The following is a 60,948-nucleotide window of genomic DNA, read 5'->3' as shown; positions in this document are numbered from 1 at the left end:
GACAATAATATAGAGTTAATATAAACTAATAAAAACATCATGTACTTAAAATACTAAAATAATTCAGGAAATATCTTTGAGACTGGGAAGCCTACATGTCTGTGTTACCTGGATCCCCTTTTTATTGTATTGGAATTTTTAGAAGACCTTTAATTGTGTACCAGGTTTTTTTTTAATTGTTGCACTGGAAGAATTACCAATATAATAAATACAAAACTTGAGACTAATAAGACCCAACTTGATTGACAACTTCTTTAAACTATAAAAATATAACTGATGTGAGCTAAGCCTAAAGAAGTAAGTGTATTTAAAATAGAAACAACAGTATACCACATAAATTTGTATTCATATTTTTCTGTGCTGTACAGTTGGAGTACTGCAAAGTCGGAGCTGATTCCGTGCCGTGAAAGCATCTCCGCCTGTTTCCTCAGGGAAGACGGGCATGTGTACAGTTTTATTTACATTATCCACAGCTTGCTAGTTTACGGACCTTTAAGTTAACTACGGTGAGCTGTAAAGATGAGTTAAACAGCAGCTGCAATAATGTTAAACGGAAAGTTACAGAAACGATGAAAGACTCAGCAGTTCGTTATTCTTGATTTAAACTGTGAGTTGCTACAGTGTGTTAGGAGTGCAGTTTAGTTTGGTTTCGTAAGCTAAACGAGTGATTAAAAGTTAGTGCTGTGATTTAGAGACGCTAATGACGCACTGTGCAAGTCGTAGGTTCCGTGCAACGTTAGCTTCGCCAGCCAGCACGAGACCGAGCCTCAAGCCAAACGTCATAAAAAAAAATAGATTTTACAGTTAATCTAAGCTGTCGTAAAACTAGACATCTATTAACAACTTCGGTAGCTTGAGAGAAAATGTTAGACCCAGTGTTAGAATTCGGCATTGACAAAATTTACCGAAACACGAATACTTTAATAACATGTTAACTTTGAGTCAGCAGTTGACCATAAGTGTGATGTAACTGAATGGAGAGGATTAGCTAGCCGTTTGACTGAATTTGAAAGAGTGAGCTAACCTCTTCGATATAGGTCTTGGATACATTTAAGTGTTTTAAAACCCTGAAATAATTTTAAAAAAAAGCCCGAAGTTTACACTAATGGGCAATCACTAATGGACAGTTTAACGGAACTTGTTAGTGGTATCACTTGATTTGAATCACGTTACAACCGGCGGGCGGGGTGATTGAGCAGAAAAGTCTGCATTTGCAACAAGCTTTTATTTTTCTTTCTTCCTAGGACGAGGAATGGCAGGCCTTTGGAGAGGCTACCAGGTCTTGATGACTAAATACCCCTGGACAGTCCAGATAGTGACAGCGGGTAGGACAACCTTGTCACTGCACATAAAAATAAGTTACACGCTGAATGCGCAAACGTAAATGTAGAAAAGCTGCAGACAGATGTCACATGAGAAGGTGCAGTTGGGTACACCATACACTGACCTTTGTTGATTAAAATAAAATGAAGGGTCCCGTTTCAGCTTCTGGTTGACTTTACAAACCTTTGCTCCAGTTTAGTGTACAAATAGACACAGGCTAAAGGTCATTGTACTGTGATCAGGAATAAAAGCAAATGAAAAAAGAATCAATAATATGTGTATGATATGTACATCTATTCAAGAAGGTTGTAGAGTCGTACATACTCATGAGAACATCAAGTTTGCATATATTTTTACAGGATAAGTGATCAGAACATCCAGACGAAACCATAAATATATTGATTTAACACACACACAAAAACATTTGAATTGAACTCTGTTTGCCCAAAATGTCTAAAACGTGATACAGAGAGCTAAAGCATGCTGATGAGTTTAATATGATGCAGGTATTAGACCAAAAATATTTCTGTAACTGTTGTGTAGCACTTTTGGATTTCATAGCGTTGAAAATGGCTTTTAGAGCTCTGGTGGATTCACACATTGGAGCAAGTTTCAGATGTAAATGATCTAACCTAAGCAGTTAGTGTTGCATTAACCCTTTACTTTTTTCAGAAGGCTGTAGTTTTAAAGTACTGTTTGCAGTACTATTTAGTCGCCACTAGATAGAGGCAGAGGTTTGACCTTGCAGCTAGAGCAGCTAAAAGGAGCCTCTCTGAGGAATTTAAAAAAAGAAAAATCAGTTTCCCTATTGACAGTCTTCATGCATTTTCAAAGTTTTTAATTTCAGTTTGCATTCAGTTTCCTACAAAAAAAGAAAGGGAAAAAAAACCAACCCAAATTTATTGAAAGATTTGAGGTTAGTGTTGACACATCATGAATTTCTGAGCAGTTGGTCTGTTTTTAAATTGTTTTTGTTATAACTACATGTTATGACACATGAATTTAGTTTATCTTATTATTATTCCATTACGTCCAGCTGACGTCTAATCAGCTGACAATTGTATTTATACTGATACTATGATTATTATTCCTAATCAATGGAGCTGAACAGCCAGCATCGACCTAACATGTAGTTACATCTGCAGGTAGGTGCACGTCAGGTTACAGCACAGGGGTTCAGAGGGGTTTACTGTGATTACATAACTGTGGTGTAGATTTCCTGCTGAAGCATAAATCAGTAGTTGGTCAACGACCGTCGGGGCTGCCTCCAAGGGGCACAACTTTCACTAGGACTTAAATGTTTAGGATTCTCCACCATTTTTCTTTAGAACTGAAGAAGCTTCATGGATGAGAGGTGACACGTCTGTACCAAACCCAAGAAGTTTTAGCTGCCCACTATAATAAAGTGAAAAGCTAATAAGTGGAGTAATTTACCACAGAGCTTACTGAGGTCCTGACTCAAGCTGGAGATATTAAGGCCTTTAAATGAGTTGCTGGACCAATTTATTATTTTTTTTAAAGGATTTTTGTTAGAAACAAACAGAAGACTTGAAGAGGACCTCTGTGAAATCTCTGCAGTGTTAAGCAGGATTGTTTGTCTAAAATTGGTTTATAAATAAAAAATTAGCAGTGACTCAGGAAATTCATGGATGGTGCCAAGTTCAAAGTAAAAACACAATGATGATGAGTTAATGGTGGCTTGTTGGTGACAACCCTTTAATGCCTGCTAATAAACAGTGTGAAACAAATGAAGACAAGAGCTCGGTGATGAAATCTCATTTGTTCGTATAAATAAGATAAATTACAGAGAAGAAAAACAACTGAGTCTATTTGAGGGACACATTGCGTGACCATCGCCAAGTTGAACTCTGATGGGAGTTTGTACTTTTGGACTGTTTTGTTGCATTTAAAGATACTTTTTGTAAACGCCCCCTGCAAAATGTCACTTAAACTTTCACCACTGGGTGGCAGCATTTTATCACAAGTTGTGTTAAAATTTGATCTCAAGAAACTTTTCCTTTTTTCCAGGTCGAGTTTGACTTCAGCTGATCTCTCTTTAAGACAATGCAGATTTTTTTAGTAGTTCACATTTGGTTGGGAGCTTTTGTTAATTTTGGAAGGCTTATAAAGTATTTTAACACATTATTTTCAATATTAACAGTAAAGTTGATTCTTTGAATACATTTTTTGGCATATTTGTGGTTATTATGTAGTAATTACAAGAGTGCTGCCTAATCAGATTCTCACTGCAGGAACAGTAACATGTCTGCACGGATCATATCTGTAGAAGATTGTGCTCAGGGGACTGAGATGCAGTATCAACTCTGTTTGACCTCCAGGGTCTTTAGTAGGTGTCGGTGATGTCATCTCCCAGCAGCTGATCGAGAGGAGAGGATTGGCTAACCACAACGTGCAGAGGACGGCTAAGATGATGAGTATTGGTTTCTTCTTTGTGGTAAGTATCCTTCTGACTCTCAGTTCATTTACTTTTTAAAATTTTCTAAATACTTTTGATTTTATTTTGTTAAAAAGGTGTTACATGCTTGATTTTTTTTTAGATCTAGAGAAACTGTGTGAATCATGGTGAAATAGAATAATATTTTAGTTCATATGAAAGCAAGTCTAGCCTCTCAGCAGCCATTTTTGTGATGCCTGTCGGTGCATACCCGGGTCATTATGTTAAGCATTTAAAACAGTAATTAGTGCTCACCAAGACATAAAAACGGCATCATAGAATCAAATGTGTTTAAAATTTGTTATCATGGGAGGCATTATCTCCTTTTCTTTTATAAATGATGGTTCAGTGTGTCCTCTGCTAAAGGGGGTGATAAGGGAAACAAAGGATTTGGAAAATTCATACATTTGTTATTGTGGTCGCTATGCTGACACTTCCAAGTCATTTCATACAGAAACGTTCCCAAACTCAACCACTGAATCATGCTTCTTTATTATAGACAACCACAGTTACTCACAGCAGTCATTCCCAAATGCTGTGTCCCGAAATTGTGTGTTATGCTACATAGTGCTAACTAGTTATATATGATATAATGCAGTAGGGGATTTACAATATGGAAGGTTTTCTGTAAGATTTATTTTGCCACCTCAGAGGACACCAAATGAGCACCTTTGTAAAACAAAGTCAACATTTTAAAACAAAGTTTTAAACATACAGAGGCAGGCCTTCTACTGTGCAGATAACACACTGTACAACACTGTGCTGTGCAAATTTAGAGTTTAACTTAAACTGCGTGATGTGTTTTCGTTGATTCGATCCATGTCAGTGTGGCTCCCTGGAAGAAGAAATGTTGCCACAGGTTTTTACTGTCTGGTTAATTGTTTAAATTGAGGAAGTTAATATAAAGCAAAATTATTGTGTTCATGGAAAAAAAAAAAGATTCCTGCTTGTTTGTGCATCTGTAATTAATGACTTTAAGTGTGTGTGTTCATGATGTACTTGTCTGATCTGTGTTACTTGTTGTATACCACTCATTCACGTCTTTGTATGTTTAATTCATCAGTATTTCACTAACTGTGACAGCTGCACAATTCGCCCTCCAAGTAGCTCATTTCTTTCTGACGTCGCTGTGACGAAGGCAAAGTTTATTTATGTTTCCGTAATTATCTGAAGCTCCTCCATCGTACAAAAATATACACGCAAGATGTATAGATATTTAGTCTTGTCTGGAGGGTGGCTATTCAGCACACACAGGACTTGAGACACATGTTTATTGGCACCTATATTCATGCATCATGTATCGTTCTCCTTCACATAAATAATGCATCCATTTGTTGGTTGAATTCGGTTTATTTTCAGCCAGCCTGCTCGTGCTTCCGTTTAAGGAGGGAAGCTCTTGACAGAAAGCTGCTGAGTTCTTTTGGAAAATGTTTTTAAAATTGGACATTAATTTAAAATGTAAAACTTTTAATGTAAAAATTTGATAAAACATTTTTGTACCTTTATGGCCTAAGTTTTGTATTTTTTGGTAGTGGAGAAGAATTCCCTGTTCTGTTGTTACTTGTGCATCTTCTGCAAGATGCAAACACAGAGTTACAGGACTCGGCACATAAAAAAACCCCCAAACAAACAAAAAATACTTGATTTTTAGCCAGTCTCATCTTCAACATCATCTTTTTTTGCACCTCTGGACATCTGTTTTTTGTTTGGTGTTCAGCTGGAGTCTTATACTTTCCTTGGTTCCCCACTATGTCAGTCCATCTTTGTAACTTTTATTTTGGGAACAGGAAGGAGTTGCAGTGGGCCAAAACTAGCAAGTATGATGGGTTTGTTAATAAATACTTTCCTTGATCTGGCCAACGAGGATCACAGCCCACAGTGGTGTTATAAAAGCTGGAGAATTTGATTTCAAGAAGTACTCTGTAGTTTTATGGACACAACAATGTGACTTTGAGGAGGAGTGATCTGAAAACAGCAGCTGAGCTGTCAGCAGTCTGAGGAGAGAACCCAAATCTAAGCCAGGTCATGTTTTTTAATTTTATCAGCAGCAATTTAGAACTTTGTGATTGCACCTTGTAGAAATATTGTTAAATTTTGACTGATTTTGAACAAACTCCATGTCAGTGTCAGTTTCTCTCTTGTGGACCTGTGTTGATTTGTGAAGGACACACATTTACAGAAAATTGCAATTAGACACAAAGGTTTGTATAGTTCACATAGCAAGTTGTTAACTTTGGTTCATTTTGTGAGTTCATTGTGAATAAATGGCTGAGTATTTAATGCACAAACCAAAAAGCAAAGATTTGATGTTTTTATTTTTCATGAAATCCATCATCGGTCTTCTGCTTCCATTGCAGTTAAAGATATTAGAAGAGAATTAAGTGGGGGATTTCAAGAGTAATTTTATTTCTGTTGCAATAAAGGGCCCTGTCATCGGCAGCTGGTACAAGGTTTTGGACCGACTGGTTGTTGGAGGAACCAAAAGCGCTGCCATGAAGAAAATGCTGGTCGACCAGGTGAGATGAGCATCTTAAGGACCCTTAATGGTCGTCTTCTTCTTCTTCCTCTTCTTCCTCTTCTTCTTCTCAGCAAAGCAAACCGAACACCAGCTCAGCAATAAAAACAGCTCTCTGTGTGTAAGTGTGTATTTGCCACTCGCACTGAGCTTGTTAGTTGTGGCAAACAGAGTGGATGAAGCCTGACTGCTGAGATCGTTTTGACTGACAGATGAGTCTTTGTTGTCCTGATGGGAGGAAACTCTTGTTAGCAGACTGTTTTCCCTTTTTGTGAAGCTTTTGAGTGGAGAGGCTGAGTTATGCAACAGAGCTCCAGTTTTTGCCCCTCAGCTGTAGGTTGGTGGGGTATCATTGTCATCTACAGGGTGAGCGGGCGGTGCGGACACCCACGTTTGTGAATGCGATAACTCAAGAAGGAAGTCACAGAGGATTTTCAAATTAATACCTTAGGTGTATCTACTAGGGTGCTGAGTGGTAGCACTGGTATTTTGTAGTTGCTCATTTAGTTGTTTAAATGAGACAGCCAAAAAAAAGATTTAATAGCCTAATTGATAGAAAAACCTAAGAAACTATCTAAAGCAGAACATACTTGAAATGTTGTTTACTTTGTATAATGTTTCAAACACATGTGATGTCAGATTAGTTAAGAGTTGCAGGTGCAGTTTGACTACATCTGACTTCGGTTGCTTAGTTATATTCCAGTTTATTCTGACAAAGCTTGATATACAGTTAGTTTGCATTGATTGATTTATAAGTGCTGCAGAACAGCTGTCATCTTTTTAGTTTAAGCCTCTGTTTATTTACTGCTTCATTCATAGAAAGAGAGGAAACAGGGTTCAGCCCCAGGGAGTGGCCGATGGTGGTAGAACAACTTTGAACCAGGAATTCCTGTCGTAATTTAATAAAATAAGAATATTGCTGAATATAACTGACTATCATTTTTGGCATTGAGTAGCAAAAGCTGCAACGTTTAAATGTTCAGTCAACTAGTTGCACATAACTATAATCTGTACCTCATGCTTTCTGAATGAATCATTAACTTTAGATTAAGGAACACAAACATATCAATAAAATTATATAGCATAAACTTGGAATGCAACTTTTCTGTAAATGTCTGAAAACGAGTCATTTTTGGTAGCTTCATGCTGCCCCCTGCTGTGTTTCAGTGAAACTGCAGCAGAGCACAATGTTAAAAAAAAAAAAAAAAAAGCAGTATCTGCTTGTTACTGAATAAAATATTTACTGGAGCAAAGGGTTCACTTGCACGCTTGAATAGTGATCCAGTCGCACTGTCAGCGCTGCTCACTTCACCTCAGTGTGCATAACAAACAGCAGCACTTGAAAGATTTAAGGTGATGCAGCTGTAGCGTCGAGTGACTGTTCATGTAAGATTCATACTAGGAACAGTTTAACCTCAGTCTTTCAGATTTCTTAGATTATCACTGGTATGTATTTTATTACTTAGTTATAGACTCAGTTTGTTACTTTGTTTCTGGACTCCATCAGCTTCTATGGAGTAGCAGCTAAGCATCCCAAGATCCTCGGAAAAAAAATCCAATCGAAGGAAATGAAACATCAAGAAAGTAAGACAAAAAGAAGAATGACAGCGAAGGAAAGATTTCATCCTCCATGATGTTTCTTTAAAGACTTCCTTTTCCGGATGTGCTGCAGGAAAATGTTTTGTCACAAGTAGATTAATTAGATATTTATCACCCAATTTCTCATAATCAAAAGTCATGTTCTGTTTTTAGGTTGCACGTTTACTGCTCAGTTTAGGTTGATGTCACACTGCCAGAGGGGAGCTTTTTAAATAAAACTGACCTGAAATCTGCTGATTTAGGCCACAGCAGTTACACTTATGATTAACTTATGATTCTTCTTCTTGTTTTTTTGGTTTGTTTCCTTACAGCTGTGTTTTGCGCCGTGCTTTCTGGGAGCCTTCCTCTGCATCTCTGGCGCGCTGAATGGACTGACAGTCGAGGAGAACGTCACCAAGCTCAGGAGGGTGAGTGAGTTTTATTTCAGTACCCTGACATTCCCAACATCATTACCCAGCGGAAAAACAATCCAGTGTAAAATGGGAAATAACATGCAAAACACTAGAAATAACTCTGTGTCATGTGTCTCTCACCCTTTGACCCTTGTGAAGTGTAAGTCTGAAAAAGGGCGTTAATGAGCCTCAAAAAGAAGCTTGGTAGCAGTTAGGGCAATAAACTGGGGGTTGGTACAGTTGCTTGACATTTTTCTGACCATTTTTAATGGTCACCTTTAACCCTGTGTTGAATGAGTCCATCAGTATTGTAGTGATGTGGAAAATCTTCCAGGTGACGTTGATCAATTTGAAAAACTCCACTTGAGGTAAAAGGTTAGAGTTTGACCTGATGTGTCTTCAGCTCATTTTTTATTTATAAATGTTACATCGTCACGTAAAAACAGGTTTATCCAAAGCCTGAAAGGTATCAGTTTGAATTGCACAGATAAATTACTTTGTGTTACCCTAAAATTGCATTTAAATACATAGAAAAAAGAATCTATGATTCAGATTTCAGATGCAAAGTCTTCGTCGAACCCTCCTTTCTTTGTTCTTCGTGTGTAGAGTTTTACAGTCGTCATTGTGTGGCATGAATTTGACCTTTTTAAGCACTAAAACTAAACCTGAGACGAACAAACTGGTCAGAGAGCAGTAAGCTTCCTGCACGCACACAGCTCAGGTAAACGACAGTACACAGACAGGAAGTTTGGTTTTCATCTGACCTCCAACACTCACCTCTCATTATTATTGGAAACTATTTCCTGTGATGGAGGAAGAGGCGAGAGAGAGAGGGAGGGAGGGAGTGTGGAAATAACCAGTGTGACTCATACCTTCATATATACGTGTGCGAGTGTGTGTTTGTATGCCAGGTCAGAGCTAACTGTCATCTTGTGCCAGCTGCTCAAACGCCCGTCGCCGCCTTGCTTTCCCAACATGCTGCTGATCACCATCAATTATTTACAAAAGGAGAGGCGCAGACCTGAAAGGCCAACCCGGTAAATGTCACAAAGGACAGAAAATAAATGACAAATGCGCTCGTTACAACGGGGTCTGGCACTGAGGAAATGTGAGATGAAAATGAATGGAGCCTCTGACCAAACAGCCGCTGTGATTGATAAATCTGGACAGAGTTCCAGTCGCAGCTTTGCCTCTCTTGTTTACCTGTTCTGCTTTTTACCTGCAACTGTTTGGTCAGAGTCTTGGTCATTACTCAAAAATAAAACACAGTACGCTGGAGAAAAAGTGAGAAAAACAGGTGAGAAGTGTGAGGCTCTGTTTTTCAAACATCACAACTTTATCACTGCACAGTTTTTCGAGGCACTTGGCAGGTTGGGGTTTTGAAGCATGTTGTTCCGTTTGCCGTCATTCTCTTCCAAGATCAACTCCACGATGTCAGGGTCAGACCACATGCTGTGCTGTGTAACTGATCAGAGTCTGAACATTCATAATGTTCTGCACAGTGTAAAGACAGGAAGAGCAGAAAAGTGTGACCTGTGTTAGATGTTGCATATACAGTACAGTGTGCAAAGTGCAAACACAAATCTAGCTTCCACGTGCTGCCCTGAGAAGACCTGGATCCTAAAACTTGAATGTTTAGACAATCTTATTAGATCATTTTTAATGAATAATTTAGCTGAATTTGGGGTTTAGTATTTCACTAAAGTTTTACAACAAAACTTCATATTTATTGCATCCTACAAAGCTCCTAGAAGAGGTAAGAAAGGTCCCGTCATGTATGGGTAAAGACATTGACGTAATTTCACCCCAGGTGGCAAACTAGCTTGTTTGACCGTAATTAAAACACTGTTTTCACCCTGGAAAAAAGGCAGAAAAATATTATAGCTGGAACATTGGCTTGTTGGTTTTATATGCCAGGAGATGTCAGGGTGACCTTTAAGTAGACAGGTTGGGTTTTTTTCTCGGTGTGTGTGTTTTGTAATATCGTGTGTTTGAGAGAGAAAGTTGCTTATTAAGAACAAACACCTGATTTCTACCTTCAGGTTGCATCGCCAGCATAACAACATGATTAAACTACACGACGCACTCACGCCAAAACATTTCTTTAAGTATAATTCATAATCTTTTTGCTGAGCTCTACCACGTCAAATAAGGGAACAAATAAAAGAAGCCTTTTCTTTTTTCTTTAAATGGTATGTGCAAGTTTAGGTATATTGTCAGCATCATTTTTGTCACATTAACGTCAGAGCAATGATTCAAAGGGCTTTAAGACAATACACGCAGACTTCAGACACAAATCGTCTGTAATATCCAGTTAGGTCTGTAAAAGTATTGTCAGGGTTTTAGAGTATATTGAATTTAGGGTTATCTGATGAATGAGGGCTTTAAAAGCAGACATTTGATTAAATATAGAGGAGTTACAGCCAATTGTGTCAGTGTCCAAAAAAATGTGGGCCTACCTGTAAATATGCTGCAGTGGCTACATGAACGCTTGCACGCAGCTTTTAAGAATCCAACTTTAACTTGTATAAATTTCAGATTAACTTCAATGAATGGCGATGGTGGAGGAGGGCAGCATGCTTTATTTCATAGATCAGACAGCGTGCTGACAGCACAGCCTGTAATCGACTTGCAGACACAGGTGGATAAATGTTGTGTCAAATAAATAAGTGAAGCTCTTTGTTTCACTGCAGAAGGAAACTATGTTAAATAACCTTTACTCTGAAGTTTCAATATAGCAATATATTAACACGTCATATTTATTTACTTATTGTAACAATGTAAATACATTTTTCTTGTTTTAACAAAATGAGTGAAATAAAGTGTGTTTATGTGTGGCTGATGAAGGTGTTCATGCATACAGTTTACCTTCCGTTTGGACAGAAACTACTCACCAGCTGTAGTTTGAGCACATCAGCATTCCTCACTTCCTCCCCCACCGGCAGCTTCAACTGTTCTGATGGAAAACGCTGCAGGGCTGAACCTCGTACCTAAGCAGGAGGTCACGAGTTTGTCCGTCATGTTTGAGTGGAGAAACACTTTACTTCTGTCTTTTAAATACAACTAAAAGTTTCCTCTTAAGATTTTTGTCTTTTTTTTTTAGTAGGCTGAGGGAGAGGAGTGCAGCTTTCATGAATTAATGTACTCTCAGTGTCTGCAGTGGTAGGTGGACAGGAAGTCTTCTGACACTCGTTCATCCACGATCTAACTGATGATCTCAGGGGCCAGAAGCTTGGATCTGTGGCAGTGAATGTGAAATAAAATATTCATCCATGAACAGGAGCTTGATGAAGGAACAAAGAAACAAACAGATCTTTGTTCAATTATGTAAAACAATCTGTGCTGCTAACTGTGGACCAAATCACATCTTTAATGGGATTGTTTTGATGTTGAGTTAGTTTACTTTTTATTAAAAGAAAGTATGTTTAGAATCTGTAACAGAGTTTCTCTTACAGGCTCACGGGACAGTGTCACATTTCTTCTGGACGTCCTCTGATTTCCACATGAAGAGCTAGCTAATAAAGAAATAGTTCTTCTTTCTTGGATAGTAAATTATGTTTTAGAGTTGCTTAATTTAACACAATAACTTCACATTTGAAACCTCATGTTGAACTTTTGTCAGGACCATGTTTGTTTATTTGGGGTTTTAGAGGAGTGGAGAGGAGCGTGATGCTCTGATTATAACAGAAGACGATACGAGAACCTGAAAAAGAAAGCAGCAAAATAACCATTTCCTTTCTATTGTTTTCGTAATAAATTGAGTTTAGCATGAATGTTTTTCATTAAAGTAATTTCAGATGGTACCGACATGATAATATTTCTCTTTCTGTGTTCACAGGACTACACAGATGCCCTGATCTCTAATTACTATGTAAGTGTTCAGTGTAATCTCTCTTTTTATCTCTTCAGAATATGTTTCGCTGATCAGTTGAATGTTTCCTGGTTGTTTCAGCTTTGGCCTCCAGTCCAGATTGCCAACTTCTACTTCATCCCTCTGCACCACAGGTGAGAGTTTGATGGCTTCATTAGCATGCAGGCAGTGAGCTCTGATCATATTTGAAGGTTAGTGAGAGCAGAAGAAGCTTGTGTACAGAGTCAAATCTTAAGGGTTTTATTTTTACATTTCGACTGCTTTAACACAGTCATTTCTGCACTTTTAGGATACATACTCTGTCTGATCTTAGTGGATTATTTTAAACCTGAAAACATGTTTTGAAGTTGTAGTTTTACTACTTCTGCGTCTAAATAAGACATCATTTGTTTCACTTGTGAAAATGTCACATGAAACCAACTTTAATTGTCTCAGAAAGCCTTTATTTCCGTCTTTATGAAACTCTCCGACTTGCATCCAAACCAGACACATCAGATTTCGTCCTCCTTGCAGGCTGGCTGTCGTCCAGGTCGTTGCTGTTGCTTGGAACTCCTACCTGACCTGGAAGGCCAATAAGATGTGAAGGACGCTCACAAGTCCAGCCTGTGTCGTTCTCGCTGATGATTACTTTGCACTCATTCGTAGTGTGTGTGACATGGGCGTAACTTACTTTAGGCTACTTAGTCTGCTGGTATTTCCAATGTGTAAAGCTGTGACTGAGTCACGCGTAAAGGTCGGGAGAAACGGCTCGTCTACTCCGAGTGACAAATTCACACTTGAAAGTCAAACTTGCATTTGCAGAAATGTCTGTGAAAGTTTCTTATTTATGGAAATGGGATTTGGCGGTGGTGCTGCAGTGTATCCACACATACACACTCATACATTAACACCTATTGCTCACAAAGGAAACTTTTCTAATCTCTTTAGTGTATTGACATCATTGTTTTTGTAATGTGTTGGTTTTTTTCTATAATGGACTTCTAGTCAGATATTTTAAGTGCATTCCAGAGTTTCTAATAATGTGATTTTAGTTTACATAGTTGTGTTTTTTTTGCTTTGTCTAAACCTGCCTCATCTTTTACTTCATTTCCCCCTAATTTGACAGACGAAGAGGTCAAACCTCCTGCAGCATTTACAAAGCTGCATTACTGGATTAAATTCATTTGGCTTGGGGCCTTTTTCTTTCTTTTAAAAAAAAATCAGAGTAGTGACGTTTTTCTACATTCGAGAAGTGTTGCAGCAGATTTGACATCTTCAGACTGTCTCCTTTCCTCTGTGAAGTTTGCAAGCAGGTGAGGTTGTGTCAGCTGTCTCTACTTTTCTTCTACATTTGACAGATCTCAGGAAAAAGCTGATATAAATGGACAAGATGCCACAGTTTGTCTTCACTCAGATTACACCAACTCTTATCTGCTTTGAGTTTATTTTGTTGGTCGAGGTTCCTGTGGTTAAAGTACCTAATCTAACATCATGGCTATGTAAAGAAAGAGCCTTGTTCCTTATCTTATTTAACATAATGGTAAAGGAATAGTTTGCAGAGAGTTGAATGATACAAGCTCAATACGTCTCTGGTGTCTGCAACCACCAAGCTTATCCTATTTTAAAGGCTGGAAACAGAAAACGGTCAACTGGACAGTTGTTGTCAGACATTTATACTCAGATTTACATACTTGCTTTAAAATCGTGGTTGTTAGCAAGGCAGCTGTTTACTCCTGTTTCCAGTCTTTTATTGGGTTGGTTATCACTGTGGTCCAGTGGTTCACACTGCTGCTGCCTCACCCCAAGAAAGCATTTAAAATAAAGTGAACAGAATAAACCATTGTATAAACGGGAGTTTGTTTCCTCTAGTCTAAAGCATTCTGAGTGTTCAGTAAGGAGAGAAAACTGCTATGCAAGTGCAAATACATTAATGCAACACTAACATAACGTGTCATAAAAGCACGAGTGAGATCAGTCTTCTCTGTGCGAGGACAGTCATATTTACTCAGACGTCAAACTGTTCCTTTAACAGTCAGCGTCACATTTGTTCTGTAGCTGCTGAAGAGTCACCACTAATCCGCAACATAACCCAGGATCATGTCAGTGCTGCGTTCCCCTTTTTCAGGATATGAAGAATCGCTTTATCCATAATGGGCACATTTTTGATAATTAAAGGTCACGTCTGGTGTAAGAGCTAATAAAGTTTTACACGAGTTGAGTTTATGAGTCTGTGGTGTGTTTGACCTCGCTAACTTTGCTTTGGATGGGGTGGGGGTTGTTTGTTTGGAGGGAGATGTGGAGGCTGCTGAGCTGGGCTGCCAACCAAATTAACTGCACAAATTTTCTTTTTTTTGTTCCCCCCCCCACACACACACAAACGCACACACTCATGGTCCATATCAGGGAAAAACAAGCGGAAAACGTCTGACGAATCGATTGAAAATCTGCCAAATATCCCCACCGCCTGCCTGAGGGAAATGAGCCTCTCCCCAGAAAGCTGGATTTCATTTTTTTAATTCATCTCCCAGGCTCGCTGTGTTTGAGAATTAAGGCCCAGTAATTAAACGAAGATACAGTGTGTAGGCTTTTTAGCAGCGCAACCTGAAAACAGTGTGTGATGGGGCTGACATCTGTGATCAAAATGAGATCTGATCTGTAATTTGAAGTTACTGATGTTGGCTCATAATTTGTGTGGATTTACATAATTTGTGACCTCAAAGTGTTTGAAAGAAGTCGTTTTCTCCTCATTTTCATGTTTGTCCTGAAGAAAAAGTGAAAACAGCAACAGTTTCATATGAAAGATGATATTTACAAATTTTCTTTATCAAACTGTTCTACAGGCTGTTGCTAGCAGGCATTGTTGTGTGTCAAAGCACAAAAATGCTCTTTTGATTCCCATATTATAACTTATTGTCTAAATTTGTAGAACCCAAAGATAACATTTAGGGAGTACATTTCATCTCTGTCTGTGTATGTTATAGGTAATCTAAGGAGATTAGAAAGAAAAGAAACTAGACTTCTTTAAGTTTCTTCTTTAATTTCATCTACTATCATGATTTAACACCATAGAAGTCGGTTTGTTTAGCTCACAGTGAATTGAGTCAAACAACTGAGTTGTTTAATGAATCAGAGGAAATGCAAATACAGGAAATACAATTGCTGCTCCTTTAAAAATAATCTCCCTCTTTAAAAAAGAAGGGAACAGCAAGTGCACACAGAGCTAACAACCCCAAGTATTTGAAGTGTTTTAAAAGAAGAAAACTTTGTTGTGATTATGCCAGACCACCTTTATGTAATGTGCAGTGTATTAAGAATAGCTAAGTGTGAGTCTGGGAAATGTTTCAGGTCTGTAAAAGGAAAAGTTGAACTTGAGGATGTAAACTTGTGTTTGGCCTTATTTACTTTTGTCCCCTATTTACGTGATTCATAATATTTAACTATGCAGCTCTGTGACTCACTCAGAGTAAATAACATGTACTATGGATTTCTTTATATTCTGGTTTGACTGGTATAAAAAGTGAGCTTTTACTAATAATCCCGTGAAGGTTCAGCACCATAGACAGCTCCCTCACCCATTCAGTCCGACTTTAGAATCAGAATCAGAATCAGAATGGGGTTTATTGCCAAATGTTGAGCAGGTTTACAACATTAGGAAATTGCTGCGGTGCTTCAGTGCAAACATAGTGTCATAAATAGCACTTAAATAGACATGGAAAAAAATAAAAGTAGGGATAAGAATTAAAAGTGCTACGTGGAAAGATATATACATGAGTGCAGGTGGTGATCAGTGCCAAACATGAAATGATGCAGTGACACAGCGTAGGGTCATGTGTTAGTGGTGGGGACAGTCATATGGTTATTGTTCATGTGTCCAACAGCAGAGGGGAAGAAACTGTTCTTATGGCGAGAGGTTCTGGTGCGAATGGACCGGAGCCTCCTGCCTGAGGGGAGCAGGTCAAACAGACTGTGTCCAGGGTGAGAAGGGTCAGCTGAGATCCGAGCTGCACGCCGCAATGTCCTGGAGGTGTACAGGTCCTGCAGAGATGGGAGTCTGCAGCCAATCACCTTCTCAGCAGAGCGCACAACACGCTGCAGTCTCTGTTTGTCCCTGATAGTGGCTCCAGCGTACCACACGGTGATGGAGGAGGTGAGGATGGACTCGATGATTGCAGTGTAGAACTGCATCATCGTCCGTGTTGGCAGGTTGAATTTCTTCAGCTGCCTCAGGAAGTACATCCTCTGCTGGGCTTTCTTGATGACGGAGGTGATGGTGGGCTCCCACTTCAGGTCCTGGGTGATGGTGGTACCCAGGAAGCGGAATGAGTCCACAGAGGTGATGGGGGTGTCAGTCAGGATGATGGGGGGGAGTGGAGCTGTGTGCTTCCTGAAGTCCACAATAATCTCCACTGTCTTCTGGGCATTCAGCACCAGGTTGTTGTGGCTGCACCAGGACACCAGACGTTCAACCTCTCTCCTGTAGGCAGACTCGTCCCCGTCCAAGATGAGTCCAATAACGGTGGTGTCATCTGCAAACTTGATTAGCTTGACAGACTGGTGGGTGGAGGTGCAGCAGTTGGTGTACAGGGAGAAGAGCAGAGGAGAAAGAACACAGCCCTGAGGGGAGCCGGTGCTGATGGTCCGGGAGTCCGAGACATTCTTTCCCAGCCTCACATGCTGCTTCCTGTCCGTCAGGAAGTCAGTGATCCACCGGCAGATGGGATCAGGCACATTCATCTGGGAAAGCTTGTCTCGGAGATGGTCTGGAAGGATGGTGTTGAAGGCAGAGCTGAAGTCCACAAACAGGATCCTGGCGTAGGTTCCTGGGGAGTCCAGATGCTGCAGGATGAAGTGTAGGGCCATGTTGATGGCGTCGTCTACAGACCTGTTGGCTCTATATGCAAACTGCAGGGGGTCCAGGAGGGGGGCCGTGAGGGTCCTGAGATGGGAGAGAACTAGGCGCTCAAAAGACTTCATGACCACAGATGTCAGAGCCACGGGTCTGTAGTCATTTAGTCCAGTGATCCTAGGTTTCTTGGGGACAGGGATTATGGTGGAGGACTTGAAGCAGGCAGGCACATGACATGCCTGCAGTTTAAAGACGTTTTTCATGTTCACAGCTTCTATTTAATCTTTAAAAGTCATTTCTTTGTCTCATTTGGCCAAAGCAATACTTTGCTTTAGAGCACAGCCTGGTGAAAAATAAAGTTTTAACTTCAGGCAGGTGAATGTGAGCTGAATTAATGCTGATTTATTGTCTTTTACATCTTCTTGCATCACTTCAGCGCTTAGTTTCTGCCTCTAATTCACCTCTAATTCTTTCATTTGAACTTCTGAAAGTGAAATAGCCCTTTAGCAATGCAGTGCAGGGAGACAGGCTCTTCACAGATTTTGATTCATATTATTATTATTCAGATTATTCATATTTAAGAGAGAATTTAAGGCAGTGCGGGTTGCAAAGAAAAAACATAATCACGCACAACAAAATAATTCTGATAATATAAGAATAAAAAGTTGGGCAGGTTCCTGAATCGCCCCAGAAATCCCACACCTATTGGCACCTTCCTCCTGTACCCCTGTGAGTTTACCTCATCAAACTTGATGACCCACCAAGGATGAAAAAGAAATGAAGCTGTAAAAAAAAAAATCACGTCCTTTATTCGCCGTCCATCACAGCTTCCCCAGCTGTCCCTCGGGACTTCTGTGCTTTGCGTCTCGATAGTTGTCCGGTTTCCAATGCGCTATCTGTGCTCACATTGACGTCAAAGGAGCGGGCAGGACGTATAAAACCCTCCGGTCCCCTCTAGTCTCCGCTCACAGGGACTTTTCAGACTCTGCTGAATCTCACCGGCCGACCGCAAAGTCCAGCTGCAGCATCTGGAGACAGTAAAGTAAGAACAGTAGTTCTTTCATTCAGTCTAAAGTTTTGTTCATCATTTAAACTTTTTAATAACCGCGCAGTGAGGTGCTCGTCATCTTATGCGCTTTAGCTTGAACAATCTTTTGCTACAAAAGAAAATGTTGCCATTAAATATTCTTTTGTAATTTTAATTCCAGTTCAAGTAAATGTTCTAGAAGATTTAGGTTTTCCATCAGATTGACAGATAACATTTATTTTGCCTTTGGAGCGAACATGAGACTTTACATCTGCCGAATCACGACCCAAACCAAACTTTAAAGTTTTAAAAGTGTATGAATGTCACGCTTAGCTCAGAGAGAATGTAAATAAAACACAACATTTCCAAGATACACTATGAAACGTACTTTTAAACCTGAATGTCATCTTAAATGTTTCATTTTCTTGCAGGACATGAAGCCAGTCTCCCTTCTCCTGCTGCTCTCCTCGGTCCTCCTGTCATCACACCTCCGTCCAGCCGCCGGCAGACCGCGCACCTTCCCTGGCTGGATGAATGGCAGCGGTCGCCTTCAAACGCAGCAACTGGACGAGGTGCTCCTCAGAGCGGCTGCCGCCGGGGACAACGCCGCCTCCGATCTACTGGGCGAAAACATCATGAGGATTCTCCAGAGGAGGAACCCGGATCGTCTCCACCTGCTCCCGCCAGAAGAAGACAGCGAGGAGGCGGAGGAAGCGGCTATGAGGACCGCGGCGCAGCTGCTGAAACGCAGCGAAGAGCCGCCGCTCTCCATCGACCTGACCTTCCACCTGCTGAGGAATATGATCCAAATGGCCAAGATGGAGAGCCAGAGAGAGCAGGCTCAGCTCAACCGCAAAGTGCTCGACGAGGTGGGGAAGTAAATCTCTGCTTCTTTTTGAAAATGCCTCCTTAACAGAGCCCAGAAGCTGTATCAATATTCCAGACCTCTGACATTAGTTTCTGTTCGTGCGCCTGCCTTCCTCTCCACATCATTTTACGCACATTTGGTGCCATTTTACGCATCACAGCAGCTGTCATTAAAATGTAAAATGTTTTAAATGTTATTTAAAGACATTGTTGGAAGATATGGAAAAGGACCTCTCAGAACCCCGCTCATCTCAAACACACACAATCCTCTTAATCTCTGGACTTGTGGTGGACTCGTGGCAAAAAGGGAAAACCCTTGGATATCAAGTCGTTTTCACTCTTTGAAGTAATGGATGTGGTTTGACTTGGAAATCAACACTTCTTTATGAATTTATGTCTAAAATAAGTTGTTTAAGCAGTTTGTGTGTATGTGTTGTAAGCTTAATGTTTTCAGAAAGACTAAGCTGACCTGGAAATCTATGAACCCACTGAGAAGTGCTTTAGTTTGACCTTTGAATGCTGTAGATGTGACAGATTAAAAGAAAGAGTTTATGTTTGCCAGCAGCCACAAATGTTAAAAATATGTATTTATTAATATTTAGTTAAGTATAAAGTAATACAAATGCACATTCAGATTCATTTAGATTAGTTTAAGCAAACTACATGTTTGTACAGAGTTGTAGAAATTGTATCTGCTTGCCCAAAGTTAAATTTCTGTCACTGTTGAGAACCAGAGGACAAATTTTCAAACTTTTTTCTGTCGGCCCAACTCGCTTGTATATCATCACTTTGTCTCTTGATCAAGCTCAATAGACAGATGGCTATTACCTTTTACATTAATTTCCCCCCTTTCTGTCATTTTTCTTTGAGCGGGAGCACTATCACCTGTACTGTATCTACTGTAGCATGGTAACCTACAAAAAAGAAAAAGAAAAAGGAAAAAAAATGCTTAATTTTACTGTAACATTCATGTCTGACACCAGTCTCTTTGTTTTAGCAAATGAAAAAAAAACAAAGCTTTTTGCCATTTATATTTTGTAATAAAAAAGTTTGAAGTAAAAGTGGATGCCTTTGATGTTGTTATTGTTGCCATCTATGTGTGTGTATTGATCATAAAATACAACCTCATACTCTGATGAAGTGTCATCAAGTGTTTATTACAGCAATTTTTGGAATTTTCCTCAGCATATTCACTGTCTACATTACAGTAGTTTAGGGTTATTTCCTGTCTTCATTGGCCGAAGGGCAGAAATGGGCAGGTTTATTGGTCCATAGAATGATTATGAAACAAGTGGCAGTCAATTCTCCTCCCTATCTTGATATTTCATCTCCTTGTGATTACTGTGCAGGACTTTATGATTATTTTTGATGGATTTGCATCTCTTCATAGTCTTTTTTTTTTTTTTTTTTTTTTAATGGAACATTTCGCCAAAGATTGCATAGGCCCACCCTAAACTTTTCAGTCATGAAGGTGCCTTAGTTTGAATTCAAATGACCTCCATTGATTTTTCTCTGATGCCACTCCAATCTAAAAGCCTTACATTTGCATTCAGCTTTTACTTTCTGGTTTAGGTCCAATACAAGGAGGCTCTGTTTGGGAAGCTTGTTTTCATTAGGTCTTAACCTGGGACTGTGTTCAAGGCAGAAATTCTAATAAGCAAATTAAGTGAAGTTTCAAGTACTGAATTAGAACAGCTGTTGAAGGACACCAGTAAAATATATCAAGAAAATCCGCGAAGAATGTGTCATCATTTTTAAGTAGTTTGTTATCTCATCATAGGAGCAGCAGCTGATTAGGCTCAGGCTTGATAGAAGTGACAGTTAGTGGAGTTGTGTCCAAGTTGTTGAACATGATAAGACAGAGAAGAAACAAACGCAGAAGTGAAAATGGCCTCTGGGTCCTGTGTTTCTATGACTCAGTCCATATTGTGGGTGTGTGGCTGATTCTTCACCAGCTGTCTGCGTGAGTGTGTACATTGTGCCTCACAAATGCCATCGCACTTCACTTTGTGCATCAAAGGAAAGACAAACGTATCGTATTTCTTTAAACTCCGTTAATGTGTTCAAGTAGTAAATAAGGCCAACAAGCATTTTTACTTATTTTTTACTTATACTTATTTTAATTATGAGGTAATGCTAAGTCATGTATTATTTTATTTATGATATAGTAGATATTTTTGGATTGGGCCTGGTGAAAAATTCCTGTCTTTTTTAATTATACATGCATAAAGTTTTTAAATTCTCATGTGTCTGGGGTCATATAAACTGAAATCAGAGTAGTCAGGATGTAGATTATGTGTGTATAAAAAAGCAGCTGTATAACAGTACTTAACATCACTGAAGCCTTGGACAATAGTTAAAAATGTGGCTAATTTTTCAAAGACCTTTCTAAAAAAAATACATTTGCATACATCAGATAATAGATAATACTGGAAAAACTAGATGAACAATCCATTAAATGGTTACTGATTGATTATCTGGAATCAGACAAACAGGTGTTCAACAAGGATCCATTCTTGGACCTCTTTTGAACTCCACACACAAAAAGCCATTACCTCAGCCAAGAAAAATTGTAATGTACATGTTTATGCAGATGGCACTGTTCTACATGGCCAGTGTTTCTCACATATAGACATTACTTTGGTGGTGTACCCACGTACGTTAAAACCACCCCTTATGCATATTTGGCAACTCATCTCTCTCCAAGAATGACATCATCTGAATTCACTAATGAATAATTTGATGATTCAGTATCATTGTATTATTTGTCTCTCACATTGTTCTGGAGGAATTTTCTCGTTTACACTTCAGTTCATTGAGGTTTGTGAGGATTCACTTACACATCACAGCATTTCTACTGGGATGAGGTCTGGGCTTTGACTGGGCCGTCGTAACAATTTTTTTCTTTCTTTTTTTCAGCCGTTCTATTAGATTGGGATCATTGGGATGGTTGTGTAACATATTTTCAACCATGCTCACATTTCACCCTAAAACGCTTTGGATCTTTGGAGTCCATCTTTAGTTAAATGACTGCAAGGTACCGAAGCCTTATGGCTGCAAAACAAGCCCAAACCATCACCCCTCCTGACAGCCTGACAGCTGTATTTGTGCTGTTGTGCATATTTCTACTTTGCTCGGGCCTGTCTAAAGGACATTCCAGACGTTTTGTGTTTTGTTTAGATGCTACTTTGCAAACCTAAGATGTTTTATTTATTAATATATGTTTGTTAATTTTTACTCTTCTGTAAAGCATCCTTGAGGTTAATATTATTAATATTATTATACGTAGAAGCTTCTTGTGACAGTGCTTTGTCCCCTGGTTCAGCAAATATCTATTTATTCTAAATGAATCCATATAACACAGACCTGTTAAAATGTACAGTAAATTATATTGACAATTATTAATAATAATGTGATTCGAACAAAGTGATGATCTACAGTGTGTGTTGTGGTATTTAGATACAGAAATAGAAAAAGGTCCGTGTCTACCTTAAGTTGGACTGTCTGATTGTCCTGACCACAAAAACCATCAGGTTTGACCCAGAAATGCCAATCACAGACCAGCCAATGAGAGGAAAACAGATCAATAATGTATTTTTGACCAAAGCCTTAAAAATTGAAAATATTGTTACAAAAAAAATCAATGCATTGGTTGGTGTAGGAGAAGCATGATCATTAATCTCTCAGAGCTGACTCACTGTGACCTGGCTTGAACCAGTGAAGGAGGGCTGACGGATGCTGACGTCAAAACCTGCAGTCAAGGTAAGAAAATGTAAAATCATGGAATAACTTTTGCCACCAGCTTTGAAAGTTCTCCTTCCAGTCACCACCATCCTTTTGCATCTCATGGTTCAGTCAATTCACTCTACAACAAAAGCACCAACAAAAAAAACAAAAAACTGTGGCTTTGTTCAAAATTTCTAGCATTCATCACACAACATGAAAACAAATCCACATCTACAAGTCTTTCTCCAAACATGAAAGTGTTCCCATGATAATCAGCCATGCTATTATAATCCCAAGTTGTGTTTAAGTCAGTGTGTGGCTAATTGTTATTATTTTTAATTGTGTTTGTGTGTTTTTGTAACTTGATTATACCTTTGTTTAATCATTTGACTGTCATCACTTTGACGTTTGTTGTCATTGCACAATTATACTTTGTACAATGGCACACTGACATTCTGGTCCTGTCCCACATTGGTGCTAAAAGAAAGACAAGCAAATCACAACAATACTATATACAATATAAAATGTAAAATATGTCCAATAGACATAGTATGCATAGTCGAGAGACACATTTGTGTCTTTGGTTTTCTTTTCTTTTTTTGTTTAGAAAGGTTTGAGTCTGCCCGGCACTCCCACAGGCATCCCAGCTGTCAAAGGGTGAGAGGCTGGGTACACCTTGAACAGGTTGACAGTCTATCACAGGGCTAATTAACTTCTACTTCTTCTTTTGGCTGTTTCCTTTAGAGATCGCCACAGTGGATCATCTGCCTCCATCTCAGCCTTTCCTTACCACCCCCCTCTGTCACACCAGCCTGTCCTCCTTCATTACATCCTTTAGTCTTCACTGTGCTCTTCCTCTTTTCCTCTTGCTTGGCAGCTCCATATTTGACATCCTTTGTCAAATAAAGTATATTCACACTACCCTCCTCTGTAATATATCTACTTAACCTTGCCCCTCAAACTTTGACTTCAAACTGCTAAACCTGAGCTGTTCACTCAGTTTTAATCCTGTCCATCCCGGTCACTCCCAGTGAAACTCTTATCCTTTTCAGCTTTGCCCCCTGCAGCTCAGTCGCCTGTCAGTGACACTGTCTCCAAAAAAATTACTTCAGCAGGTCTCACTACCATCTTGAAAACCTTCTCTTACGCTCTTGCTGGTATCCTTCTGTCATAAATCACCGCTGACACTCATCATCCCAAATATTCTCGGCAGATGGCCGCCCCTCCCTGAGCCTGGTTCTGCCGGATTCTTCCTGTTAAAAGGGAGTTTTTCCTTCCCACTGTCACCAAAGTGCTTGCTCATAGGGGTCATATGATTGTTGTGTTATTCTCTGTATGTATTATTGTAGGGTCACCATTTACTCTAGTTTAATTAGTTTAAATACAATATAAAGTGCCTTGAGGCCATTGTTGTTGTGATTTGGTGCTGTATAAATAAAATCGAATCTCCACCCACTCCATCCTGCACTTCATCTTTTTCTTTGGATGTGTGACTCCATGTGTTTGCATCTGCGACAGATTTATTCTGTCTCATTTCTACTGATATTCATTCCTCCACTCTTCAGAGCACACCTCCACCTCTCCAGGCTTTCTTCAACCTGCTTTTTACTCTACAGATCATAAAATCATCTGCAAACATCATCGTCCACTCCAGCCTGCCCTCAACTATCAAACTGTCCATCACCATCGTAAACAGGAAGGGGCTCTGAGTCAATCCGTAATGTAATCCTCACCTTCACCTTGAAGCCTGTCATCTGTCATTCCTACAGCACACCTCACCACTGTCCTCAGACATATCCTGCACCACCCTCAAATCCTTCTCTGTAACTTCAAAAATGCTAAAAAAAAAAAAAAAAAAAAAAGTGATAATAAAACAATAACTCTACTTGGAACTATAAACATCTTTGCATGGTCCAACAGCAATCCATTTGATAAATGTTGAGATATTTTGATCTAAACCAAAGTGGTGAATCAACCAACATTCCCACCCATGGAGCGAATGTCTTTAATCATCCTGGCTCTGAGGCTTTTTATGTTAAATTTGTGCGATTGTTGGACCAGTTTTAGCCACGGATTAATACACATTTGGTGTTCTAGTGGGTATTTCCGGCAGCATTGCTCATTGATGCCTTTTTAATAGCTTTTGGAATGCCACAGAAGAATTAGATCTCTCAGAATTGGGATGCACAAAGAGTATTTGTCTTTAGGAAAATCAATTCTTTGTTGGTTTTGTTTCATATTTACCAGTGACGATATAAATGATCATTCATTCTTTAACTAAAAGCAGCAGATAAAGCATCCCTGCTTATATCCTGCCATTTACATATTTAAAAACAGTTCGTTCCAGATATTAACAAAATCATCTATTGCTGTATTTCCAGGTTTAGGACATACAGACACACATTTGATCCCACTGACTTTAATCTCTACGTTATTTTCTCTTAAAATTTACCTAACATGTTAAAAGCTGTACTGCAGCTTTTGGAAAGATTTAATCCTGAAGAAAACACATGGAAAAGACTTTTTTCCCTTTCCCACCCACAGCACAGAACACAGTGCTAAATCCACTGGATGCATTTCCTGTGAGTTACACACACACAGATATATTTACACACAATGCATTGGCTTCTTCTGCTAAACAAAATGATGTGGGAGGCAAGATATGTGGCCAAGTCAGTCCTCCCTGCATCTGCTGCTGCAGGAGGAAACACAGAGGTACATAAATGTGTGATTTCATGTGGTCTTTTATGTCCGAGGATTATGGAAAACATCTATTTGCATCTCTGTGGGTTTTTTCCCTCCCTCAGGACTGCAGGGACCTCAAGTACAGAACAAGAGACAAATATCATGAGATCAGTGTCACCATCCCACGTCTGAACAATCACCAGTGACTCTCCAACTGCTCGGCCTCATGTTCCTGTACTCCACGCATACGCAGCACGGATGGAGGAGGACGCTGTTGTTGATTGCAGCCTTTTGACTGAATCAGCATAAACACACTGATGAGGGGAATCCTTCACGCTGCTTTACGTAAGTGGTCTTGTTAGAGATGTTTTCACACATCCTCTCTGTACAGCAACAAGAACCTCCACAAACAGCCTCTGACACATTTGCACTAATTCAGTCAGAAGCGATCAGACATGTTTTTCTTTTCTTTCCTTTTGCATTTGTAGAAATTTTCAGAGTTTCTGCACTTTTAACCTCAAACCACCAAGATTTCATACAGGAATTCTTTCTCACTGACTCTGTTTGTGCTAACTGCAACTTTACTGTTTCCTTCATCTACGGCAGGTATGAAACAATGTTTTTCTGTTCAGTAGTTATAGTTTTAATGCAAAAACTAGTTAATCTAATTTGTCACATTGGGCATTAAGTGTCTGCCACATTTAATTCTTCTAGTCTTGCTCCGTTTTTCATAGTTGTCTCCTTAATCTGGCCATTGCAAATTTACAGTCTGCCGCTGAAACCAACAATAAGCTTCTTTTAAACTCTGATAAAATTAAGGTCACCGCGTCACGTAAATTATTCAGCCTACAGTTCATATTCAAACGTTTTGATGTTATAAAACTGAAACTATTAACTGTTAGAAATATGTTTAGGATTCTGGTTGGATAGCAGACTCACAAAAAAAGGAACCAATCAGGTTTCCTTTCTGCTATGACGAAGATCGTTGTGAGATGAAGAGTGGACTTGATTTAAAACAAAGACACATAATGATTTTTAGCAGAGGTTTCTATATTAGACAATAACCTATAACAATTATACACTACCAGTCACAATTCTGGACACACCTCATTTAATGGTTTTTCTTTATTTTAATGACTATTTACATTGTACATTCTCACAGAAGACACCAAAACTATAAATGAGCACATATGGAATTGTGTAGTAAACAAAAATGTGGGAAATAACTCAAAATATGTTTTATATTTTTGATTCTGTAATTACTGCTTTGCACACTTTTGGCATTCTTTCAATAAGCTTCATGAGGTAATCACCTGAAATGGTTTTCCAACAGTCTTGGAGGAGTTCCCAGAGCTGCTGAGCACGTGTTGGCCCTTTTGCCTCTGTGGTCCATCTCATCCCAAACCATCTCGACTGGGTTTAGGTCAGGTGACCGTGGAGCCTAGGACATCTGACACAGCACTCCATCACTCCCCTTCTTGGTCAAACAGCCCTTACATAGCCTGGAGGTGTGTTTGGGGTCATTGTCCTGTTGAAAAATAAATGAGGGTCCACTAAACACAAACCAGATGGAATGGCATGTCACTGCAGGATGCTGTGGTAGCACACCACCTCCTCCATGCTTCACGGTGGGAACCTGTAGAGCAAGGCCAAGGGTTTGCAGCGCTGTCAAAGCCAAGAGTGACTACTTTGAGAAATCTAAAATGTAAGAGTTGGGGGAGGTAATCAATTTTTTCTTAATTAATTCGTAATTCTTCATAATTCCAAATATCTTGCTTCATGTAATTGATATATCTACAATCTAGAAAGTAGTAAAAACAAAGAAAAACCATCAAAAGAGAAGGCGTGTCCAAACTTTTGACTGGTAGTGAATATTATAATAGTAATAATATCTTCAACAGTCAGTGCCTCTTGTCAGTTTCTGTAAAAGGTCAATACTTTTGGTCAGAATTGTGGATTCTGAATGTTATCAAAAAGCATCATGACCTGGGAATATTACCAGAACAACCTGAGTGTTGGTGTTGAGATGAGCTTTGAGATGATGTCATTTGTTTAATATGTGAACTTTGCCACCAAACATATTCACTGACAATGAAGCAACATGAGGAAAAAATGCAGTTACATTACTAATGTCCTTCTACAAGCAGGACCACCACTCGGCAGTGATCTTAACACGTCTGGAAAATTGAAGCATTTTCTAAAATAGTTTACATTTTATTGTTGAATACGATTTAAAAACTACATGTATGGGTTCAGCAGTCAAATCCAGTCAAATCAAAGATAAGAAACATGAAAACAGTTTAATGACTTTGCCACAAAATACAGATTTAAAACACTCCCTCTGATTTTAATTCAGGATTCTCTGCATAATGTCGGTCTCTTGAGATATCCATACTTCACCAATGCGCAAGTAATTTGCAAAAATCCGACAGCAAAACAAATGTGTTTCAGCACCTGAGACTAAAGCAGGGATGGGAACAATATTGAGATCCTCATCCCAATTTCAAAGCAAATTAGTCTGTGAGTGAAAAGCATGCTGGGTTAATCCTGCTTGTCCCACGACGCTGCTGCAAAAAGGAGATGCTTAATCTCAAGAGTTTCACTTCCTGATTAAAAAAGTTAAACCAAAAAGCATCAAAAATGAGCTTCCTCTGTTTTCACAGCCACCAGTAAACACGAGCATTAGTACAACTATGGTTTAAAATTCTCGTCATGGCATGTGTGAATATGGGTTTTCTTCTTTGTTTCTTTTTTATTTTATGCATATTTCTGTAAATATGGTGCAAAATGTCCAATTTTTGGCATTTTGCATCATAGGCTCACCTCTGGTAACATTTTCATGCCGTTTGTTGACTTTTTTGAGTAACTCCTGGTAACAAACAGACAAACCAATCACGTAGCCTCCTCAGCAGAAGTACAAACACCCCCTTTCTTTATCATACAATTATTACAATATATAAACATTGTTATAGCTTCTCTAGGGAACTTTTTTTTGTTTGTTTGTTTCAAACACATTCCCTATTTATTGTGGAAAGGTGTATAATGAACATTTGTCACATTTCCCAAATTTAGTATTAAATAAACTATTAAAATTGGTCCTTGGAGCTAAAACTCATAAATACATTCTGTCCTCTAATTGTGAAAATGTGATTATATTTCTGCAAACTTTGTTCTTCTACGACTGATGGGCAAGAACTAGAAGTGGAATAACTACTGTGAGGAATCTGACACTTTCGATACCAAAGTCGCACACACTCTCCAGCCTTGGCCAAACAAAACTCCAGTTTATCGATTGCAGAGGCTGTTCGGTCAGTATCTCTGACAACGTTTAAAAATCTCCACTGAAGTCAGTCAAAACTGATCAGCTTCTTTGCTCTTCGGTCTTAAAATCTGGAGCCAAAGTCCAAATCTTCCTCAACTTCTTCAAAATCTTCTTCATCAGCCGCCACACCTGAAACACACACAAACATGTTGAAGTCACCTCATATACCAGTAAGAGTGACGTCAGACTCAACTTATTTGTGCTGAAACTTCAGTGTGGTTTTTAATGTGCTCAGGTCAATGATTTTAGTCCGTGTGAGGATTTTGTTTTGTTTTCCAACTATTTAAAATGTGTATATAACCACGTTAACTACATACCGCAGCAGAAGCTGATGTTTCTCAGTGTGTCGGCGAGGTCATCGATATCGATGATGAAATGGCTCATGCTCTCATAACCGAGCTCTGGAAGCTCCAACTTCGAGGCTCTCGCCATCGCCGCCATTCTGTAAACAAACGCAGAGACTTCAGGTTAAAAGCTGTACTGCTTTTAACTTCATTAAAGCTGTACTGTACCGAAAATTTCAGCTGCAAAAGTTTGTTCCCCTTTAAAAAGAAATACAAAAACCTGAACTCTCATATAAAGAGATGCATTGCATAAGACTAAACTGCTACGTCTGCAATAAAAGTGAAGCATTGTACTTTGTGTTAATTTATTTTCAAAAGCCAAACCCAATAAAACATTTAAAATGTCACCTTACTGTAAGCCTGAGTTTTAACATGGAAAATTGCAGAAAGCAAGAAAGTGAATTTATGAGTTTATTGCAGATAAAAAGTAGCTGCACATTTTTAAGAAATTGATCATAATGGTCATAAATTAAATGAATTATTCTTACTTGAAGTGTAAATTCCACACGAGTAAAACGACAACAAAACAGTAAAGAACATAAAAGGCTTCTGCATTTAGCACAAAATAAAATTTCATTTTGAAGCATTTTAAACTCAAATCAAACTCGAGCAATACATACTTCTTCATGAAAATCAGAATCAGAACACTTAACAATCCCTCAGACTTGCTGCTTGTAATAACAGAGTCTATCAGCGCTGGCAAACTATAGATATTCTCACCTTTTATATCCAGGTCAATATTAAAAATAAGACATGCTCAGTCGTGTTAAACTCATTTTTCTTTAGTTGCTTCTAATCTGCAGCCAGTGTTGGATCAATAAAACCAGCGCTAAGTATTTAATCAGGCAGACTTCCATCTCAGAGACTGATGGAGATTTCAAGTAAAAGGCCAAATGTGACTCGATCTATCAGCAAAGCAAACGCACGCTGACCTCCAGGTATCCCCGCGTGGCTGCTCGCTGACTGCAGCATTGTTTGGTGTTTTGATCTCGTGGCCCCAGCAGGGTCTTCTGCTCCACAAGTAATTAGTATGAAAGGGCCAAACATCTGACAGAGAGGGAACGACTGTTGGGGAAGGTTAAGACAGTACAAAATCTACATTGTATATATAAATCAATTAATTTTGTATCAATCACTATAAATAGATTTTTGAAGTGAGCTGTCTCTGTGTTCTGCTCATTTTTGCTCTTTTTATTGGTCGTTCTTGTTGTGCTTTGCAAAAGCAAACGTTTTTTCCAGGGGAGATGTCTTTGAGAAGCACGTGTACGCAAACATTTCAGCTACAAAAGTTTGTTTTCCTTTTTAAAAAAAAGGAGCATGTTCACCTCAAGCATGTGTGACAGACATGAAGCAGTGTGGAGAACTTTATGCCGCCTATAACATCGTTCAGCCTGGTGGTGGTTCAGTGATGTTTTGGGGAAGAATATCCATGGAGGGATGCACAGACCTCTACAGGCTAAGCAACGGCACTTAGGTATTGGGATGAAATCCTTGGACCCGTTGTCAGACCCTACACTAGTGCAGTGGCAGAAGCATACAGTTGGTTCCTGGAGGATGATGGAAGTGACACTGTGCCCCATGTTGACCTAAACCCAATAGAACACATCTGGGACATGCATCAGTCCATCCAGTGGTGCCAGGATGCACCACAGACTGTCCAGGACCTCAACGATGCCCTGGTGCAGATCTAGGAGGAGATCCTCCAGGACACCATCCGTGGTCTCAATAGGTGCATGCCTTGACGCTGCTATGGAGGTATACAGGCATATGGGGGCTTACAAACTACCACCTTGAGTTTCTGCAATGGAATTTCGGCAACACTGACTTTTTTCACTTTGATTTTCAAGATGTCTTTGGATTCAGCCCTCTGTAGATTGATGAATTTTTACTCCTATCAAACAACGCGGCATCCTTTCATTCCTAACACATTACTCGGTCCATATCAGCGTGGATTGTTGAGCGATTTAATGTTGGAGGTCATATCAGTGAAATGATTGAACACCTTAAGGTTGGAAAGCTTTCCCAAACCTATGGAAATGTATTTGTGAGACACTTTTTACAGGACTCCATCTAGACTGAAGATGGCTGGGTTAAAAATTAAGGTTAGATCAACTTCTCAGAGTAAAAAGTAAAATATTTGACATGCAGGATGGAAAGGTCACATTCACAATCAGAGCTTCATCCACGAGCACTTACTTTTCCAGTATGGCTTCAGCGCTCTGGTATTGGAGAAAAGTAGAAAAGAGGAAAGAGAAAGTTAATTACATTGTGCTTCAGTCATCTCTGCCAACAACATCTGTCACAAGTATTTGTCATAGACGTCACCGTGCTAAATGAAAACATGGATTTTTTAACACTGACAGCTGCCAGAATGGCCTGATGGTGTTTACTACCTGCTTCCACTTGCTCTATCTTCTTTAACACCTGTTCTGGCATAAAACAGCGACACCTGAGGCTCAGACTTTCTCTCTCCTACAAACGCACCGGCAGACAAACACATTTTCCTCCGTGGAGACGCAGTGACGCAGACATCAGCAGTAAAGATGCCGAATTTAGTAACAACCTAAAATCGGGTCAGGGACACGTGGGTCATCCAACTGTCGGCTCTCAGGTTTTATGAACTTATTTCAGGTTTTCATCAGTCCTCAAAGTGTGCCATAAAACCTTTTCTCTATAGAAGAGCCTGAATATCTGTAGTGATAATAATACTTGGAGCTTATGAAAACACATTTATGTCAGTCCATCTACATTTTACAACATCGTATTTAATCATGTGTGCTCTGTCCAAAGTGAAAGGCGTGAATATGATCTTTATTACTGACTTTTTTCAGGTGGTAAAAACTGATTCAGGCAGCTGACTGAGAAAGTTGTAGCTGGATTAATTCTGACACAATCTGCATAAATCTAGATTAGTGGAACTGATGTGTTGTAATGGTAAAATATTCACAAACAGGCAAAGTAGCCTGTTCTTTTAGTCCAGCTGAAAACACCATCGTTGAAATTTTAGGGCTTCTGTTTGGTTTGAAATACTCATTTGACCACTGCCCCTTGGCTGGGTTCTTGAAAAATGCCAACCTGTTGTGCTTTTACCCGTTCTGCCAGAATTATTCATCATGGATGGGATGTTTCTGTCGTCTATCTGGATCTAGATAAGGGACAGACCTCCCTCTCTCTGGCTATGTCCATCAGCTCTTCTGGGAGGGAAACCATAGTATTCCCAAGCAAGCTGAGACAATCTCTCCAGTGTGTTATGGGTCTGCCCCAGGGTCTTCCTCCAGGACTTGCTCAAAACACCTTATTTAGGAGGCATCAACGAGGCGTACTATCAGATTTTTAAACCACATCATCAGGTTATTTCTGATGTAACGAGTAGCATCTCCAGCCTGAGCTACTTACGCTATATTTAAGAGGTACGAACCTCCCACTGAGTTCTCACCTCTTAAAGATGAGGTCAACTGACTACATGAATACACTGAATGAACCAGGATTTCCATGATTGGATTATCTCTTCCCTGATGGCATGGCTGTATTTCAAGATGATTCCAGAATTCATTTGGCTCAGATTTTAAAAGGATGATTCGGGGTGCATGAGGCATCATTCTCACATATGGACCATTAAGAATCTTTGGCACATGTTGGAGAAGACTTTACGCATCATCAGTACAAGATGTTGGTTAAAAATTAACACCACTGTGGACGGAAAATGAAAAACGCTGTAACCATGCCTTAATATATCGAAACAATACCTTGGTGACTGCGAGCTGTCATCAAAGCTAAAGTTGATCCAAAAAATGCTAAAGTGTGACTTTTTGGTTGGCCGGGCAGGGACACAGTGCATCAGGAAGCACATCCAATGTTAACATCTGCAAAACCCAAATATGGAGCTAGCTTAAAGTGTATATTATTTATTGTGTACGTATACTGTTATAATAATGAATGATCATATTGAACATACTAAAGTTTCAAATAACGAGGTAACTGTATGTAAGCGTTGGCTTCAGACTACTCTAAAAACCCACTTTCAGACAGTTTTATTTGTACTCCTGGCTCTGTATGATGTCACTGAGAGAGGATACTCGTAATGTGGTCACACAGTTACCCCACTCACCCGCTGTTCAAACCGTCAGTTTACGAGGGACAGCCAATCTGAAGAAAGTTGGCTTGAACCGAGAGAAGTGGCTGCTCTACATATAGTTAAGGGTAACATACCTTTAACTATATGTAGAGCAGTACCTGTTAGACGTCTAGACATATTTCTGATTATTTCATAAGCAAAGATGTGTTTAATCCTTGAGTTACTAACATAAAATCCACTAAAAGAATAGTTTGTGGTGGACCACTAGAGGGCTCCACTCACACCCAGTGTATAGGAAGTGTGTTCCTGTGTTTTTGCTTCTTTTTTTTTGGTTATAAGAAAAACTGATTGAAAAGAATGTTCCATCACCAGTATTTAAATTTCATTTCTATTGTTGAAAACCCAAAATTGAAAAAGTTGACAAATTTCAGTTGTACCTGTTTATTCTGACCATGAAAAGAAGACTGCATTGAACACTGTGGGTAAAATGGCTCCTTCCATACAGAAGGTAATACTTATTTAACAGGTAAGACCCAGTCTGCAAAAAGTGCATCAATTGAAATATCCTCAGATCATGTTTTAGAACGAGGACGAACTGAGTGTTTGCATGCAATGCCAGTATAAATAAAAAAGTCACACTTTTTTATCTAAAGTGTGACTCATGTATAGCTCTAGGTCATTGTTGATGTTCTTCAGCTGTTGTTGTTAAATTTGGTCCACTTACACAAGGGCACGTCACGAAGGATGACAAGTTCAAAGATGCTTCGTGAGTAATTTTGAGATTCCTCAACATGAGTTAAACTCGTCTCCTGCGGTGACTCCATGGTGTTTATTTTCATTATCACCATCACACCGTGCTGCTGCTCCGTCAGCCCGGTTCTTATTAACTTGAGCTACAGCTGAAGTAGTAATTTTTAAGAACACCTACAGATACACAGTGATTAAAACAGCAGGAAAACAAATCAGTTAATTTAATTTATTCTTGCTGAGCATCCCCGTGCTCAGGCCGGGCTAGTTATTGTGTGTTTTCTACATAATTAAGTGTGTTTTAAAAGTCCATACATTGAATATGGAATACATCAAAATGTATGAGCGTGTGATTGATTGGTGGATCAATGCGGTGTACTTGAGGGGCTGACCTGCTTCTCATTATCTCTACACGAGTGTGAATTAATCACGGGAGCGTCAGACGTGATGTTTGCCTTTAAGCTATTCAGGACCGGAGGAGACTCATGTGTCCTTGGGGGTGTTGTTGAAGCAGAGCGCCCGATGGAGAGGCGTCCCGCTGGGCTCGCTCCTCCACTTTCCCTCCTCGCCCTGCGGCTGTATACATAAAGCTCTTGATCATCAGTGAGCATGGATTATCCTGTCTAATGAGAGCTGAGCCTGGGAAAATATCGATGAGTAGAGGGAAAGCGGAGGAGCACGTGAAGAGTGCGGTGAGACTGTTAAATAAATAACAAAATAAACTGTTGATTTAAACATCCGTCTGTGGTGCTGTTGTGTCATCGGTTGCTTTAACATAATTAAAAGAGGGCCAGGTGTCATCGAGCAGCGAGTTATTTAAGGAAGCCTGGAGGCTGATGTGGAAAAATGAATTAAGCTGTCAGCTAAAAACAGGAATTAGAATTTAAATATAAAAATAAAACGTTTATATTCAGTCTTTCTTGATGGTAAATAACACGCTGACCATCTTTCAGGCATACTTTAGCACATTATGCAGTGAGTTTTTGAGTTTTTTTTCCCATTTCCGGTAATTATGTGTTCTTGTATTTACTGTAATTATGTGAACAAATCCGAGAAACGTATTTAAAGAAAAGGCATTAAAAGGGCAGCCGAGTGGTTGGAAAACAAATGACCAGTAATTACCTGTTGGCTAAATTTAAAGGCTTTAATGATGGGCTAAAAGTAATAAAGGGTTTGCTGGTGCTAATCAATAAAATAGATGTTTGAAATAGATCTCTGAAGTAGCAGATAACATGTTGACTTAGCTATAAATATTGGATGAATCGTCAATATAAATAGATTAGGATGGAAAAGCTCAAAGTAATTAACGAACACTTCAGGTAGTTAGACACAGACATCTGAAAGTGATAAACAGCAAAGAGTAATGATAGTGGGGTTGCTGGTAATGGAACAGCTAAAAAATAATGGTTTAAAAAGAAGCTAAATGTAGTACAGGTTTGACTCTAAATGGGACAAAAAAAATTGCAGTAATGATTTTAGTACATTAAAATTGGAGTGTATAAATTTATAGTAAAAATTTAGTAAATTGTAAAAATTTTCATCATGAACTAGATACCAGCATAGCGTGCAAACTGGACCAGCAGCCAACCTTCATGGAGAGGCATTCGACTCAATCCACTTTGCTATTCTCAAAAAAGTAATTAAATAAATGCAATACATATTTACAAGCATATATGTATAGCGCGCTAGTATAATCATAGAGAAATGTATCCAAAACCAAAGGCAATGGAGGCAAGTGAACTCACCACACACTAGAACAACACATTTCTAATTGTTTTGCAAATTTTCAAGGAGCATAAAGCTTTAAAACTAGTCTGACAAGCCGATAAATGACCTTTTATTTAATTTCAAAGAGACACTTTGCACACAAATCTGACCAGCACAAGCCCGTCCACTCAGTGTCCTCCTCCCTCATGTTGGTTACCACGATCGCTACAGAAGCACTCAACTTTTGCAAACCCAATATTGGTGTTTTAAGTTTTCCATTACCAAACTGTTTTAATGCACGTTATAATTGAAGTGAAGAAGTACAGCGACTTATAGAGTGGGCCTGGACCCCGGAGGTCTGTCCACTGCTGGTCCCTTTTCCAGCAGAAATCTTTGGCCCACCTAATAATATTCAATAAAAGAAAATACAATAACGAATCAATGAATCAATCTCTTGCTGGAAGACTTAGAAGTGTAAAAATTGGAGGCAGAAATTTCTGGACTCTCGTTTGTATTTTGCACCAGGAAGTGTGACGTTACAAGGCCCTTAGAATGGATTGCATAATGAGGCTTATTGTGTGAGCTGTTCATTTCATCTGAGCCAGAGGTTTGAATCATGGTTAGGTTTACAGTCCTCCTACTGAAAAGAGGAACAATAACCACGTCCTGTGGAAAGATACAGAAGCAATGGGAAAGACGAGGAGCCGTGCTGATGCCTTACTTTGATTTACAACAGAAATATTTCTTTGTAAAGATGCAGAAATTTGATTTTAGGATGTTCACCTTATGTTTCAAAGATGTACATATCTTTAAATGTGAATGTTTAGACACACACCTCACATTTGCAAAATTAGGAGGTGTACTGTGAGAAACACTGTAGAGTCATATTTGATCAAGTCTGGAAACACAAGGAATCTTTTTGTGAAACTGCAGTTTTTTCCCACCTGTATAAACAGAGGCATGTGTGGCTCCTCCATGGACTGTATGCCCGACTCCACCAGCGTGATGCCCACCTCCAGGTGATCGCTGTGCTGACGGATGAGCGACTGAACATGTTTGAGCTTTTCATCCTGTTCTTTGGTGATGAGACCCACCAGCTCCTGCTTCCGCTCCTCCAAGATGGCCACCAAACGTTCAAAGTGGCCGCTCAGGTGTTCTCTCTGCCGCTGGCCGTTTTCCTAAAGAATGATGGCGTGACAGTGTTAGTCATTTTCTAACTAACATGTCAGATATCTAATATTATTCATCAGTCCCACTTAAACTTCACCATCATTGTTTCCAGTACTAATTATTAAACATGGATGAAGCCACCACGACATCACCCAAACCAGTGTGTCTTTCCTTTAAGATGCAAAAACTAAATCACAGAAACCACAACACAGCTAGTCTGTGTGCTCTTACACCTAGCCTCAGTCACAGCAACTTTTTTGTAACTGAGAAATCAATTTCAGTTTATTGCTGAAATTAATGTTATCACACCACATTTTGCATTAGCTAAGTTTGATCCAGGATAGACTGATTTCATCTACTGATTACTGTTTGTCTCTTTAAGGAAATAATTATCCTTAACAAAATTAAATTATGTTTTTTAAGGCAGTACAGACTAACAATGAGGGTGATGTGGTGATGATCTCTCTTCAGTAACTGATTCAAGTTGTTTTATGTTAATTTCATTCATATAACTTTCATTGTCTTGTAACTTGTATTTTTTGCGTATTTCTAATAAATTAGTTTTTCCTCATAAATGTATAATTTCTTTCTTACATTTAACAGTTTTTCTTCTCACAAATTTATGAGTTTAATCCCAAAACGTTCAAGTTTTTATTCTCAGTATTTGACACTAACTCAGCCCTTTCATTGTGTTTTCTTCAGCGACCCTTATATACTCGTACAGCTAAAGCGGCTGGATTTAGACATGAAATTGCATCCTTTGCGCCTCATGTGTTCATGTCTAACCTCTATGGTGTGGCAGATTGCTTCCATCTGAGAGATGACTGCCTGGACGTTGTCATTACTGGCCACCAAGATCGCAATGCCGTCACTCAGCTCCGTCTGCAAACATTCAGAGCATCACTGACATCAGTTAATACGGAAACTTAAAGTTAACATGGAAAAAAAAATTACAAAAACAAACCTAATGTGTTTGAAATCGTCAGCTTTGATAACATCATATCCGTCAACAACGAAATAAGCTGTCAGGAAAATGTCTGCTATTTCTTACCAGTGAATAAACAAATAAATGTCATCCAGCCCAAGTCCAAGAAGAGCTATTCAAGACATATTCAAATTTCAAGACACTAGAACAATTATAAATTATTTTATTTCCTTTCAGTTAGACTATTGCAATCATCTTTTAACACCTACCAACTAAAAATGAATCAACAAGTGTTAAATTCATCATAATGCAGAAAAAGTGAGCCCATTACCCAGATTTTAATGACCCAACATGCGTTTCAGGAGGGATTTTTAAGCTTTATCTAATGTTTGCTCTTGAGGCTCCTCAGATATGGAGCGATCTACCAGAGCAGATCTTTAAAATGAATTTTTAAATGTTTCCCTACATATTTTCTAAATATTTGACATTATATTTTAGTACATCCTACCAAAGCTGCAATGATCTTACACAGTGGTGAGGCGTTTATTGCTACTAAACTTACAAACATTGGCAATCACCTCAAAGGTCTTCACCCAAACTCTGCTTAATGTCAAGGTCACATTTTTTCCATTCTCAGTGAATTTTAATTCTCACGATACAGCGAGTGACGAGAAAACATCATGTTCTTTCTGTACTTCACACTTTACAGTAACCTGTGAATTATGACGAGCCATGAGCCAGATGAGCTACTGCGTCACTGTTATTCTGGTATTCTTAACTGAGAGGCACTCTGTTGTATTCATGGTGACATTATAAGCTGATAAAATGCTGTCGGAGCCCCAGTTATATTTTATAAAATAAAAATTTCAGCATTTTTTCCTGCCTCTATGATTATATGTTAAAGTAAAACACTTCAGTACCGCTATTTTTCTTAAATACAATGTTGTTGTTGTTTTTTTAAATGTTATTCATATTTAACAGTCTGTGTGTGATTTGTGTTTTGGAAAAATGCACTTTTGTTCAGATATGGTTGGTTTCAATCCTTTAATTCTGATCAGAGGTCTGTGATTACTTTGAGCTTTTCACTATTTTCCTTGTTTGTTTTTTATATTTAAACTACTTCTCTTTGGACTGCAAAGACGGTTTCAACTTTTGCTTTCGGACAGACACAAACTAGAAATAAATTCCACCTTCAAGAAAATCTGACAGTCGACTGCTAAGTGTCTTATCATTCTCGCAGATGCTGACTTTAACTCAAACCTCTCTCATAGTAATCGCAGGATTGCTCCGCAGGACGAGTACTTTCTCATTAGTAACCGCCGCCACCAGCAAGCACAACAACAACATGAGTCATCAACATGCATCTGTTTAGAATATCTTATGACATCATGCATATTTTTATAGCCACTTTACAGTTAGAGTGCGATTTGATGAGCTGCTCGTGTAACAAACACTCTCGCTTCTGTGCCGGCCAAATGAGATCACCAAACTTTTTTGTTTTTCAGATTGCACAAAGATGGGGAATCAACAACTTTCAGGAGCCTCATCTAAATTTCAGATGAGTGAATCAGATGCAGAGTGAGAGATGGAGAGGCCGGCACTGAAATGTCAACAAAGCCAACTGCTCGATAACATGCCGGACGCTGCTGCTGCCATCTGCATGACAAAACTGCTGCACTTTGTCTTTGTGTGACTTTGTGTGTTGAAAAACAGAAGTTGCACTTTTAATCTGTGCACAGAGCAATGCCACTGATGTTTAGATGGACAGATGATCATGTACATGTACTGAAGCCTTGATTTTAGTGGTTATATGTATCCTGTTCGTGTGCTCTGGGTATTCGATCAGTCAGCTCTTGGTCTCGTTTTAGCTGCATCATAAACACAAAGTCATGTATAATGTAAGGTCTTAAGTTTGATCAGAATAATCAAAATTGAGGTTAAAAAATGTCTTAAATTTTCACATCCTAACAGTTGCTGTGTTTCTCTTTTTAGTCATGAATTGGTTTCCACAGTGGGAGCTGGTGTGCATTTTGCCGAGGAGGAAGAGGAAAAATGTAAAAATAGAAATAAGATAAAAAATGCTGGAAGATAAAGGTCATCGTAAGAACACACCTACCTGTATTTTTCATGGTAGAAACTATTTTACCAACTCTGTGGTGATTTGACCTTTAAACAAGCTCAAGCTCTCGGAGCAGGGCTCTCTGCAAATAAGCTGAAAATAAACTTAAATGAAGGTAAAAGAAGTTGATGTGAGGGTGGAAATGTGAATTGACTGAGCTCATTTAAAGTATGAGATGGAAATAAGGGGTGAGAATCACAAATGAACCCTGGGAAAACAAAGATGGGGCATTTATATCAGCAAGCAGTGTTTTATTTTGAAAGCTGACTGGATTATCTGTGATCTTCACATGTTTAACTTCATATTTAGATGTGCTATGAGCGAGTTTAAAGTGGATCTATTCAAACTGTTTGAACAGTATTTTTCCTACTCTTTGCGCTATAATGTAATTTTTCATGATATTTATAATATACGAGCATCATCCACCTGTTGTTTAAACCTTCTGATTGCAAGGGTCGGCTAGTTAGAATAAAGACTGGTTAAAAGGAGAGGTAGGAGAGCGAAAACAACTTGGTTTAGTCAGGCGTGAAGTGGCGCGAAGTAGAAACTGTATGCTGTAACCGTCCTTCACCTTCTGTCTCATGTAGACGGTGCCGAGCGGAGCCACGTCACAGTCTCTGTGCTGTCCGAACACTTTGCACATGGAGCAGGTCGGCGTCTGGCAGGACAAACAGTAGATGTTGATCTTCTCGTCTTCATGTTCTTCACACATGAGCTGCTGCTGCTCTGGCTTCATGCTAACAAGTCTGCAAGATACAAAAAAAATATCACGTTTAATGTAAAGATTGCTCCAGGGAAATTTGGATGTGGACATAAAAGCCTGGTAGGTTTATATAACAGGTTTCTGTCAATATCACACCCATTTGTAGTAAGTTTTAATATTTACCTTAACATATTAGCAGTGAAAAAAGTATATTTTAAGTCAATCTTTAACTTAAAGCAGCCTGTAATTAAAATGTCTTAAACTCCATTACAGTAAATCTAAATAAGGTTGTAAGAAATTAAATTTAACATCCCACCCCTGCAGATAGCCTGCAGCAGCCTACAGCTACAAAGGCAGTTGCACAGTAAATCACATAGAAAGTTCAGATGAAAACCAGTGTTTCACTTACAAAATAATCCAAAAGTAGCTCTTTTTTATAAGCTGTTAGCCATCATTTTAATACCCTTAAAATGTGACTAAAAGGAAACTTGGCTCATTTTTAATCTCATTCCCATGCATAGCATGCACAAGACTTGGCATCATTGTCTGTATTGTTGAAGCAGCTTAGTTTACTTCTGTTATCACTGACGTACTTTGACGTCAGTGGATGATGGAAGAACTGCATAAAGATTTTGCCAGAGGTGGCAGCTGTCCCTTTGCCACCTGCAAATCAGGAATGTCACTGCTCACTTACAGCTCAGCTGGTTTCCTTTATTATAGCTTTAATATATACAAGAATAGTGTATGCATTTAAAGGTCATTATCATTGCTGTCTCCTTTATTTTTGCGCATGTGATTTGACATCATTCTCCTCCCAGATTGATCACTGCCAGACATTTCACTTAAAAAAAAGAAGCTGACTCGGACATGGATAACTCTGGTGCCACGTAGCTTCCGAGAAACAACAGCTAAATTTAATGAAACAAACTGTCCTTTGTACTCTGACGCAGGCATCTCTGACAGAAACGATGATTAAGTTATGATAATATTTTTCGCATGTGAAAAAATGATGAGAAAACCACAAGTTACAAAAGATTTGTTTACATCCGTGTGAACAATCACATCTATTTTAACCCACACGGATAAAGAGGGGACTCCTGTCCTACTGTCGCTCTTCTTTTTTATCACTGACTCACTCAGCTTCTATTCTGAGAGGCATATTTACACTGAGGACGATCTGTTGTGGTAAGTGTGGAGAGCAGATGTACTAAAGAGCCTTCTGCTTGAAACGCTTTACTTTTTATACGAAGTGGATGCATGTGGAAACAACTGTCATTTCTACAGTGCTCGGGTATTGGTTATACTCAGGTGGAACAGTTACTGTGTCAGGTTCCACATGAGTCAAGCTGGGGAAATATTTGATAACTGATTCTGGTTGATACACTTATTAAAAACGACTCTACTTTTAGACCATGTTCAGAATTTGTGTTTCTTCAGCCAAAATCTAAATATTAAACATCTTTCTGTTTACCTATTATTAAAAATCAAATGTGTTACCTGCAACAATCTGTAATAATCTGTAACTACAGCGAAAGCATCAGGCGTTTCTCGTTACTCTTCATATCTCCAACATCTTTCCTTGTGCACACAACACATCATTCTCCTGTGATCATCAACCTGTGCATCAAAATGTATTAATATAGCAATAAAGAAAATACAATAAAATATAAAACCAACACGTGTCTCAAGACACGTGTTGACTAACATATTTTAGTCTGTACTTCAAAACTGAGTGACTTGTGCTTGATTTTGTCTTTAAATATGTCTCTGGAAATAAAGGAGACAAATAACCCAAAAATGAACGCTACAATGTTGTTGTTTATTTGATTATGATTATGTTGATTATGTAAGCACGCACGGCTTTGTCGTTACTGCTAAATATACTTTATATCAGCCACAATGAACAAGAACACAACATACAGTATATGCATACATCACTTCTGCTCTGCTGACAAACATGCAAACCCAGAAACCTGCTGTAATAAAATACGATGCTGCACTCTGCAGGCAGTCACTCATTACTACAGCTAAGTGCACACTCAATACACATGTTAGTGTTTTTAAATGATGAACGAAGAATTTCAAGATTTACAATCAGCATAATGTTTAATTTAATGATTCTTCTGATTACTTAGATTTGTATTAATCTCATTACATAATTATAATGTAATATAAAATAAATTAGTTGGATGAACTTGCCCTGATTAACTTTTGTGAGTTACCCGGATTGGATGTGGCAGTTAGTAGTGAATCAGGATTGGTTTGATGAGATAAATGTTTCTGAGGAAGGTGAGTCCCATAGTAACAACAAGAAATAAAAACAGGTTGTCTTGGGTGTCCAATGGTACAATTACTTGATTTTGGTTTAATACAACTAACAAATATTATTGGGAAAGTGCATTCAAAGACTGAACAAGCTGTTTCAGATTCTCTCCCTTCAAAACAACCCTCTCCTGATTGGCCAGCTTTTGCAAATAGAAGGTTGACTAGTAGGTGGGTGGGGCTTCTGTAATTCCAGCCACTGAGTCTGGGCCTGAGATGAGCGCATTATTAGTACCCTCTCATTGACGTCATACAGAAGCAAGAGTAGAAAAAACTGTCTCAAACTGAGTATTTTATCTCCACCACACCATTGTATCTGGTATTTGCAAAACAAAAGAACAATTCTGCTTAGACTTTATTAAGAGGCACAGCTTCACCAGAGCAATCCTGTGGCTGTATTGAGGCATCACTACAATGCTAGTGTGCCCCTGAAGACCCTCAAATATGTACATGTGATGACTTAAAAAGTTCACTAAAAGAAACATTTGCCTGGGTTACTACCCCTTCTTTCAACCCTCCCTCGGTGGGTCATTCACCTGGAGGACTCCTGCTGTCTATAGATGTCGATAATGTTCTCCACCAGCAGGTTCCTCTGGAGGCCATAGACTCCATGGCGGTCCAGCACCACCTCATGGCGGCACGATGGACAGCGAAAGCGACCGCCACTGGCCGTCGCACTGGAGGAACCGCGGGAATGCCACAGAGGATTAGCTGACTGGATTTAAGAGGGGAAAAGAAACAAACTGCTTCAGACTGCTTTCTGGTGCATTTCTGTTTGGTTGCACATATGAACCCAGTATCAGTGTAGAGAGAGGAAGACTCTGCTTTGGCTTATATTAAACTTATATTAAACATTTATAGCCAGATGGCAATAAATGTGACCCACATCTGCAGTTTTCCACAGGCCACATTTGGCCTTGACAGTGCTGACTCACCCTGAGTCAGCACTGTCAGTCAAGGCCTCAGCTCAGCCACAGATCCACTTTCCATGAGCCAGATGTTAGGTGTGTTGTGACATCTGGCCATTTAACTGCAATGTTTGTGCCCCTAAATTACATTAAAATATGATCAAATCAAATCAAAATTTATCTATATAGCACATATTAAAACAACAGTGTTGACCATAGTGCTTCACAGTCAGTAAAAACATGAGACAATTAAAACAAACAATAATACAGGACAACAAACAATAGGTAACAACACAATAAGCTAGAACAGCCAACTAGTTAGAATCAAAGGCTAAAGTAAAAAGATAAGTTTTAAGACGTGATTTAAAAGACTGGAGAGACACAGCAGTACGAATATGAACAGGGAGGTTATTCCAGAGTCTGGGTGCCACGGCTGCAAAGGCCCGGTCACCTCTCGACTTCAGTCGAGACCTAGGTTGTGCTAGGAGCCTGTGATTGGACGATCTAAGTGCTCTGATGGGATTGTATAAGTGGAGTAGTTCAGAGAGATAGCTGGGCGTTAAATTATTCAGAATTTTAAAAGTGAATAAAAAAAAGAATTTTAAAATCTATACGATATTTAACAGGGAGCCAATGTAGTTTGGCTAAAATTGGGGTTATGTGTTCATAGATTCTCGTACCTGATGTAAAGAAACAGCTAGAAGAAAGAAATATTTTTACATTAGAAAAAGCCTGAGTTTAGGTTGCTGTTGATTAATGACTAAATCTGATTTCTAAATTTCAAAAGCGTATTTAATATACAGATACTATCTGCTAACATGGAAGTGGACTAGAACAAAATAAATAGTGTCTGTTTGGGTTTTCACTCCATCACATTGTAGCGTGAATCTAAGCTCACTGCAGACTCTGAGGATGAGTGTAGATAAAGGGGAACGCCATCTAAAACCTTTAAAACTAACCCAGAAGGTCGTCTCCTGTTTTCTTTTAGTCTCACCTGGAAGATGTCATTGGCACACTTGCGGCAGAGGTTGTGCTGACAGGGCAGGATGACCACAGGTTTGGAGAACATCTCCAGGCAGACGGGGCAGATCAGCTGCTTTTCCAGATTCTCCATGGTTGCTCCGCTTCCAGCACCGGGCCCAGAGCTGCCTGCTGTCGGGTGCTTAAAGCTGAGAGCAAAGCTCATCACCTCCAGTGGTGAGGAAGATGTCAAAGACGTCAGGAAGTTCCGCCCTTCTACTCTCAAATGGCTGTAAAGTTAGTTGCTTTTAGTATTTTCCACTTAGCTGTTGCGCCATTTCTAACCCCAGTTGTCCAACACTTTATGCCACAGCCAGCTTGCCTGAAGCCCATGTAAAGACCCTCCCACACACCTCAGGCCCACAGCAGCCAGCCTGTCCCTCTGTTGGTATTTTTAGCTCCTCAGTTTGTTCTGGCTTGGGTTACTGTCTAAACTGCGTTCCTGAAAGTCTGGGAGTGGCAGGGGATCACAGCAGGGTTCGGTATCTGGGTTCAAATTATTCTATTTTTATGAAGTCTGATACTTCAGAGGGGATCCTGGTGACATAATGCAACCTGTGACAGCAAAGTTTCAGGTGATTAGCATGCTGGCATAAACAGCTTGAAGCATTACTCAACTTAGATGTCTGTTTGTTCCTGCAGAACACGCTGAGTATGCAACATCTCTGTTCATCCAACTTTCTGAGTAATCTCACCAGGAGATTAGTCAGAAAGTCGGAGTATTTGTTGTGCTGTATTTTTCCAACAAGCCGCCTCCTTATTTGGAGCAAAGCAAAGTGTGAAAATATCATTTAATCAAAGATATTTAATATCGAAACCACTAAAAACAAACAAGCAAAGCTTTGCTAAATAATGAGCTGGGTACAAGTCAACACAATAAAGCATTTTTTCCCCCCACGGCTGATTTATGATTCTTGACGACATTCAATTCAGTAAGAACTTTTTTTTTCTTTTTTTTAAATGTACCAAAATGGTTCAAATTTTAAAAGAAATTCTAATAAAGTTAAAATTTTAGTTTGGTTCTTAACTTAATGTTCATTTTCCACTCTACTAAATATATAAATGTGAGGTGTGCAACTGAGTCTTCAAGCAGGAAGGCAGAAGAAGAAAAAAACAAAGTCCGTCAGTAACCAAATCCTAATAATAAGCTGAACAGAATCACTGGCCAAGCGTCTCTCCAAACAAACAACGGCTCACAGGACATTTAAACTCTATAAATACAGAAATATCAGTCAGAGACTAGATAACCGACTCAAGAACGCCATCTACTGTTTACCCTCAGCACCCTCAGCCTCAGGAGAAAGCATTTATTGAATATCTGTGTCAAATGTGCAAGAAAACCTCAGATTATATCACATTTATACAGGAGCTTGGACATCAAAGCAGGGACGTGACTACAACTGAGGAATTTCTTTTTGGGGCTTAAACTTAACAGACTATGACTGATTACTACTACAACTACATCATGTTATGGACCACTCAAGTCATTTTAACTAATGTGAGGGCAAAATGTGATCAGAAAAATCAAGTAATGTGTTGTGAATATTAATATTAAACACTAAAGACGTGAAGTTTATTAATGCAGTCATGTTAAAGAGCAGAGGTAAGATGACTACTGGCCTAAAATTAAGAATAGTAAAGTCTATAAATGTATGAAGCAGTCTGAATCTGTATTTATTTCACTGTATACTATCTGCACATTGAGGCGGGACATTGTGTATGTTCTTTTTGTCACTGTCTGACACTGTAACTATGAATTAACTGTTTTACAATCACTTTTATGCTTTCATGCTCTGACCTGGTAAACTATCATTGATTACTCATGCAGAATCTAAGCCTGATCTCGTTCACAATGTGACCCAGAGACCCCTTTGTGGCCTTCAACCTGTCAGCATACAGCAGTGAGGTCTGTTCCCAGGGACAGACAAAAAATAACAAACAAAAAAAACCAAAAACCCTGAAGTACTTGCTAATCAACAGAATGGAGTCGGCAGAACTAAGCTGCTAATGGGCTAACGGGACTATTACAGTTTTTCTCGATTGCTTAAACACTATAACCAGGCCTCTAAACTAAAATTTCAAAACCGTAACGCTATTGTTCAAAAAGCTCACCCATTTCCCTGAACTATAAACACTATTCCCTGCTTTGACACATGACTCAAATTTGGTGAACTGTTACTGCAAAACTCTACACACAAATCCCTACATTTTACAGTGCTTACACCATGTAGTCATTTAGAAAGCACTAGCATGCAATAATGTTAACTTAAGTCAGCATAGCTTGAGCTCAATTAGCACACAATTAACCAGGTGGAAACACTAGGAGTCAAAATTTAGCACACACCAATCAGAACCTGCGATGGATAGATAAAAGGGCCAAAGTCAGCTCATTCAGGTTTGAAACAATGGATCCAAAGAGATGCAAAGGAAGAGGACGTGGTGGAGAAAGAGGACGTGGTGAAGGAGGAGGACGTGGTGAAGGAGGAGGACGTGGTGGAGGAAGAGGACATGGTGAAAGAGGAGGACGTGGTGGAAGAGGAGGAGGAGGTGGTCTAGGACAACAGGAAGGTGGTGGAGGAGGAGGGAGAGGTGGAGGAGGAGGAGGACGTGGTGAAGGAGGTGGAGGTGGAGAACGACGGCGACAAGGAAGGGGAAGAGCAAGGGCAAGAAGACAGTCAGTCTCGGATGAAATTCGAGCCACTTTAGTTGACCATGTCCTTGTCCATGGGATGACTATGAGGGAGGCTGGGCAACGAGTACAACCAAATTTGAGTCGCTTCACTGTTGTCTCCATCATCAGAACCTTCAGGGAGGAAAACAGGTAGGTGTACTTGCAGTAAGACTGCTTTGTACAGTAACGTTTAAGTTACTGAACTTATGTGTCTTGAGTTTCAGTATGTTTCCATTATTTGCCTGTAAAATGAATGTGTGACAGTTACAGTAATGAGTGCTTCTATTTTTGTAGGACACAGAGACGACCACCTGGTGGAGGCAGGTTAAGGCTTTTGTCGGAGGAGCAAGAGAGGGAACTTGTAAACATGGTAATTGCAAATAATGTAATCCGCCTGCAAGAGATTCAAAGGAGAGTGATTGAGGATGATCATCTTTTTCGAGGCATAAATGCCATCAGCCTCTCCACAATTGACCGCATCCTCCGAAAGAATCAATTCCGGATGAAACAGGCATACCGAGTCCCTTTCGAACGAAACTCTGACAGAGTGAAAAACCAACGTGTGGAATATGTTCAGGTATGAGTTTTGATACTGTATAAAGTATTGTGTACCATCACAGCATGGCAGTTTATGCTGCCATTTCAGCACTCTTGAACTGTGGTTCAGGGTACCGATTGACTCTACTGTGTTATGTGTTTTGCAGAGAATCTTTGAGATTGAAGGACGGCCTGTTCCCCATGAAATAATCTTTGTGGATGAGGCAGGTTTTAACCTGACCAAAAGAAGGAAAAGGGGGAGGAACATAATTGGCCATCGGGCTATTGTAAATGTCCCTGGTCAGCGTGGAGGGAATGTCACTATGTGCGCAGCCATCAGCCAACGAGGGGTACTCCACCACCATGCCGTACTAGGACCCTATAACACTATGCTTCTCCTTGCTTTTCTTGATGGTTTAAGACAACATATGTTCCAGCTGGACTACAGGGAACCAGCACAGCCAGAGCAGCCTCACTACGTTGTTGTGTGGGATAACGTCAGCTTCCATCGCGCTGCTCTGGTTCATGACTGGTTTACCAATAACCCAAGGTTTTCTAATATCTTTCTGCCTGCATACTCTCCCTTTCTAAACCCGATAGAGGAGTTATTTTCGGCATGGCGGTGGAAAGTGTATGACCGAGAACCTTATGTCCGTGTTCACCTCCTTCAGGCCATGGAAGAGGCCTGCCTAGACATATCAGTAGATGCATGACAGGGGTGGATCAGGCATGCAAGAGGATTTTACCCCCGCTGCCTGGCTGGGGCCAATATAGCCTGTGATGTGGATGAGATTCTCTGGCCTGACCCAGACCAAAGACAAGATGCTGAGGTGGGATAATGTTTCTGGTGTGTGTTGTACTGTATAGTACATGAATGACAATGTGCCACTGTACATACATTGGTTGCGTCTTTTGTGTTTATCATGTGACAAGGGTTTTGAAGGGGAGAACCATAAGCAACCTATTTGTTTTGGAACTATTGTTTTGAATTAATTGTACCAGTGTGCAAAACTCTGTTGTAGTGTGTGTGTTTTTGAGGGCTTGTGTTTGATGTCTGAGGGCAAAGTTTGGTTTTTCAGCAGGAGTGAATAGTTTTTTGGGTGTAGAGCTTCATTTTGACCTGGAAATAGGATGTTTGGGAAATTGAGTGAGATGTTATGGATTTGTGTTTACTGTTGTGAGGATATGAGGCGTAGTTTCAAGAAATGTTTTTTAGCAATCGAGAAAAACTGTAATAGTCTGGAGTGGAGGGCTGCTGCAGTGAGCCAAACATACAAACACAGGGATTAAAGCTGAAGACCTCCATGTGACTGTTCTGTGATTACCTTCCTGTCAACAAACTTTTTATTTATTAAAAATAAATAAATAAAAATAAAACCCACCCTGCACCCTTACGAACACCAAATGCAGCTGGGCTCTCATTCATTTACCATATAACCTTTGCTTTAGTGTTTATTAACGTGATAATGGTTGTCAACACCAGCACCACCACACATGCTATTCTCTTGGTACTGTTTGCAGCCGTTTCATTCACTATTGATGGCTCTGATGACAATGAATTGCTCTTTATTATTCACTAATGGTTCAATTACTTCTTTTTTCTGTATTTTCAATTATCTCCATTTTTTTGTATTATTATTTTTGTAGTATTATTTTAAATTTACTGCATCGGGAAGAGCCTGAAAAAAACAAAAACAAAAAACACACCACAACAACAACAAAAGCCTAAATAAAGAGTGAAATAGACTAAAAAATAAATAAATAATAATAATTCATTTAGTTAATATTGTTATAATTTTTTTATTTTTATTTTTTTTTTGGTTGTTGTTTTTTTCCTCTTTTTTCTTTTTCTTTTTTCTCTTTTTTTTCTTTTCATGCTTATAAGTTCACAAATGTTAAAGACAGTAATTGTTCTCGGTTGATTTGTATAAGCATGTTATGTTTAATTTAAATGCAGAAATAAAATTTAAGAAAAAAAAAAAAAACAACAACAAAAGCCAACATAACTGAATAAACACAAATCGTGAAGCGACCTGCTGTGGCGACCCCTTGTGGCCAGGGAGCAAGCTGAAAGTAGCTTTATGCATCTTATTTTCTTAAGTGGTGCTAAAAAACTAAAAGTGTAACCCTTGACATAATTTACTAAGCAAGCACAAACATAAGACAAAGTTACACACTAGAAGTTATAAAATCCTGTTGTTTTATTTGGTTTCTATAATAAATTTTACATGTGGTCCACAGGGAACCACAACAGTCAGCTCTCCTATTTATCAATCCCCAGTTTCATCCAAAAATGTCTTTATCCAAATTCTTCTAAATTTGTTCACTTTCTTTTAAATTTCTTCTTCTTAAAAAAGATGAGTGCAACGTTTTTTTTCCAACCACTCAGCTTATCCACAAAAAGAAATTAGCTCCATGCTAATTGTTTTTAGCATACGCCAGTGGTTGTAGTAACCCTTGTGGTGTCCTCGGGTCAAAAATGGTCCCTAGGTGAATAGCAAACAAGTACATGGGAATCCCGAGGACACCACACAAACAGTGCATGCTGACATGTTAGCGTCAAACATCAGCAATTCTGTTAAATCCTTTCATAAAACATGTCGCCTAATAGTAAGATTTAAAAAAAAAAAAAAAATCATTTTGCTGTTTTATGGTGTTTAAAAAACTAAACAGTATGACTTTGAGTGCTCACCATCATGCTTAAACTCTAATCATGTAGCAATAAATGAAAATGAAGTGCTCCGTTTCACTTTTGGATGTTATTATGGATTAAAAACAACTATGACATGCAGACGTCTGCAGACGGTTTCACTCAGAAACAAGCGGATATGTGAATAAAGAGAGCAGATATGAAGTGACTGATAAAAACTTATCAAAGGTGGTTTGTTTTTTCACAATATGATCGTACACGTAGCTCTGCATTCATTTATTATAACACACCGGGTAATACAGAAGAGTTTTAGAAGCCGAATTTAGATGCAACTATAGTTTTGGCCAGCACAGATACAAAAAAAGACCAACTAGCATTAGTACTCTAAACAGGACTGTAACGCTCCACATGACAACAACTGAACAGCTTCCACATGATGTCAGTAAACAATGCTTGAGGTTTGAAAACGTTAAAACAATCTAAAAATAACATGGGAGTAAAATATCGTTTTTTATTTAAATTAGAGACTAAGCAGTAAAAAAAGCCAAGTATCAGTAACATCAGAAAATAAGAGGCCATTTAGGAGTCATCGCTTTAAAAAAAAAAAAAAAAAAGACCTTAAAAGAGCTTAGTGGGGTTTTATTTGCTCATCTTCTTTTTCCTTTCTTTTGTAGAGAGGGGCAAATAAATAAGAACAAAATAAACTTGCAGAGTAATAATATTGGTATATGATTTTAAATTCTGTTTCGAATCACAATTTCAAAATCGTTACATCCCCATTTTAAAATGCATGCACTACTAAAGGAAGAGTTGAACATTTTGGGAAATGTGCATTTCGTGTTTCATCAATACCATTTTAAATCACTAACAAAATTAAGCCAGTGAAGGGCCTTAACACATTCATTTAGTGGCCAACAGAGGGCAGCAACTCCAGTTTCACAACTGTATAAGAATAAGAACTTTATTTATCCCGAGGGAAACTCTTTTGTCATGTACATGCTCAAAGTAATTTTCAACTGTAGAGAGCATGCTAGACAGGCTGCCATCTGAGACGGCGCCGTATAGATGTCTAAAGGAAATGGCTCTACGCTCTTTTAATCTGTGAGTTTACAGATTAAACACGTGGCCTCGATCGCTAGTTCCACATATTAATTTTGGGTCCAGTTTGTAAGTGGTGACCTCATTAACAAACCAGAGGCTGCTTTACTTTGTAATTGACAAGTTGCTAACCTATGATTGTGCAATATCATTGGTTTTTTAGTCAGACCCACCCCTCATCCATCATGCACAGTTTCAAATCATAAAAATGGCAAAAACAGAAAAACCCCTCGGCTCAAGCCTTCATTAACACAAAGGTTGACGCTGAGGTGGTGATGTCCATCTTTTAGTTACAGTCTGATGGCAAGAAAGCATTGAAGCAAATACATTTTTAAAACAGATTCCCCAAAATGTTGAACTACTTCTTTACGAAAAAAGGTTTGTCATTTCAGAAGACGCCCAAAGCCATCTATTCATCCATCCATGGAGATGTAGCAGAATAATGCTTAACACAATGTGTTCTGTGTTTTGAGCTTTTGTTGAAGTAAATTGCTTATTTATTGGGCTTCATCTGTCTTCCATTACAGCTTTTGAGTCAAGGAAGAAAATCAGTTTCAGACAAGTCAATAAATCAGTGCAAAGTGGATGATTCATGGAAAATGCTGGCAGCTCAAACTCTCACCAAAATCACATTACATCATTAGTAATCCTCACGTCTCAACCTTAGATGGCATTAAATCTATCAAATCACCCGTAGGGAAAGCAATTAAATCATTTGCCATCTAGAAGCAATTAGCTTTGTCATGAGCAGATCCACTGACATTTTGAGCTGGACAACACAGACATTAGCATGTCAACGATAGCAGTGACTCAATAAGTTTCTGGTGTCCCAGATTAAGAGCTGAAACAATTTGCCAACTGCGCTTTTCTTTGTCTTTGCCTCCAGATTTTGGATGAAATAATCTATAATGGAAACTAGTGTTGGATATTTCTTACCATTTTCTCACATTAAACGCAAGCAAAAAGCAATAAATAAATGTTAGCTGCAGCTTTAAAGGTGCAGACACACTGAATGACCAACTGTAATTAAAGAATGTGACTGAAATCTAAAAGAGGAAAAAAACAAAACATGAAACCAAAAACAATACAGAGGAAAAGTGCGTTTGACTCAAAGAAGGTGTATAAAACTGATGAAGCCAAAAATCTCTGTAGTGTCTGTATTTATTGTGCAATTCAAGGTGTGTCAACACAAACACTGATCCAGATTCACTAAAGCATGAAGGAAGAGCGATGCCAAGTGTGCACAATGAGCGAAGATGAAGAGGAGAGCCGAATGCTTCAGGTTAGATTTAATCAATCGTGCTCATGCATTGAATTACTTTAGACAAAGTATTCCTGGGTGATTCTGCAAAATAACAGACAACAGTGAGTGCATTTGGGGCTTGTATTTTTAGTCACTGCTGCAATTATTCTTGAAGGTACAGCGCTGCCAGGGACAGGTTAGTACATAAAGGAGGACTTTCCTGCCCAGAAACTAAGAACAGATCAGTAAGGACGCAGGAATGAATGGATCAGTCCTGCAGTTAAAGGGCGAGTGCCTGAAATTTGCAGTAAAGATGGTTGATTGCTTGCTCATTACTCTTTTTAAAAGGCTGCAAATAAATGTCCAAAGCATCCCCAAATAGAAAGCAATAGTGGTGCAACTAAATCAAGAGATTGCCCTGCAATCTAGTCTTAGTGAATCTGGAGCTGAGTTCATAGATCAAGTAACTTTCAGGGTTTCTGCAGTTCTGAATGTAAGAGGTACAATAAAAGAAGAAAAATGGCAACAGACCCGTCTGACACGGTGCATAGACTGAAATGCATAATATACACACAGCTTTGACAATCTGAACCGTGGCTTACAGAGCAAATGGCATTTCTAGAAACTATCGGCCTGGGCTACATGAAGCTGTCGGCTTTGGTCTACCGAATAATCTGACTGCAACACAAAAAAAAACCAAAACAAAAAAAAAAAAAAACGCAATATATATATAAAAAAAATAAGTAAATCTAACAGAAAGTTATTTCTAGTTAAAAGACTATGGCATCTGTAATTGTCCATTTCAGTCGGCAGATTATTATTGGGGGGGTACTTTTTATTTTTTCCCCGCTGAGGGTGGCACATGATGTCATAAGGGCTCGTGTTCATTTACAGTTTGCATGTCTGCAAGCTCAGCAATTGTCCCATGTTTGTCGTTTGAGGTGAGTTCCAGTGCTGTACAAGAAGAGGCATGCAGCCGTACAAGTTGCATGCGCGCCGGGGTGGAAGCGTCAAGTCCACCTCCTGATCGAAGCTCAAAGATTAGGCTCAGACATTTATTGTTAAAGCAATGAAATGTAACAGTGTCCTGATTGAAAACTTTTTACATGGTGAAGCATCTGTTAGACTTCCTGCCGCCTCTGAAGGTTATTTTAATTTTTTATTTATTTATTTTTTTTACACAACCATCGATGGGACTAGTTTGAGACATTAGAGGACGACAATGCAACATTTAACTAAATGCGATTGTTCACGAAGAAGAAGAAATGTGTAGTTCTTGTCTTGCCACTGATATGAACACACAAAGAGTGGCAATGAATTTACCACCAACGTGTATGGGTTTCTTCAGAGGGCAACTCCTAGGCAGGTTAACGAGGGAAAACAGAAAATAAGTGCTCCTGCTGGTGACCAATGGAATCCAACATGATGGGAGGCGGTTAAGATTGTGACAGGAAAAAAAAAAAGGTAGTAAGTTCCAGTCCCGGTTTGGATAGCAGGTAAACAATCAAAGCCACCTCTACGTGACTTTTTTTTTTTTTTTTTCGGCCCTCATGTCCCCATTTTTGCAATTTTGCTGGCCAGTGTCAGACCTTTACTGGTTAGAATGGAATGACCAGAAGAGATGGACTTTAAGCCTAGCCCTGGATAACTGGACTGCTATCAAGGTAACATCCAGCCCAGGCTGGACATGTGTGAAGGTGGAAGAAGAGAGGAGACTTGTTAGAGGATGGCTTGTGGTCTTAATAGCTGGCCTGAAATTATCCTCCATGACGCTCGTAGCATCTAGTAGGTTAATCTGCGTGAATACTTCTCCGTATTTTAAGTTCCATGAAGGGAGCCGGGAGCATTTCAGTGCCCACCTGGCAGGGCTTGTTTGGTGGCTCGGGTAGGTCTGGGTGGATCAGGCCTGAACTGTGGGTTGGCTGGTGACAGCGGGCTGGTTTCTCTCTGGGTCGCTGGCAGCAGTCAGACGTGGCTGGGTCATAAGAGGGGCGCAGAAGGCTGAAGGGGGAAAAAGAGGAAGTCAAAATCAGATTAAAAATAGTTATATCAGGTTAATTACAACTTTAATCATACTTCAAGAAGCTTCTGTCTTTTATTCCAGTCTTGGCAACTGTATATCCAACCTTAGCACATACTGCTGCAGAGACAAGTAAGTGAAATTCCAACTATGAGGTTGCTTAGAATGAGCTTTTCATATTTTATTTTTTCCACTGTGTATGTAGGACACATACAAACACCTTATCTAACAACGTAAACCTAACCACGCTCTGGCTATGCAAATAATGCACTGCTATTATTTGCATAGCCAATAACAGCAGTGCATAGCTTCCACCTAATCCAAAAGTGTTATCCTAACTCTAGACATTCAATTTAAATTAATTTATAGTATTGGTATCCTTGTTGTTACAGACATTTGATTCAATACTTGTGTTGGTGTGTCTGCACTGCTCTGCCAACACATGTGAAACTGAGATGTTTATGTTGGAATTGGAGCCAATAAATATTTTACTGAGGGGGAAAAAAAAAAAAAGACTTCAAAAGCAAGAGAAAACTAGTATCCATCTACATTAGCAGGTCTACAGCCCACACAGTAGATTTAACACTGTACTGTAGATCAAGGAATTAAAAGTTAATATTTAATGACTGAGAATAGCCACATCAAAATGACCCTGAGAAATGAACAAAATAAGCTGTTTGTCTGCCCAACCACTAATTAAGTTACACAGACCACTTTCTCAGTATGTTCAAACCAACTGTTTATATTCCAAGTTTCACTTTTAAAATCATCATCCGTTGTATCTTACCTTCCTGCTTTTGCTAGTTGAGGCTTATCCACACCATCACTTTCCTGTAGAAGACAAAGGCACACTTTCAAAATTAAGCCAAACATTGACATACGGAGCATGAAATAAATAAGGTATAACTCTTCTGCCCTATTGTAAGGCCTCGTCTTATTCTAAGATGAAGCAAACCTCTTATTTTACCTGTAGGTTTTAGGGGAACTTACCTTTAAAAACTTTCTTATCGTACAACAGACCTGGAAATTACATCAAGAATATCCAAGTTATCTATATAACTAGTTTTATGTTTTAAACAGCAAGCTATAAATTAGCCAAAGGGAACAAAGCTATTACAAGAGGGCAAAAGGGTCATCAGTTTGTTTTCCCCCATCTTACAAATGTAATGCTGTGCAAAGTTAACGTCCACATTTCAGTGAATGTGATATAACACTCCACATCCCATCTGAATAACTTAATTTGGACCTCTCTTTTCACAGGACAAATGCTAAAAATATCCCATAATCGTATCATCTGACAACAAGCAGAAATAATGAGCACACAACAATGTTGTACAAAGTGCCACCAACACGACATCACCATGCTCACGTTATGACAGCACCTAATGTGACACGGGTAAGGAATAAGAGACATGCAGGTACAAGACGACTAGAACAACACAGTGACTGATGCAGTGAATGTGCATGACGATGGTAAGTGGACAGCAGGAGCAGTTTTTTCTTTTAAACGGATGAGTGAGTAAGCAGAAGCTGCGTGCTGCCAGCGGACATGCAACATGGAGCGTGAAGATGGGTGAGGATGGGCCAAGACGGCTTTGTTTACGTGACAACATGGATGGATGACAACGTGACACATAAAAAAAAAATAAAACAAAATAAAAAAATTTAAAAAGCAGTAGACGTGGCTCTTACAAGTCATTTTAAATCTGGTACGCTCTCCCCAGGTCTATCTTCCACTACTGGGTTGACTGAAGTTGGCGACTGGGGCTCAGGTGGCGGCATTGGCATAGGCAGGGGGATGGGCATGCTCTTTCCTTCTGGGGTTTCTGGACCCAGATTAGATGTAGGCTGGCCTATGATTACTGTGTTACCTGTTGGATTGGAGCATGAAAACACGAATCCTGAAGCATAAGAGCATGTTTAATCCACTGATGATGCAACAGAGACCTTAGAGCTGACTTTGATTTTTGTATTTATTTATTAAAGTTAGTGTTTAAACTCTAGAAAGCAAGAAGTAAAATATTTTTTTTAAAGAAAAGCTCAATTTAAAAGCAATAAATAAAGAAATAAACACCTCAGCATGTTACAGTTTATGCATTCGTTATGCTTTGAAGCTTTATCACACGTTCAGATTTTAACACAGTCGACCAAAGACACAGGTCATTCTGTAAAATGTGTACACAGAAAAGTCCCCGCTTCAGCAGGCCTGCTGAAAGAAAAGGGCTACATCATGAAGAAACAGTTTAACAGTTTTAATGAAACGAGCCAGAGCCGCAGGAGAGGCGTTTGTAGTGTGCTCTACAGCCACATCCAACAGAAATATTTGTAGAATTTACAGCATTTCTTTTTAAACAGATCTACAAATGGGCATTGCCACGTCACTTAATGTGATTAAATGCCTTTTTCCCTTCTTTTATGAGGTCTTTATTATACTTTCTGCATCTGTGAGCCTGCTTGGGTCAGTGTGGATGTTTGTATGTTGGCCAATTTCTTGTGACCCCGCAGGACTTTAAATTACAATGCACCAACTGTGTACGTGCCCCAGATGGCAAATTTCAAGCAGACTTCAAAGAAATATACCAGCAATGACTACCCGAGTGTCTCCAGCTGGCTGGAGTCTAATCAAAGCTTGAGCTGTCAGCACTATTGGTCTCTGCACACTGTTTACTTCAGGTCTTACTCCATTTATTAACACTTCTGAATAGTTTCTGAAAAGCACATGTCACAGATTTCTTCAAGAGTGATCACAACTAAACTGGAGGGGGATGAAAAATAAAACAAACTAGACTCATCAGCAGATTAATCTGCAGAAAATAACTTGACAATTTTTTCATGTTTGTCATAATGATTCTGTGTAGAATAAATTTGTACAAGCACTGATTCCACTTTCCACATCACACGCACACAGCCTCAGGCTCACATTTACTGGATGACTTTATCAAAGTGGTTGACATTTAATAACTGGTGGCTACAGTCTTTTGCCTCTATGACGGAAGTAAAAAAAAAATTTAAAAAATGACTTTGTTTTGTCTATTGGATGCACAAATACCAATTCAGACTTGATCACAAATGAAAAATTACAATTTAGCGCAAATCTGATGAGAAAATAAATGAAAGTCATTTATCATTTTGTTCAGCTTGAGCCGAAATGATGGAAAGAGAGATTGTAGCCAACAAATAATCACACCAGAGGAAGTAAAAGCCCACCAGCGCACACTCGTTTGTCTTGCATGGTCTGCTTTTGGCAGCGGCTGACAGCGTCAGTTGGTTGTCACCCGTCAGCCCTCAATAACTTTGCCCATTCCCTTTGTGGCTGCCTCCTGAGGCATGCTAGTTTTCTAAATACTGCCCCCCTAACTACGCCCACAGGCCTCACACAGTGGAGGCTGTGGCCTGTGGGGGTTTGGCTGGTGAGTGGTTGTCCTTGTGAAAAAGACTTCATAGGTTGACCCTGCGACGTCAACCAAATCCATCATTTTTTAATGATCTTATTTGGGTTTCAACTGAACTATAATTAAACACTTGCAAGATGTTTCCAAAGGTACCAGTAACAGTGTTAAATAACCTTGGATTATGATTTTTCTTACCTCCGTCCTGATCTGCTTTGATCTGGGCCTCCAGGTCTTCGGGGTTGACGTACTGGTAGTTTTCATCGTCATCTGGAGGTTTGCACTTCCCGCAGCAGAAACAGCAGCAGCAGCAACAGCAGCAGCAAGTGAATAATGTACAGCACAGCACCAGACCCTACAGGGATTAACATGCAAACAGATTTTTAGCCATATGACACAGAGGATCTAAAAGAACTTTAATCTTAATCTCCAACAAATTATTGACAGCAAACAGTGAGGATTTCATCCAATCCTTTATAAACAGATTACAGATGTCATTTTGCACAGTCAGTGCTTCTGTCACCATATTCAAGACTCATGAATGTGTAACAATCATAATTCATCTAAGACAATCACATAAAGAAAGAAAGGAAAAAAAAACCCTCCCCAAAAATGTTTAATTTGTAATTTCCCTAAATGGATTTTAGAGGCACAGAACATCTTTTGAGCGCAGGGACTGTAAAACCACATTACGAGCCTCACAAAGCCAGCATTCACTGCAGTTATGTTCGCACTCACTGTACTGTTATCCATCCCTAAACACTGACTATGAGGCACAGATGGAAAAGGTGCATTTCTGCAGACGCAGAGGGTGACAGCTCACACCAGCAAGAAAACACCAGATCACGTTTCATATTGTACTCACGCTACAAAGATTGATCTAGCCTACTATGATCTGTAGCCATGATTAGAAAAAAGAAAAAAGAAAGAAAAAAAAAGTGCCACCAATCAGGAATCAGCCTGGTAAAGCACGGGCTGCTGGGAAATTAGTCAAGCGTGAAACTCCTTTATAAACCTGATCACTTTGCTCTAAAAAAAATACCTATTAGCTCAGTTAACGGTTACAGATTATTATAAAAGCAAAAATAATCCTGTTTAACACAAACAGCAGATCAGTTTATTCTACCAGACTTCTAATACACAGACCTTGAACTGCATTAACAATATGTTGCTGTTACAATATGCACCACTAAGTACACATTAACTTATATTTTTGAAGTACACTGCACATTACCAAATAAAGGCATAAACCATTTTGTCCCAAAATGGTCAAATATATTTAGTAAATCCAGCTGAGCCACTTTCACACACGGCTGGGTTGTTGGGACAATGCTGGGAGAATCAGGTCTGCACATTTCACAGGAAGTAGCCAACTACAGATGTGTGCTGCCTTAGAAGAGCACGTATAAGTCAGGACATACATTTCTTTACTCTCACATAGGCTTAATTGGACATTGAGCCTATGTGCACCAGTGGGCTGTCAGGTTAAGGACCTTTGTATTCTGAGACAAAGCTCTTTAGGATAATTTCGAGAATGTTTGAAAACAGTTTAGAAGTCAGAGATAGCACACAAAAACACAAACACACCAACCTTAAACCACCATTTGGACATGAGAAAGTAGTACTTGACGCTCTCCTCTCCAAACTGTTCGGACACATAAAGGCCCATGGAGCCATATTCGTCGTAAATCTTCCTCTTGTTCTCATCATTTAAAATTGAGTTCGCATTGTTGATCTCCTTAAACTTCTCCGCTGCCTCTGGGTTGTCTGGGTTCTTGTCCGGGTGGTACTTCAGTGCTAGTTTTCTGTCAGGAGAGAAAGGAAAAGATCAACAAAATTATTGATCGTCTGCTCCAAATGTGCCAGAAAGAATCTGCTGCAAGTGTGAGTGAGGAAGAAATATCACATGGTTCCCTCACAGGCTCAAGCCCAGGATGTCATGGTTTAAAATTACATACACATAAAATTACAACCATATTATTTTCCACCACTTTCAACTCTAATGACCGGCTTAATCTTTTTCACATTATATTGCAGACTGTATACTGTACTCCTATCTAAAACTGATGAAAATAGCCTGACCATGGAACTAATCATAATATCCAATAGTTGTAGCCGTAACTATAACGTTAAATACCTTAGTGAAAATTATAAACGATTGTAAACTGTTATAAACTGCAAAGAAGGTGGAATGTCAACATGTCAGCTTGGGTTCTGGAAACTTTCAAACTGTTAAAAAAATAAATAAATAAAAACTCTATAATGTCACAAGTCTATCCCACACATGAAACTACATTAAAGTAAACAAGCAGCAGTATTATTTGTTTGTTCCATGAAAGTAAAATTAAAGCTTTAACTGTGATTTTGAGGCAGCTAATCAATTTGCACTTTCCCTATTTATTTCCTGAATTATAAGAATCTGAAGTGTCTGAAGAATCTTAAGTAAATGCATTACAGATATCATTTGAAATGCTTTCATGTCAGTCGTCTGCACTTTTACAGACAGAATTAACAGACAACTTGTAAAGAAATATTTCTGAACAGCACTTTAGTTATCTGGCAGCTTATGAGTAAACACTATCAGGGACACAAATAACACATTTGAACAGAGTAGTAGCACAGAATCCACCTGCTGTTCAAACCTTCTGTTTGCAGACAAAGAAACTTGGGAGCTGTAATTTGTGAGTCATGCA

General features: G+C 39.1%; 4 protein-coding genes across 6 annotated transcripts in view; 2 read left to right on the top strand and 2 right to left on the bottom strand.

The window, feature by feature from the left end:
* The first annotated feature begins 427 nt into the window (after positions 1-427).
* mpv17 (mitochondrial inner membrane protein MPV17) lies at positions 428-15,077 on the top strand. Of its 2 annotated transcripts, XM_085372195.1 has the most exons (8): positions 428-519; positions 1,245-1,325; positions 3,663-3,778; positions 6,202-6,294; positions 8,204-8,299; positions 12,123-12,155; positions 12,237-12,289; positions 12,669-15,077. In XM_085372195.1, the coding sequence occupies exons 2-8, from the start codon at positions 1,253-1,255 to the stop codon at positions 12,736-12,738; spliced, it is 534 nt and encodes a 177-aa protein (XP_085228321.1). In that variant the 5' UTR covers positions 428-519; positions 1,245-1,252; the 3' UTR covers positions 12,739-15,077. The 2 variants fall into 2 exon arrangements, with proteins under 2 accessions (XP_085228321.1, XP_085228320.1); XM_085372194.1 differs by lacking the exons at positions 12,123-12,155; positions 12,237-12,289; positions 12,669-15,077 and having other exon boundaries at positions 8,204-8,806.
* A 2,481-nt stretch (positions 15,078-17,558) lies between these two features.
* On the top strand, positions 17,559-19,463 carry ucn1 (urocortin 1). The gene has a single exon (XM_085372198.1). It carries the CDS (start codon positions 18,385-18,387, stop codon positions 18,886-18,888), a length of 504 nt encoding a protein of 167 aa, XP_085228324.1. The 5' UTR covers positions 17,559-18,384; the 3' UTR covers positions 18,889-19,463.
* Positions 19,464-28,409: 8,946 nt separating this feature from the next.
* Positions 28,410-44,949, bottom strand: trim54 (tripartite motif containing 54). Of its 2 annotated transcripts, none has more exons than XM_085372178.1 (8): positions 44,622-44,949; positions 43,256-43,434; positions 40,266-40,440; positions 37,437-37,532; positions 36,425-36,658; positions 31,148-31,170; positions 28,925-29,049; positions 28,410-28,736 (listed from the first exon to the last, which is right to left on the bottom strand). In XM_085372178.1, the coding sequence occupies exons 1-8, from the start codon at positions 44,811-44,813 to the stop codon at positions 28,669-28,671; spliced, it is 1,092 nt and encodes a 363-aa protein (XP_085228304.1). In that variant the 5' UTR covers positions 44,814-44,949; the 3' UTR covers positions 28,410-28,668. The 2 variants fall into 2 exon arrangements, with proteins under 2 accessions (XP_085228304.1, XP_085228305.1); XM_085372179.1 differs by lacking the exons at positions 28,410-28,736; positions 31,148-31,170 and adding exons at positions 31,345-31,380; positions 42,864-42,883 and having other exon boundaries at positions 28,917-29,029; positions 36,409-36,658; positions 40,266-40,420.
* Positions 44,950-53,513: 8,564 nt separating this feature from the next.
* Positions 53,514-60,948, bottom strand: part of dnajc5ga (DnaJ (Hsp40) homolog, subfamily C, member 5 gamma a) — a 22,864-nt gene continuing 15,429 nt past the window's right edge. The window contains exons 3-7 of the mRNA XM_085372188.1: positions 59,847-60,060; positions 58,454-58,610; positions 56,559-56,737; positions 55,654-55,697; positions 53,514-54,847 (exon numbers count right to left, since the gene is read on the bottom strand). Of these exons, the coding sequence (XP_085228314.1) occupies positions 56,562-56,737; positions 58,454-58,610; positions 59,847-60,060 (547 nt within the window). The 3' untranslated portion in view covers positions 53,514-54,847; positions 55,654-55,697; positions 56,559-56,561. The remainder of the gene's footprint in view (positions 54,848-55,653; positions 55,698-56,558; positions 56,738-58,453; positions 58,611-59,846; positions 60,061-60,948) is intronic.

This window comes from Diplotaxodon limnothrissa, linkage group LG15, assembly GCF_057381915.1.
Source record: "Diplotaxodon limnothrissa isolate DT_005_m linkage group LG15, D_limnothrissa_male_GT1.1, whole genome shotgun sequence".
Classification (NCBI taxonomy): Eukaryota; Metazoa; Chordata; class Actinopteri; order Cichliformes; family Cichlidae; genus Diplotaxodon; species Diplotaxodon limnothrissa.
Note: the sequence above shows the minus strand (reverse complement) of the source record. Positions and strands in the feature narration are given on the sequence as shown.

Coding starts and splice junctions, on each gene's coding strand:
- mpv17 (XM_085372194.1), top strand. CDS start 1,253: ATGGCAGGCCTTTGGAGAGGCTACCAGGTCTTGATGACTAAATACCCC. Junction 1,326..3,662: donor AGTCCAGATAGTGACAGCGG/GTAGGACAACCT, acceptor TTTGACCTCCAG/GGTCTTTAGTAGGTGTCGGT. Junction 6,295..8,203: donor AGAAAATGCTGGTCGACCAG/GTGAGATGAGCA, acceptor GTTTCCTTACAG/CTGTGTTTTGCGCCGTGCTT.
- ucn1 (XM_085372198.1), top strand. CDS start 18,385: ATGAAACGTACTTTTAAACCTGAATGTCATCTTAAATGTTTCATTTTC.
- trim54 (XM_085372178.1), bottom strand. CDS start 44,813: ATGAGCTTTGCTCTCAGCTTTAAGCACCCGACAGCAGGCAGCTCTGGG. Junction 36,659..37,436: donor CAATCTGCCACACCATAGAG/GTTAGACATGAA, acceptor ATCATTCTTTAG/GAAAACGGCCAGCGGCAGAG. Junction 31,171..36,424: donor ACATGCCTCTGTTTATACAG/GTGGGAAAAAAC, acceptor CTCCAATACCAG/AGCGCTGAAGCCATACTGGA.